We start from the raw sequence: 72089 nt of genomic DNA on the forward strand, positions 1-72089 counted from the left end.
GGAGGGCAACAGACGGCTGGCCCTCCTCGGGGATAACAATCTTGTATCCCCGCCAAAGAAGAAGTGACCCTCGAAAAATTTCTCACTGAACAACGGCAAACTTATGTGTCCAAGCTCGGTCAACGCGTAACTTGCAGACCTCGCCGTGATCCATAACGTACCGCCTCACCTCTTTGGGACGAGCCTCTTCAGCATCATCGCCAAAATCGTCTGCGTCATCATCGACATCAGAGTCATCCTCCCATTCCTCCAAAATTCGAGGAATTTGTCTGCGTCATCATCGACCTTGGATGAACAAAGGATTCAAGTTTAGAATCCCTCCCAAGGAATAATACCCAAGATAACCTCTCTTAAAAATTAATATTATTAATACTAGAACAATGTTAATTTAACTAGAAATTGACCCAAAACAATTGTTATGTCCTCTTGAAATTTCGGTCAAGAGGGGAGGAATATTAGAGTAATTTATCTCTCTAAAATTCTTTTGTTTTAGGTGTGTAAGAATGAATGAATACACTAGTTTTTCATGTAGTGTATATTAGGTAAATTAAGAGAAAAACTCTTTGGTCTTTTCACTAGGAAAACCGGGTAGGGGGAGGGTAAATAGGCCAACGCATGACCAAGGTGCTCTTCACAAGAGTAACTAGGTATGCATGGCTAGCAATTAGGTAAATGATTATGCTTTCCACTCAAAAATTAATCAATACAATATTTAGCCTAATACACCCTCTATTTCGGTCCATTTAAGATAAAATGGATTCCATTTTATCTTTGTCAATTTATCAATTTGTCACATGTCACAAGTCATGTAAAAGTGTCATGCATTTTTAACATATTAAAAATCAACGTATTAATAAAATACGTCATGTACAAAATCGACTTAGTAATTCATAATTACTTGTACCAAAACAATTTACCAATTATAAATCACAGCATCTTGTATTTATAATAAATTATTCATTCAGATTCAATTGTTTCCGTAAACAATAATTTCATCTAAGTAATAAAACAATTCGATCACTTAGACCGTATCTTATTTAATCAAATTATAATGAGATACGTAAATATTACTACCAAAATCCTCCGTAAATTTTAAGTAATTTAATTAACCCGTATCGTCATACGATCAATTAAATAATCAATTAAGAGTGTTACCCTTTAGGTATGACCTAAGGGGATCAACTGATCACCACCGTCGCACGACAGTAATGTCAAACTCTAGTCAGCCAATCATTACCGATATGTGTGGACCAGTTGACAGTAAAAATATTACTTCCCACATGTATTCTTAAAATGAGACTTAAACATGTGATCATCATGATCAACAGTTGTGATCGCATTATTGTCGGAAGACACATATTCCAACAATCTCCCACTTGTCCTCGACAAGTGTGCGTCACCAATTCTCTTGTCTTATTACTATCTCCCACTCAATGCAAGGTGTCTTTCAGGTCGTACTTGCAAGTGATCATATCGAGAGTGGTTTCCTCGATCTGGAGAATAACTGATTGACCAGATTCATCTACCATAGATATCATCCGAGCGTGGCCACGCATTTCCAGTTCATTACTCCTCGAGTGGCCCTGAGATATTGTTATAACCCTGACAAGGGGTGGACAATTCCTATCGCACTTATTCCCTTCGACTAGCCACAACCATCATAACCCAAAATATGCCCATTTGACCCCATTTACGAAGGTCGTAGTAACACAAATCAAAGTTAATCTGAAACTGTGCCATCTTAGGCGAACAGTCTTTAGTCAAAAGAATCGACTCATTAGAATACTATAGTAGCTCTCGCCACGACCAGGCTATATAAATTTGCCAGAACTCTATAAGCGGTCATAAGGCCCGACAAAGTGTTCCTAACAGTCTGCCTATGTGATCGACTAGTCATCACACGTGACTCCATGGCATTTGAACTTGCCATCAATCGCATCACACTCTAGTCACTTTGAGACGTCACCTCATGTAAGTAACTATGGGCGAATACAATGCTAATCCGTGTTCACTTTAACGGGGTTCAATTGTCTCTACAACCCGTTTGGATGTAACAAAGTATAAGGTGAGTTAATAATAACTCAAACTACGAATGTTGACATCACATTCGGGTAGTCAATACCATATTACAACCTTGTGATATATATCGTAAGTGTGTAAACACTAGTCGATTGGAATAGAAGTTTAACATACCATGTGTCCATGTGTTCAAACTTCTTGTATTGCATTTTCCTTTATATTCATGTTATCTCTCATATCATGAACCTTACCAAGTACACGTATAGGTTCTCAACCTAGATTTGGGTTCTTTATCTTGAAAGAACTTTCTTGTTGTTTATCTCATAGCCAACGAATTTGTGGTGGATGATATAACTTGCACTGGTCAAGTGTTCTATCAACTCACAATGCACTAGGTATACGTTTTGTAGGGTCTTGCAACAATTGTCAAGATGATTAGCCTAACACTTCTCATAAGTCCTAGCATATTAGAAAATATTAGTTTTGAGTAACTTCTTACTTTAACTAAGTATCTTTCCAAACTTCTTATTTCTCCTTTTAGCTCGAATAGCTTATGATTTTCATAAGTCCTTACGTGTGTTCGAACTTCAATATGTGCAACCTCTTGTCACATAACAGAGTGTTCTGTCCAACACTGGAATCGCTCATTAGTTCTCCTCGAGAATTCATGATGATTCTTTTATGGCTTGTCATTGATTCATCATGCTCTTATGCATATGATTCATTATTGGACATGTGCATGATTATTCTAATGGCGGAAACATTAGTAATTTATAATCATGTGATCAACCATTCATAGGTTCAATGAATAACCATGACTGCTTATGGCAATTCCATTTTCATTGACACGAATAACCTATGTTTCTCGTTGATTCGATGTGTATATCTCAATACCTATCCAACATCCCATGATGTGATTGGATTTATCATAGTCCATTTTCATCCAGAATTGAAAACTCAAATACTTCTTTGTGAAAGATAGTATTATATAGCTCGTCATTCTCAATGAGTAATGAGTTATAAATTTTTACAAGATGATTGCTCCCACTAAATTCCATGTCTTCACATGATAATTTCCAACTCCCACTTAATTCCACATGTTTCGCAATTGACTACTCAATCGAAATATTTCAAGAATTGAAATATATTTTGCGTTGCCAAGTTATTAAGATAAAACCAAATGTTCCCAACATATCTTTTCAAAATACCTATTTTGAAAAGGTTTCAATCTTAAACTTATGGAAAGAGATTTTTATTCTCTAACTCATTCATTTTATAATGATGCGTAGCAATGTCATTATTTAATTGTGAATTTCATTTAATATACGTCCTTCTCAAAATACCCTTTTCGGAAGGAGGTTTAACCATTTTATTTTCATAATGAGGTTAAGTAATGACACGAGCGTGGTTAACAATTAATTTAGCTTTTATAGATATCGGCATATCTTTCTTTGCAACTTTTAGTCATAAATCACATTTACTTTCGAGGATGCAACTTTGTTTCGTTTAGGCTCTTAAGTAAATATCAATATTGAAACTATTGGTCAAAGATTGTTCATATACTAGCCAAATCTCTTGTTAAGACTTTACATTAGTCATTCCTCTTCCAAAACTTTCTTTTGGTCTCCTCGTTTAGTTATCTTGAGAACATATTCTTTTGATTACTTCACTTGGTCTCTTTTGTCATGTAGATTGCATCTATTCGAGACCATAGATCTCATCTATTCGTGTACACTATCTATATAGGTATACAAATCATTCTTTCTTTCGTAGATCTCATTTACTCAAGTATACAAATTTGCTTTGTGTTCTTTGTGTCTTCATTTTTCTCCCACTCTATCTTTAGAATAAATACACTAGAGATTCAAAGATAGCTTATGAGACACAAATAATGATTTTTGAAGTATAAGGAGGACTATCTCATAGGTTGACTAATTGCTTTAGATTTGATAAGTGTACTTGGTGATTGACATTCCTTTAAGAGAGTTCATCAACTCAACATCACTTTATAATTGATCATACACAAGCCTTAAGCTTGTGGATATATAATGAATCCCATCATTATAGTTGTCGATTAGATCACTTTAAGTGGATGATCATATGTTTCTATGTGCAAGCATATAAAGACGAATTTTTAGAACAAAGAAAATACGATAAAACGGGTGACTTGGGTTGCAAACCAAGCCACCATAATCCAAAATACAACAATTGTTTAGAAAGGATCAACCATTTCCATGTCGAACACGGAAATCAAAATAGTTCTAAAAATCCAAAACATAACATAAAATAAGACAATAATAAAAAGCCAAGCTTCATGGAAGCTACTCCTAGCTCCTTGATGATATCTCAAGCTTGCTTTTCCTTTCCCTTGTCTTTGCTTGGAGGAGGCCCTATTTACAATAAAAAGGGGATACATTATCACAACTTTGTATCAAAATACCATAGTTGATTTAGAAACATAAAAGAAAGGATAGTCATTTACCTACTGGAGTGATCTTTCCAACTTTGATGTCACCAAGATACTTGGAACAATTCCTCTTCCAATGTCCAACACCATTACAATAATGGCATTTATCAAGAGGACCCTTCTTGGTCTTGGAAGTGCTAGTTTCAAAAGTCTTAGCCTTGGGGAAAGTGGGAGCTTGCTTCTTACCCTTCTTCCCATTCTTCTTGAACTTCCCATTGCTCTTGGTGCTTATGTTAAGCATATCCTTAGGTGGGTTAACATTTAACCCCATGTCTCTTTCGGCTTGCACAAGTAACTTGTGCAACTCTTCAAGAGACACGTCCTTGTCTTGCATGTTAAAATTCACCCGGAATTGAACATACGCTTTGACTTTGGATAAGGAGTGTATAATCTTATTTACAATGAGCTCTTTGGGGATTTCAACTTTTTGAATCATCAAAGTCTCGACTAACTCCATCAATTTGAGCACGTGAGGGCTAACCTTTTGGCCCTCCTTAAAGTCGAGATCAAAGAATGCCGCGGCCGCCTCATATTGGACGATCCTCGGAGTTTGTGAAAACATTGTCACAAGCTTGGATTAGATTTCATTAGCGGTGCCCATTTTAAAGGCTCTCCTTTGGAGATCCGCCTCCATCGCAAAAATCAACACATTTTTCATTGCGGCGGACTCCTTGTGGTAAGCCTCATATGCTTCCCTAGTGGCGGCACTCGACCTAGCATTAGGTTCGGGTGGAGAGGACTCGGTAAGGTAACGAAGCTTGTCGTCACCTTGGGCGGCTATTTTGAGTTGGGCATCCCAATCGGAGAAATTTGACCCATTCTTTTCAAGTTTACAACGATCCATGAAGGATCGGAGCCATGAAGCATTAGTGAGTGGTGTGACGTTGGTGTTTGGAGCGGCCATTTGTTATGAGAAATAAAAGTGGTCTACAAAACAAAATAGAAGGAATAAAACATTTGTCGTTTTTACAATAATAATACTTGTAAATTTAATATAAACAAGTTTTATTGCATTTATCTAGTGACCTCTACCCAACTTGATAAATGATTCCAAGACCCAAATTCATATCAACTTAGGGCACGGTGTGCCGAAATACCCTTTATTAACATAACTTGGTGGATTAACCTATTAATCGATTCTACTTTTAGAACTCTTGGTTGATAAAATTACATTAATATTTATCTCTAGCCCGAAACACATCCGGAAATCGTCGTGAATACTTTCGTTGAGTTCAACCCAAATTTCGAATAAATGTGTCCATGATCCAAATTTATATTAACTTAGGGCACGGTGTGCCGAAATACCCTTTATTAACATAAACTCGGTGGATAGACATTTATCACCCACTTCCCCTACGTAACAAGGTTTGTACCCCGGTGTGGCCGAGTGCACTCCCTCACGAAATAGGTTTTCATGGTTTCTACTTTTTGGTAAGGCTATGTCTCAATTGTTTATTTTTAGCGAGAGGTCATGTCAATTTATTATCTATCACGTTTTAAGTGAACTAAAGCGGTGAACTACGATAATAGTAATTGACACGGTCGATAAACTCGATTAAAAAGATAATGCATGTTTTAGTTATGGCGATTTAGCGATGCATGCAACATATAAAATAAAATGCAAAGCAAAAATAAAATCCTAGTATGGCCTTCCTAGAATAGTAAATCTAATAAACTATTACAAATTCGGAAACCAACTCCATTGGTCCCTTGAACTTCGGTTTTGGCACGCATATCGAGGTAACACCGTCTTTAATGGATCGCCTTCTTGAGTGGCACCGTCTTCAAGGATCTCCGGAATAAATAAATTACATAACAAATTACATAATTTCCTATTATACATTTGTAATTAAAAATAAAATAAATCTATTAAATTACAAAACGGTGATACGAGATCACAATAAATTACAACCGAATCGACATTTCCATACATTTCGGGTAATATCAATTAAAAACTAAGGCCATACTAAGTAAAATTACATAATTCAAAAATTACATAAAATAAAATTATGACAATCATAAATAAAATGCAGCATTATAATATGTATGAACATGCCCAATTTTATGCTAAATCGCCTTAAGGAGTCAATATCATATATTAATCGGTTTTTACGGATTTGCGTGATTCAACCTTTTAAAATCACAATAATTACATAAAATCATATTTATGTACTAGTTAATTACCCTAACCATATTAGGACTCAAAATTAGTCTCCACTAACATATTGACAATAATTAACTTATATTTCTTAATATTGTTCATAAAAGACTTAAAATTACAATATAATGCCATAAACTTCAAATAAATCATAACAATTTCAAATAAATTTGAAATTTGAAATTTTAAACTCATGAACATTCTTGAAAAATACCATGACACTCATAATGTTCAAAAACTTAGGTTAAAAATTTCGAAATTTATCGAGAAAAACAATGTTACGGTTTATCGGATTTATCAATTAAAACCATAAAAATATGAGAAAAATTATTTTTATCAACTTTTCAATTTTAGATATGAAATAAAATATAAAATGCAACATGTGACGTTTTTCCTTAGTCATGAAGTATGTTTTAGGAATTTATACTAATTAAAGTCACTATTTATATGATTTTTCATCAAAAATTCATAAATCATGCATAAAGACTTCATTATAGCCAATTATTTTACACACTTCTTTTAAAATTTCATGTGATAACATACTAAATTTCTATGACCATATTCGAAATATAACTCATATTAACCTATTTTTCAATTTAAATTCGATTTTATCTTGAAAAATCAATATTTCGAGCATAAGAACTCATAAAATTATGAATATTTATAGGTCATCTATAGGTAATATATGTGAAAACATATCCAAAAACCACTGGAAAAAACTTAGTTTAGCTAATTTTAGTCCAAAAATGACATTTTTATCATAAAATCACATTTTAATGCCATTATAATATAAAATGAACAATAAAAATCCATAAATTAACCAAAATATACTAAATATATTTTAGGACCAGAAACTTTAACATGCATAATTGATTTCGTGATATATCATAATAAACACAAATTTATAAGTTTTATTTGTTAATCGTATAACTCGGAAAAACTATAACCGATTTGCATGCAAACAACCTAAGGCTCTGATACCACTTGTTAGAAATTTATATCTCATTATACTCAACATATTCATATATGTTTCAATTTAATTTAGTCATAAAATTAATTTAGATCTTATGCATGCAAACATAAGTAAATATAAAGAAGAAATCGTTTTCCTTACATTGAGAAATCGGATATATGGGCACAAATGAGTTCTCCTACTCACTTGTTCTTGAGCTTCCTAATATTGGATGAACAAAGGATTCAAGTTTAGAATCCCTCCCAAGGAATAATACCCAAGATAACCTCTCTTAAAAATTAATATTATTAATACTAGAACAATATTAATTTAACTAGAAATTGACCCAAAACAATTGTTATGTCCTCTTGAAATTTCGGTCAAGAGGGGAGGAATATTGGAGTAATTTATCTCTCTAAAATTCTTTTGTTTTAGATGTGTAAGAATGAATGAATACACTAGTTTTTCATGTAGTGTATATTAGGTAAATTAAGAGAAAAATACTTTGGTCTTTTCACTAGGAAAACCGGGTAGGGGAGGGTAAATAGGCCAACGCATGACCAAGGTGCTCTTAACAAGAGTAACTAGGTATGCATGGCTAGCAATTAGGTAAATGATTATGCTTTCCACTCAAAAATTAATCAATACAATATTTAGCCTAATACACCCTCTATTTCGGTCCATTTAAGATAAAATGGATTCCATTTTATCTTTGTCAATTTATCAATTTGTCACATGTCACAAGTCATGTAAAATTGTCATGCATTTTTAACATATTAAAAATCAACGTATTAATAAAATACGTCATGTACAAAATCGACTTAGTAATTCATAATTACTTGTACCAAAACAATTTACCAATTATAAATCACAGCATCTTGTATTTATAATAAATTATTCATTCAGATTCAATTGTTTCCGTAAACAATAATTTCATCTGAGTAATAAAACAATTCGAACACTTAGACCGTATCTTATTTAATCAAATTATAATGAGATACGTAAATATTACTACCAAAATCGTCCGTCAATTTTAAGTAATTTAATTAACCCGTATCGTCATACGATCAATTAAATAATCAATTAAGAGTGTTACCCTTTAGGTATGACCTAAGGGGATCAACTGATCACCACCGTCGCACGACAGTAATGTCAAACTCTAGTCAGCCAATCATTACCGATATGTGTGGACCAGTTGACAGTAAAAATATTACTTCCCACATGTATTCTTAAAATGAGACTTAAACATGTGATCATCATGATCAACAGTTGTGATCGCATTATTGTCGGAGGACACATATTCCAACAAATTGATGTTGGCATAGACCCGTCGCCGCGAATGTGTAATTTGGGACGATGACAAAATGTCTGCAAATCTTTTCTAGAAGCTATACTATCACATTTTTCACCTTCTACATCCATGATCATGTCAATTAGTTGCTCAAAAAAATTCTTTTCTATGTGCATTACATCCAAATTATGTCTTATCAACATTGTCTTACAATAAGGAAGGTCCCAAAGAATGCTTCTTTTAAACCAACCGTTTTTCTGCTTTTTCAATTCTTTAAATTCTTCTTCGGTACCATCAATAGGGGATGGTAAATCACAGACCGTCTTCCATATCTCATCCCTAAGCACTCGTTTCGGAGGGGCATCAAGCACCTCTTTACCATTCTGAAAGCTTTCTTGTTCCTCCTATGTGGATTTCCCTCTCGTAAGAAGTATCTATGACAATCAAACCAGCTTATTTTCTTGCTATTGGGAAGCCAAAATGCTTTACTCTCGCCCATGCAACAAGGACATGCTTTTTGTCCTTGTATAGACCACCCAGATAGCATACCATAGGCAGGAAAATCATTTATTGTCCACAAAAGGGAAGCTTTAAGTTGAAAATTTTGTTTTTTAGACACATCATAAGTTTCCACCCCAACTTCCCACAAATGTTTCAACTCCTCCACCAATGGTTGTAAATAAACATCCAAATTACGTTTCGGGCTTTTTGGTCCGGGAACAATAAGTGACAAGAAGATAAATGGTCTTTTCATACATAACCAAGGTGGTAAGTTGTATGGTGTGACCATAACGGGCCAACAAGAATACTTCCTCCCAAAATTACCGAAAGGATCAAATCCATCCGTACACAAGCCAAGTCGTACATTGCGGGGTTCCTTGGCAAATTCAGGATACACTGATCAAATCGTTTCCATTCTTCCCCACCACTAGGATGACACATCTTTCCCGGAGCACGTGGGTTTTCTTTGTGCCATCTCATTTGTTCGGCAATGTTTTTGGTGGCATAGATTCTTTGAAGTCTTGGAGCGAGAGGAAAGTAAATCAATTGGTTACATGCTATTGGTTTCTTACTCTTTTTGGCCCTCTTACTACCCTTGCCTTTTTTCAACACCAAAACTGTATCTCCCTCACTTGTCTCATATCTATCCGCCCCACAATCTTTGCATTTGTCAAGTAAAGCATCATCTTTCCAAAATAGCATACATCCTTCAGGACATGCATCAATCTTTTCATGCGGTAACTGAAGACCTTTAACTACTTTTTTTGTAGTGTAGAAACTTCGGGTCATGATATTATCATCGGGGAAAGATTCCTCAAGGAACGAAGCAATGCCATCAACAGCAAGAAATGGCATATTAAACTCACATTTCAAGGTAACTAGCCTAGAAGCGGCTTGTAACAATGTCATTCTGCTTCCTTCATACAAGGGTTTTTCTGAGGCTTTTAACATGTCAAGAAAGGTTTTTGCTCGTGGGTGTGGCGGTTGTTCTTCACAAATGGTTGTATGGTCATCACTATTAAAAATAGTGGAATCCATAGCATCAACAACCGTCTCTCTATATGGGTTCTCATCAATTTGTATTTGTTGGGTGTGAACTTGTTCATGAATTGGAGAATATGCTTCTCCATGTGAAATCCAATTGTAATATTTTGGCTTAAACCCGTTTATAATGAGATGTTCTTCTACTTTAATGTCAAGCTGGTATTTTAGGGTTTGGCACAAGGACACCTAAGTTTTTTGTCTACCAAGTCATATTCCTCTTGTTGTTTAGCAAATTCAATAAACTCGCCAACACCCTTTATAAATCTAGCGGTAGGACGTCTTTTTTTATTGGAATTGTCTAATCTTCCTTCATACATCCATGAACGTTCCAATCTCTTCATTTTAATCTAAAGAAGAACCCACAATAATTTAAACATTTTTTAAAAATAACAATAATATTACATACAAAATTTTCACATTATACTCCACATTATACAATAAAAATATGAAAACAATATATAAATATTGTCAATAAGTAATCCATCTTGGAATGGGGTCCTTATCACTCCAACCTAAACCCGTCAATGTACGTTTCAAGTCACTAGCAAACACACTTGTAATTTATTAATGAGGAAAAAATTAGCAAATAGATTCCTTGATTCTCCAAATACACATCAATGTAGAATAAATAATTATTCCACATATACATGTATTCGGAGAACATTAAAGGGATCGCCACCAAACACATTCCTCATTAATAAATCACAAGTACGTGTTTACTACCTAAATGACTTGAAATGTACAAAGACAGTCCCAAAATGGGGACTATTCAAGAATTACTCCTAATGAGTAATTCTTGAACGGGTACTAAGTCAACATCAAATCAAACTAACACTAATTTAAAGTTTAAGATAAACAACACTTGGTACTAAATTAATTAAGTCAATCAATAGCACAATATCAACAACATAATAAAGGTTTCTATCCTAGAGTCCGTAGCATAATTTGAACTAAAATTAGTAAATTTAAAAGTTAACTGGTAAGAGGAGGTTACCTAATCAAGTAAAGGCAAAAATGAAAAGAAAACGAGAAGCAACAGCTACGGCACACGGTGGTGCTCAGCAGCGCGGTGACAACCCTGGAAGGAGAAAAGAAAAACAAAAAGAAACAGGGTTATTCAACCTCAATTCATCAATAACATGAATTATCAAACTAAATTTATCAAAATCAAGTCCTAAAGAAGGTTCCACTTAGCTAATAGCTAATTTCTCTTAATCCAAAAGACGGTTCCAGTTAGCTAATTCCATTAATGTAAAAGACGGTTCCACTTAGCTTAATACTAATAATAATAAGACGGTTTCACTTAACTTAGTAATAATAATAATAATATTAAGACGGTTCCACTTAGCTTAATACTAATAATAATAAGACGGTTTCACTTAGCTACCCAACACCAAACACCACCCACGACCCACCCAAGGCCACCCCACGACCTACCCCACCCACGACCCACCACGGCCCACCCACGGCCGACCAACCACCACCCACGGCCGACCAACCCCCCACCCATAACCCTAAACATAAACACAAACCCCCTTAATCATTCCCTTTTAATTCAAACACAAATTAAACTAAAATTTAACTACAAATTAATCTAACTTACTAACTACAAATGAATCTAACAAACTAACCACAAATTAATCCAACTAACTACAAATTAATCTAACAAATTAAACCAATTAAACTGAAATTAAACAGAAAAAAACCTAACCTAATTAAATAGAGTGGTGGAGGCGGTGAGGACGGTGGCCACGGCGGTGGAGGTGGTGGTGTCGTCGCTGGAGGTGGTGTCGTCGCTGGAGATCGTAGTCGCCTTTCCTTTTTTTTTGTGTTCGAAAGAGTAAAGAAGGAGAGAGGAAGAATTGCACGGGTTTTCTATAAAGCAATTTAGCGACCGACTTCAGTCGCTACATCTGAAAGTCGGTCGCTAAATAAGATTCCCTTTTTAAAAAAATCAGTCGCCAAATTAGCGACTGATTTCAGTCGCCAATTTGGAGACTACCCGTATCAGTCGCTAAAAATCTGTCGCCTGTTTTAGTTTTTCTTGTAGTGAAACTCGACTAATAATGTTTCCCTCGCACAAAGGAAGGAGACTACCTTCTTGCTAGTTTACCGGAAACAAGTTCACTTAGTTAGTTAGGTAAATCAACATTCTGATAAAGATATTCTCATTCTCAAACTTGATCATCGAATATGATGAAATTACGGTAATTATTAAAAAATTAATATCAAACGTTAACAAATTTGAAAACAGTGGAAAGATCAAAACTTTAGGCGTAATTCGGAAATTAAATACTTTTATACTCCCTCCGTCTCGGTCAATTGTTGTCCTTTGGTTTTGGCACAAAGACTAAGGAAAGAGGAGATGACTAATAACTAAATGACAAGTGGACCAAATTGAATGAGAATGATCAAATTACTCAACAAGCTAAGTTCATTATTACAACAGAAAGGACAACAAATGACTTAGACACCCAAAAATGAAAAAGTACAATAAATGACCGGAATAAAGGGAGTATATTACGAAGGAAACTATTATGGACCCGGATTTTATTCTAAAAGGACCTACCCCATGGGATAGTAGAGGGCTCAAGTGGGGAATGGAATTGCTCAAGGATAATCTATCTTGGCAAGTTGGATTTCCATCTTCATTGGATTTATGGTGAGACAAATGGATTTACTCCTATACCTTTGGAGGATGACCAAGACTATTTGTTTTGGAATTTGACAACACATGGACAGTATTCTAGCAAAAGTGGATATTGTGAAGCTTTCTGTAAACAGTGGAACGCTAATGCATCTACTAAGGACAAGTCTCGAATGGTTTCATCTTCCATTGCTTTTTGCCGGACGAAATTATGGAATCTACCCATTCATAACAAATGGAAGCTTTTCTTATGGAAAATTCTTTCTGACTTAATGCCATGTGGAGAGGCTGCACGCGACAGAGACCTGGATTGGAATTTTTATTGCATCTCCTATTCTTCACAGTCTGTCGAATCGTTGAGCCACCTGTTTCGTGATTGCCCCTCTGCTTCTCGTATTTGGGCAGCTTCCCCGTTGGGAATCAGAACTTCTTCTGGGGCTAATATCTCTATTCAGCAATGGATTATCAACTGGATCTTGTTGTTGTACAAACTGCCAACCCCTTGCAATCCTATTTCGCTCTTCATTAGTACTTTATGGCATATTTGGTGTGTGCGAAACACTTTAGTGTTTCAAGGGACACCATTTGATTTTTATGGACTCTTCAATTCAATACTAACGGATGTAGCTTCTAATGTTCAGGTGGACAATGAAAACAGGAAAAGGGAGCTTCTTATGGCTCATGATGAGTTTGAAGAAAAAGACGGGGCTTTTTTATTGCGAAATCATTGCCCGTTTTGCTAAATTGGTTCTGTCATTTGCTCAGATCATATTCGCATTAAATGTGATGCTTCTTGGAAGTCTAATATGCGAGCTACCGCAGGATGGCTTTTTCAAGATTCTTCCGGCTCAATGTTTTATACCGGACAAGCTTCTTTCTGGGCGAAGACTCCCTTCAAGCTGAAGCAATAGCACTAAAACTGACTTGTTCTGACGCTATTGCTCTTGGTTTGTACCACATTGACGCAACTTCTGATTGTTTGAACCTTGTGCTTCAGCTTAATGGTTGTGGCGTTGCTACTCAGGATGCTGCACCTATTTTACGCTTAATACTTTCTTTACTATCCTCGTGTCATTGTTTTTCTCCTAGTCATTGTTCAAGACATCTTAATAGGATTGCTCATGCTATAGCAAAAGCTATAGCATAGTTAGGCAATCTTTTACATTCTGACAAAAAAAAGGGAGTATATAATAATACATTGCAATGACCAAGGTTGAATTATTTGACTGCAAATTGATGATGATCATGATGATGTGAAGCCCTAAAGCCCGTAATTCCTCTACTTAGATGGAGAAAGACGAAAATTTGATTGAGAATGGTTTGCTTGGCTGCAAATTATAGGCTGTCATCTTTTATTAAAAAAGGAGTTAACATAAGTATTTTAGGCGGACCCAACAAATATTACAACACATAAAGTTAACGGCGTTAGTTCTCGAGTCCTTAACCGTAAAGTTTGAACGTTGAGTCCCTTAACTGGAAAGAAGAGCAAAGTTCGGATGCCAAAAGGCCCAAAAAACTTCATAACGGACAAAAATGAGACGACAATTGCTTTACAATAAACGATAAAAATAAAATGAGACGACAATACAAAACAAAGCCGTATATAATTATTTCGGTGTCATCACGGATGGATGCAAGAATACATATGTCTCATTCCAATCATCTACACAATAAGTAACCACTTTCAATCTCTCTTTAACAACGTCGCATCGATAAAATGTGTCACGGTAAATAAAGTAAACAATATAAGGATCATAGGGATGACAACAAATCACCCGGTCGTTCCAACGCCAACTTTTTATCGGCGGAAATATTCGGAAAATCGAAGGCATGATCCTTTCGAAAAGATACGGCTTTAATGGAAAATCGATTATTAATCTCAACTCCGCCGTCTTAGCAATGCTTGTTAAATCCTCAAACTCCCATACTTTAATCCTTGGACAATCTTCCGAAACGTTAGACTGTTCTTCGAATTGGGCTATATGCAATCGATTTCTACTGACTCCTAGTACGTGTCGCGAATTAATTTCGTCAGGGAGATTGAGTACACGTGGCGTGACAATAATATCGTCATCAAAGGGATCTACGACTAATATTTGCGACGCCCCGTCAAAACAAACCTTATTATTCAAAGTCACGCCTTTTTTATTTAAATATCGGAAATTAAATCCGATATTATTCGAGGGGTAGGACGTCCATAGACCCGTTTTAGAAGAGTAGATTTGCATCTTTTTGTCATCGTTATTATTTTCCACAAATCGAACAATCCGAAAGCCATCATTGTTGTAATCGTTGGAATTAGTTACTCGAGGCGTACTAACTCCTTCGACAATTCCGGCAAATCCAACAGCCAAACACGTAATCCAGGGTGAGAAATTAATGTAATGAATAGCTGATGGCAAAAGAATTACAATAAACTGTTTGGTAAGCGGGTTAGCAATATAATAGCCCGATTTTTGGTTTAGGGTACGATACGTTACCAAAAGGTCTTTGTGATTAGCAACGGTGTGAATATATTTATCAACGGTGTGAATATATTTATCACTACCAGGAAGGAAACCGAGTCGAAGTCTATGTGTTTGGAAATAAGGGTGCTCGGTAACAAGGCACGTGCCACAGGTTTTGTCGTCGGAATATTCACGTTCTTTTCCTTTAAGGTATAATGTAAAGGCGGAGTACTGTTCGATTGGAAGAAGACGAAGGAAGTCGGGATTGGAGATAATTGAGTTCCAACGTGTCGATACGCATTTGCAAGTAGCAAGGTGTCTCCATTGGAGACTTGTGAATATTAGCTCTAGTAATGTATCGTTTAGATCATCGATATAAATTCGAGTGTGGTCGTGTTTATCGTTTTTGGCGTTGTGGTTACGTGTTTTACGTAGATGTCGTTGTTTGGGTCTGGAATAGGGTTTGGGAAGAGGAGGGAAGTGAAGGGAGTAATTAGGATTAAAGTTTAGGGATACCATTATTGTTGATTTTGGTTTGATGTGGAATTGTGAATTAGGGGGTTTGCAGGGAAGTTTTATATTAAAGGTAGGTCGGTTAAATAGTCTCAATAATATTAAGGAAATTAATTATCCTTGGTAGCCAACATAAAAATAAAATAAAATAAAAAATATTACTATATGTTTTCGACTTTTTTCCGTGTGAATTGTTAAAGATTTGGAAATTTTGGATTATGGTGCATGGACAAAATCGGTAGCCAATATTCAAAAGTACAAAAGTACATATTTGAGGTTTTTTTTTTTTTTACGAGACGGTTACCTGGGCTAAAAAGGGTGGTTGACTATGTGGTTTGCATGTCATCTAAAAAAAATTATCAGCTAGTCTTGCTTGTGACGGGCTAATCCCGTCACAAGATTGTGACCTCTCACAAAAAGAGAGAGGGGATAAGGTGGGGCACTCCCCATGTGCTTCCCACTCACCTCTCAATGGGCATTTTGTGAGAGGAAGCGGTACCCGTCACAAGTTTGTGACGGATATCGCCGTCACAAATGAGAATTTGTGAAAAATTATATTCCAACATATACAAAAGATAATTATGTTTTTTATCACTAAAAAGTCTTTAAATTACGTCATATTGTATGACTTTTTAAGCTAAATTGAATTGCGCTATTGTCTTGATCATATGATATTTATATTATGCTAAACTAGGTCTTCTTAGATGTAAATATAAAAAAGGTTGATAATTATATTGATTTTTGCTCTTCGGCGAGTGCACATACGTGATACGTCCAGCAAAACAAGTGTTCGAATACAGTACAGCTACACATACTTAAGCCAACAAAACCAATCGGCAAACCTTGTGTGCCATTGTGAAATAACGACCATTATAGTCGAACATAAAATCGTAAAAAGAGACAATCTCATTAAGCACAAGTACTTGTGTTGGACAGGACTTTGATAGTCGTAAGCTATGAACTGTTAGGAAGCGAAGATAATGCAGAGTGGAGTAAAGTCCTCAATCTTACTATCAAGTTAGAAAATGTACATCTTAGCATCTCAGGGTATCTTTCTTCAGTAGTAGACTGACCTTCCAGCAGCTGGAGATGATTTTGTAGAAACCTTTTGAGACCGACCTCAGCAATATTAACAAGACAAAGAGAGGGATTCGTGTTCATAAATTTGGTGACCAGAAGACCTGCCAGAATCTGTTGATCAGCTTTCACCAGCTCTGACACAAAACAGGGGAATAAAACTTTCCTGAAAGTATCGAAGAAGGCCTCATCGTCTTCACCATTTCTTGATGGCTGGTTTACTCGGGCCAGCTGGGTATCTTGACACTGGCGGGAATAATTCCCGACCAAGTAACAGATGTAGGAGAATATAGAGCCGAGAGATGATTTAGTGATGATTGTTGAAAAAATCCCGGATGATAAAACAAGGATTAGGAAGTCCTTCTCACAATTGCTCTCTGGGAAACCTCCTTGTTTGAGCTTTTCTTCTACTATATCAAAGTAATGTAATTGTAAGGCTTCATATGGGAGCAGTAGGGCTATTTTTAGAGCCATGAAACAGTCGGAACCAATCAACATATCGCACAAGTTCTTCGCATCATCCTCGCTGATTATTAAAATATTAGGTTTTTTCAAAGATTGATCAAGTAATTTTACCACCTGATAAGAATGTGAGAATGCTGCAAATTTCTTTAGGATCTCCAACCAGCATTTGTGCAGGGGATTGACAGAAGGAGAGGAGCATTCAGAGCTCGGTTTCTGAACTGGTTCCTCGTCCTGAAAGCTATCCCAACCCTCGTCCCAATCGTCACTCCAATTGTTGCCCCCTTCAGATGTTCCAGAAGCTTCCATGGAAGTTTCTCCGGACTTCTCTTCCAGAAAGAGACTCTCCCATTCCACCAAAATTCCAGTGAGAGCTTCAAGATGGGCATGTCTATCAGCTACTTCACATAGTTTCAAGAAGCAAGAAACAGCGGAGTTGATAGTAAGGAGATCATCGGCAGTGATTTCCACCTCGGAAGATATGGAAGTTGCAAGCTCAGACGTTCTTAGAGCAACTAGCCTGTTCTTGAACCTGTTAGGTCCATCTGATTGATCATCAACAGAAGCATTGGACTTCAAGTCACTACCCTTGCTTCTAGAACTCCATTCTTCCCAACCCTCCCAAAAAAGAACATTCTCAAGCTGGTTTGTCGAAACTTTCATATTTCTTTGTGAAATGGATTGCATCACTTCCAGAACATATACTCTAACATGGCTCGGTAGTTGCAGGTTATCGGAAAAGCAGGCTATTCTTTCCCATACTTTGACTCGAACCGTTTGCAGGACTTCAAAATCACCTCTGGTTCTACTAAGAGAAGATAACAAGTTCTGGAAGCTAAGTCGTTCATTGTGGCTATACACTAAGTTTGACAAAATGCTTTCCAATGTGTTGAGGTATAGATCACAAACATCATTGTTCACCCTTGGTTCAATAGAGCATTGAGCTTCAGCAAAGACTGCCACATTTGAATCAAACCCACATCCCGATAAAACCATGGCTCTGCAAAAAGAAAAATCTTCAGCAGGACTAGTCAGAGAGACATGATTAGCAAAGTAATACACAGTATCCCATCCTTGAGTTGGTGTAACATTCTCGTCCATAAGTAACCTCATGAATATTTTGAAGCAGCCCATTATACAAAATGCAGTAGATTTCTCTTCTGAATTCTCAGCAATGTCCAGTAAATCACTATACAATCTTGTCCAAAAATTCATAAGCACGAGAAGGCAGTCTTTCCCGATGCTGTCACTGCTCATACTCTCTCTAGGAACATGCAACGGAATTATCCCATTGAAGAATTGGTTCATAATGACCAAAGTAACCTGATGATCCAAGATTTTAACATGCTTTCTGCAAGTATGATATGTCTGCTCAAGTTCACTCAGCAAGCTTTGAACGCTTTCTGGATTCTGGAAGGTGATAAGTTTAGCTCTTTCCTCTAATTTCTCCAGCATAGTCTGAACATGATGCATATACACATCTGGCCACGATAACAAATCATGGGGAATTGCAGAAGGAATGGCAGTAAGGTTTTGAACCATTTTTGCCAATAATTCAACTGTAGATTCATTCACATGTCTGCAAACTTCAGAGTTGAAATGCTTGAAATCCAAGTTCCCTGCATTTATATCTACAATGTTTTTGAAGTTTAGGTCTGTTATGAATGAGACACGATCGCATTCCTGGGCAATAAGCCTATAAAATTGAGCCAGCTTTTCAAAAGAATCTCCCTTATGTTTGGTAACCAAGAGTCGCAAGTCCTTTGTTTCGTCCAGATGCAAGTAACAGTCAGAAAGTAGAGTGAAAATATAAGCCATTCGAGCCTTGTTGCACTCGTCGACCACAGGATAAACAGCAGAAGTCAACAATTCAATAATTTCCTCAGCAGAATTTAGCACTTCGGCTTTAAACTCCGAAATTTCTGCATCTATCGCCTCGTTGCTCCAGGCCTCAGAAACTAAGACACAAGTAAGGAACTTGAGCAAAACCTGCCAATAGAACAATTATATTGTGACATCTTAAAGGAGAATAAGACACGATCATACCTTTATGAGCGTAAAACATAATTCATGAAGTACAAAAGAAGTAAAGCTTATTCAAGAGTGGGCTTATTTATACAAGCATTCAAGTGGTCAATCAGGTTTTACCTCTGTGCGATTCAAGCTGTAGGTTTCAGCTACTGTCAGCAAATCACTCAAAATGCTCTTTTTTTGCAATTTTACAGATTCAATAAAGGACATGACGACACTGGAAATGTAGTCCAAATCCCCAGACAAGAAGCGTTCAGTTTCAACGCCAGGGATTAGTTCCTCCAACACCTTTGTACGATCAGCTGTAAGCTTTTGTTCTTCCAGTTTCAGTTTCCAGCCCCTCCAAAATGCAGATTGTTCTTTATCAACTTTCTCCAATTCATCTAAATAGGGAGACAAATTATCAAGCACTACCTCTATCCCATTTATATTGTTCCCATCTGACTTTGATGGTCAAGCTGGTGTTAACTTCGACCACTAACCTTTTTGGTTTTATCAAACAAATGTTATCATACTGTCATTTTTAAAAGATGTAGCTAATATAAATTATGAGGAAATATTGGGCAAAGCTGACTTCATTTAACCATCAAAGTCAAAGGGGGGCAATATAACTGGGGATGGATGGATGGATGAATGTAGTACATAGAAAACTGTAGTTAAATCAGTTGAATGGCAGATTGTGCATTTTACGCGCATTTAAGCCTGACAAAGGAAGGCCTACGTACCTGAATTAATCTTCTCCTGGAATTTAGCCCGTAGAAGATCTCTCCTCTGATATGGATCTTTACATGCAGCGCCAGAATTGTGTAATATACTATAAGTCATCCCAGCATTCATAATGCTGCTAATCTCCTGGTAGTCCTCTCTTACCTTCAGTTGCTGTTCAATAACTTCTACCCCATGAAAAGCATCAACTAGGTTTAGCAGGAATGAACACCCTATGATATCTTCCTCCTCTGTAACTGGAGGTTCCATGATGGATTTAGCCAATGAAGATATCAAATCATCCCTTGGTGCAAATCCACTTCTTGCTAACCACGATAAAATAGTTATCACAGCTTGACATCTCACTGAAACATATTGCTTTCCAGGAACTGAAACGGAATAGAATGTCTTTCCAAGTTCTGATCTGCAGCTTAAGTCAAGCAACCATGGAAGTTGCAAATTAGCAAACAATGCAACTTTCCCATTTTCCCTTAGAAAGTCATCCCAGGTGGTCCCATTTGCCACTGGAAGATCTTTCGCAACCTTGGATAGTATGACCTTAACTTTCTTTAGATGAGCTTCTTGATCATCATTGAAATTGGGAGTGGTACCGGATTGCATCATCAGCGACTCAGACTGAGCTTTCAGATCTAAATCTTTCCAGGCATGCAGCAGGTCACCAATGGATTCATCATCACAATGGCACAAAGCAAAGCTTAGTAACTGCTTCCGAGAATTTAAATCCATGTTCTCAATTTCTAGGCCCTTAGCTAACGCAGCACACAGATCCCATACATGACCATACCCTTTTCTAGCCAAAACAAGGCATAGATCAAAAGCCAGCTGCAAATCACCAGCAACCGCAGCTTCTCGTGCTATAGCTTCTTGAACAGCAGATATATCTTCCTGAGAACTTAATCCAAGAAGCTTGGCAACTTCGATGAGTTCATCAACATTTAAGTATGCACCAGCCTGACTAGTGATAGCCATCTTGATAATTTCCATTGGATCCTTTATTTGCTTAAATTGCACCGGAAGAAGATTAACACCGAGGTTTGGCAGCTTAACAGCCACGGCTTCAATTGTATCAGCCTCCAATCTAACATTTGGGCTACTGGGAAAGAGATCGAGGCAGTCCTTAGCCTTCCAGATCTGGAAAAAGTTCCAGTGTTGTCAACAGAAAGTGGTTTAAAATATAACACTAATATCCAAAAGAAAGCAGGAGAGCAGGTGTGATACTGAAATAGACTCTTAGCATCATAATTTAACCCTTGATCACACAAATATTAGCATGCAAAATAAAGGGTGCTCATAACTAATTAGTAAGAAACAATAGAATAGTAAAAGCTATGCTTTTGACAACATCAACAACATTATCCTAGTGCCACAAAGACTCCTGTCCACAACAAGGTATTGGAGGTTGAATGTATAAAGCCTTCCCCAAAGATCTAAAAGCACATAGAGGCTGTTTTAAATTACCCCATTATTAAAAATTACGCCAAAAATTTCATTGACGACTGATTTTTTATAACATAAGAAATGCAAACTGTCTATAGATATCATTAAGCTTTATTCCATCATATTCCACAGTTTAAGATTTGGGAATCTTCCACTCCACTGGAGATGGAAAAAAAGGCCAGCTAAACAAGGATAGTGTAGGAAAGAGAGAATAAGACCCCTATAATATTTACAGGCAATAGTGATATTACCTCAGAAGAGGATAGACTTGATGCCGAAAAAAAGTACTCTCTTGCTGTTTGGATCACTAGGCTTTCGGCCTTGTCAGTGGACAAACTGACAGCTCCTGCACCCTTTAAGTAGTTCCTTGCAAGAGAAAATCTTCCAGCTTTAAGAACTCCTCTACAGAACTCCATTAATATGTACTCCAGGTCTACAAATGGAAAAGCTTTTTCTTGTAAACACTGCAAATCCCGCCACATATTTGTCCAATCATTGTCTGAATGGCCTGGTTGGCGCCTTGCAAACTTAGAGAGTATAAGCCGAAGAATCTGTTTAACAGCCTTATCATCATTATGAGCCTCCAGAAAGAAGTTGACCGGCTTGGGAACCTGTGAGTTCAACAAACAGAGGAAAACATGAAGGCAATTCCATATGACATAACCAACTGAACTAGACGCCACTACTACTAAGATCAGATTCCTTGTGGGATAGATTGTTAGAGATCTTAGAGTGCCCCCGTTATATATCACTCTAATTTTCATGTGATGACTTAAAAAGCTAAAATCATAGAAGAAATCCTTTAAGCTGATATTCCTTTCAATCTATTCTCGTTTCTAGATACTTTTTCAAAAGTAATAGAGGCGTTATAAGCATATTTGTCATTTTCTCTTAGCTTGCATTCTACAGGTAATTCATCTATTGAGCTTAGAAGTAACAGAAATTAAGCACTATTAATCCCCATAATTATACGAAGACCAAAAAGTTCGTAAGAAGTCATCGTCATTAAAAAAAATAGACAAGAAGAGTCAACTATTTCACATCTAATCAAAACTTTTCATGCTGGGTGTTGACCAAATATATCAATATCGTCTCATGGACTTTCGCGCCTCACTAGGACCGCATAAGAAACTGAAGTTTTACTTTCAAAATAATACAGGTAGATAGACAAATATCCTGTGAGTTGCGCGGAGCACCCGGAAGCCAGAATATACCCGGCTCGTTAAGTGCAACACTGCAACTGGCAAAGTTTAGCAGAGCACTACAAAAGGCTAAAATAAACCAACCACTTTTTGTCACTCGAAAATCAGTATTTAGAACAGCTATGAACTTTGCCCGGCACCTAAGCACATACGAAGTATGTTATAGATGAATGCAAACCTGGTAAAGTGCCAAGAGTCGGCCTGCTTCAATATGCCCTTCTGCAAGTTTAAGTCTTTTCTCTAGGCCATCGAAACGAGGCTCAACACCTGCATGCCAAGTACAAGTCTAAATCATTATCATTACCCAAATGTCTTATCAAGGGGTTCCTGCTCAAACCAAGGCGGGGATCGGAAACACACCACCTTTCTCATGCAACAATGGGACGATTATCTGATACCTCACAAAAGAAGACGTGCAGAGGGTTTTACAAGTCATTTTGTTTTAGTCCATTGTTTGCTACCTTGTGAAGGAAAAAATTTGATTCACATGGGTAGGAGAAGAAAAAGGATAAAACTTGCCTCGTATATTTGGAAGTTTTGATAAAATAGACGCCATAGTATTCCACCTATCGGTAGCACTGCACAAGTATATGCACTGCAAAGCACAGTCCACTGCTTCCGCCTCATCCACAAAAATTCCACTTTGAGTGTCTCGACACCATTCGTCGATGACCACAGAGCAAAATTCTATATTATTCTGTGCAGTTACATCCTTCAACCATCTTACAATATATGATTCACCCTGTTGATGTTCTGACGCCAAAGATGCGGTTGGACTGCGACGCTTACTTTCCATAAAAGGAATTGCACGAACACGTAATCTTTCAATAATATTTTCTTCTTTGACGCCCTTAAGCATCGTTTTAAACTTCTCATACTCTGAAAACCGTTCCCAGTCAGTAAGGCTGATCGGACAATGGATCTCATCATCACTGCCTTCAGAATAAATAAGCTGTTGTAGATAAGAAACATCATCTAGAAATTGCTGCAACTCATGCATGCCCTTCCGACACCCATAGTCAAGTAAACAGATGCTATTCTCCAACTGTCCGCTAAATGTATCAATTTCTCGAGCTCTGTCCTTGTACCATAACAAAATTTCATTAGTTGAAGGCCAAGAAATTCCTGAAAGTTGCTTAATAATTGGTTCAGTTCTTATCAACATAACTCTTTCGTCATTTTCAGGTAAATTTCTTATGTACTCCACCATATCCTCACATTCAACCCAATCTTTATCCCGAAGAACAGTAGTTGAAGGAGGAGATTTTCCAGGAAGAAGTTGACTGTATGTTTGAACAGGGATTGTTTCCGGAATAGATCCTAATATGTTCAAAATACTAGGACACAAGGAAAAAGGATGTCGCTTGAACATCAGATTCAATGCTCCAATTTTCCCACTTTCAGCAAGTTTAACAGCAGCTTCATTCATAGGCATTACGCGGAATTTGCTGTATTCCTGTACCGAGAATCTGCACAGCAGTGTCATTAAGCAATGAAGCAGTTGTAACATCATAGCAAGGAAATACCTAAATGGCAGGTCAAGCTGATTGTTAAGAGACCATAAGTACAACGTAGAGATAACTAAAACTAGAACGTGCGAGAGAGAGACCAGAACAGCTACTCTGAATATGATTCGCAAGTTAGCCTTATAAAGGACCAAATCCAGAAACAGGGGGAACAGGGACTTTTTGAAACTTAGAGCAAGGGATTATAGAAAGTAATAGCCTTGTAGTTGAAATTTTTATATTGTCAAAAAACCTCCCTTTCTTTTCTTTTCCTTTGACATCCTCCACTTTATTCAATTGTGAAATATGAACTCACAACAAGTGAGAGGTCACTGAGACGCTGATAGAGCCATACTTGGCGGGTACAATTAAATTCTGCTTCAGAAGGCATACTCAGAAACAGGTATGACATGAAGCCCCGTGATTACTAAAAATAAACAGGAATAAAGGGAAATAAAACCATGGCAAAAGTATAGCAATCATACTAGGAAGATCATTACAATCCATTAACCCCAAAAGAGCATAGTATGCTTTGTCAATGAAGACTCATAATCCTCCTAAAAGTAATGATCTAATGATGGCAGGTTTTTCTCCTTGAATTTAGCATTTGACTATCAGAGCATGGTCAGAGATTAAACCAATGGCGCTTAAGTGATCTTCTTCCCTTTTTATGTTGGCAACAATTTTGGATCAAAAGAGATTACCTGCCCATGTTTATTCCAAGGAATGTTTCCAGCCTATCCTTGAAAAGCAACAGTTGAAGCCGAGACAAGCGGAAATCCCATATCAGGTTACTTCTGTCCAATTCGGCTTGAGAAAATTTATACCGATTTGTCAGGTTGAGCCCAAATGAAAGTAAAGCCCGCACTGCATCTTCAGTATGCCCAACATTCTCAGCACATTCACCAAGTATGTAAGCTTCATCCTTGATCTTCGAGAGAAACAGCTGTATCTCGTCAATTCCTTGTTCAGAGTGCAGCCACTGAGACTTAAATACTTTATCCTTGTCTAATTTGTGACGCTCCGCAAACACAAGTGCTGACTCATAACTCTGACTATCGATAAGAATGTCATACATCTCAGGAACGGACCTCTCGGAAAATGACAACAACCTCCAGGAAAGCCTAGATAATTTATTCGTGTGCCCTTCAGTATACTGCCCTATATCATGAACATATCTTGTCTCCGACCTATCACGGAGATCTTCTCTTGCTAACGGAACATCTAAAACAAAAACTTTCCCTAAGATATGTTTTGCTCTCTCCATTACAGCCAAAGAGAACATGAGCTCATTGTCTAGCAACTTTTGACGACTAATTACATCAGTCATGGTTGAGGTACCACCCTTTTTGACAATACTGCATACATGGTCAGACCACCAAGTGAAATCAATAACATCATCAAAAAGATTTGTGTCGGCAGAATATGTGTTACTGGTTGTGGCATTGTTGCCAGTCTCTCCACTCACACAGAGAGAAAGAGAAGAGCGGTTGTCATCGAGCTTAAATATATTCAAACATCCATTGAGATCTAGAGCACCAATGAATTTTCCCTGAGGTGAAATCAGCACCTTTGGAGATACAAGCTCGCCGCTGAAGCCTTTTGATCTACAATAAACGCCTTCAAATTGTGTAGAGCAAAGTTGCTGCAACTCTGAGTTCTGACTCCAATGCCACAAAGAGAGACTGCAAGATGCTAAGGGTAGAAAAAGTGACCATTAATTACAATACGGTATATAAGTAATTATCCAAAATACTGCCTCTTTTGCAGAGTCACACTCATACTAGAGAACTATAGTGGGCGTAGGAGAGGAGAGGAAAAAAATATACCAGTATTAGAGCCTGCCGTCAGAGAAGTACCACCACCAACTACAACAAGCAAGCTATGTTGAAAACTATAATCTAAACTGAAAAAGTTTAGAGGAAGCTGTCTCTTAATGTCATTCCAAGTGCGTTTAGACGAGAGAGAAGCATCCAGATCTTGACTGATCTCGATTTGATGAAGGGTGCCGTCCGAAGTAAGAAAATTGAAAGTACACCTATAAAACTCAAGGTCATAAATTCCATTTCTCCAGGCAAGAACTACAACAAAGAAATGGAGCTGAAAATGCCTAGTGAAATCAAATTAACACTCACAGCAAAGATTCCCCTATATCTGAATCATCAGCCACAAAAAGCCCTACAATTTGCGATGACACTTTTAGACGCCTCAGCTCAATCCTAGTTATTTCTTCACCATTTGATCTGATGAAGTATAGTGTCTCCACATCATCAACAATCCCAAGGACATCATGAGATTCTGACCATACTCCATGTGTAAATGCGTCCACACTACTACCTAAACAAAATAAAAATCAAAACTCATTTCTTGTGCCAACGTGGTAGCTAGCTAAATAACAGTACAATACCCACCCACACACCACGCACACAAAAAAAATTGAAAAAAGAGTGGGAAAAAAATCTTACTAGTGAATGTTCCACATGGAAGCTGGTAGTCGTCAGCCTTCTGCAGAATAGTTACACGATTTGCAACAGCCACGGCTACTCGTACACCGTTTGGGGATACAAATAATGAGACCGACCTCTTCAACTTCTTTGGTTGTCTATACCCAGTCCATTTCTCTTTAATTTGAGTCAGTCCTATAATGATAAAATGGAAAAAAGGACATAAGACCACAATGGTTGACTACAGAGTACGTCATAAGACAAGTGTTAAAGCGCACTTTCTGTTCCCCAACTAAACCATAAGTTAACTTAAGGTCTGGTATTTGCACTCTGCACTTATGTGCCATAACTATGCTCGACATGATGCCTACGAAAATGGGCACGGAAACCATACCCTACCCCTCCCAATACAACACTTTTCCTATTAAGAACAAATGGACCTGTTGTTGTCAAAGTAGAGGAAGGGCCCATTTGCCTCAAACCTCTCTCTTATTTCATTGTCAAAAAATTCCAAATATTCGAATCATCTAAATAAATTTTCTGTTTCCAAGACATTTCCCCATATCTCTATCCTTTATTAAAGACAAAACCCCGTACTTCAAAACTTGAGTCAGACCAAGTCTGATGCTTAGATTTATAACCGCATCCCACACCCTTACCCCAGTACCTCAGTTTGAGTTAATATAGGTTAAGATACTAAAAAAGGCAAACTTATACTAGAATGCTTATGAAAAGATGTCTGATACACTACCACTTTAAACTTATTCTAAAAATAACCTACAAATACAGTGCCTCAGTTTCACTAGTTTCACTGAGCAAAACACCAACTCGCTGAATCAACATTGATATGGCTCCGCTTATTCAAAACTCTTGCACATTCCATTCAATTAACCAAAGAATATTAGGCCACCACAACAAGATCGGAACCAGCCACCACAGTGCATCAGATACAGGAATTGCTGACTCACATTTCAATACGAAAACACGGTCTTTACCATAAGGTCAACAATAAACATCACTAGCAAAACCTAACAACTCAAAGCAATCGAATGTCACAAATTCAAGTATACTAACCACATTATACAGTAGAACTAGTTAACAACTGCTAAAGCTCAATTACAAGAGCATTAATACAATTTCAAATCAAATTAAACTATTTTTCATAAAATTTCAGATAATTCAGTAAAAATAAAAAATTGAAAATTGAATCTAAAGATACCTTTGGATGACAGTAAGGATGATAATACACCTTTGTTAGCATTGTCACTAACCTGAAGAATAGATAAATAATCAGAATTTAATCATACGACAATTAGTCTACCGTAAGACGGTTTTACACTAATATTGTAATACGGATCCCAATTACGTATAACACGGCCATAGATGTTAAAAGTAGACCGTCTTACAAAAATAATTGCAACCATAAGAAATCAGAATCATCCAGCAATTGAAGTTGGAAACAAACACTCCCTCAGTCGCAATCATTCCTTTACATTTGATTTACAATAAATACAAAAGGTAAACAAATGATCGAGACGGATTAAGTAAAGGAAAAGATGGAGAAGAAAGGTGACCTGACGAGGAGGGTAATTTGGGAAGCAAGGACCAGTAGCGTGATTGCGTGTCTCGTAGAGGATTTCCGACGCCATTATTAACGGCGACGGTGATGAACGGTGGTTTTGGCGGCGGAGGAGGGAGATGCGACGCCGGGGGACGGTGGTTTAGGCGGTGGTTGCAGCGTGTGTAATATGGGCTATAGAAAAGGGTCGGTTCATTTAGCATTCAGAGACAAGAGTAGAGTGATCGTGAAGAATAGTTGATGTCCGTGGTCAGAGTCAGACCCGTGAACTTCAACATTTGGATCGTACAGGATCTAATTGTAAATTGTGGAAAAGCTGATCAAGAGACGTACCGTTTGAGAGACCCGGTCTATCCGACCATTTTATTTGCCAATTACATATTTTATATCGATGATCAGTGGCATAATTAGATGAATTTAGGTTAAGTGTCCTATATATAAACTCAATAACACAATCAATAGAAATTTGTGGGTTCTTTTGTAGCAAAATGGGTACATTTTGTACTTGAAATCACACTTTTGACATTTTGTACTTGAAATCATACTTTTGACATTGCAAAATTTCGGAACTTGTGAGTCTTGAAACCCACACTACTATATATACCTACTTGTGACTTGTGAGTCTTGAGACCCACACTACTATATGTACCTACTTGTGACTTGTGAGTTTTGAGAACTACACTACTATATATACCTACTTGTGACTTGTGAGTCTTGAGAAACACACTACTATATGACATCCCAGGTTTTTGAAAAGAATCACGCCCTAAAAAGGGTGGTTGACCTGATGTATGTTGTTTGTAGGCTATAACGTATACTCGAGGTTAACATAGTGCGCACCAAAGATAGTAGTTGAGGGTTCGCTCGTCTTCCAAAAAAAATATACTTTGTTATTGAAAAGAAAAGACATCCAGGATATTGTCAAAGTGTTACCACCGAACTCGTTATAGTTCGACACTCAATCCCTTAAACACACAAACTTATGGACAGTCGTGATGATGTTGGTGGTCGTTGGTGGGTGATTGTGGTGGTTGGCGGTGAAGTTGGTGGTTGAAGGGTGGGCAGTACGCCAGCATAGATAGTTTGAGTAGAAGTAGAAAATGAGAATTAGAGAAAATTATGGGTATTTTCATCATAAAAAGATAAAATAGGTGTTTAAGAGCAATTTATAAGGCATTTTCACTTTCTACATGAGAACCTTTTTTTGTAACAAAAAGGCGTTCGATTTACCATAAATCCATAATTCACGATAAAGAGTTTCGAAAGCCCGACTAAAATTATTCTATCTCGTGGGAAGAACTATGATCAGTCAAACTTTAAACTTTGTTTGACCAATAATCCAATACCTTTTTCTTGCGAGTTCCGAATGTGATCTTTTATTTCATACATTTTAGTTTGTGTAAAAACAAATACATAAATAATTTGTGTCTTATTTTGTCAAGGTGCTTAGGACTGCGGTTCAAATCCTATCGACAACAAACTTTCCTCCTTTTCATGATTCCATCTCAAAAAACCCATACTTTCTAATCCCCCGAACTACCTGAGAACGCAACTAAATGAATCCCAAGGCCTACGATCAGCCAACGTCGCCGGCGACGGAAAACTCCGAATCACAAACACAGCCACCGCCAAATCCGCCGTCTACGGCGGCGATGGCGGCTGTGGTGGAACTGGTCGACACACTAAATCAACGCAAAACTTACAGAGAAGTCACCCTTGCTCTCGGATCCGGACTCAGAGACGCACGCGCTGAGTTCTCCTTTCTTCGAGTTCGCGGTCTTCGTCGTCTTCTCAAGTTTCTTCGTTCCGTCGCTGATTCCGATTCGACTATTGAACTCTTCTGCCTTACGCAATCTCTCGCTTACCTTCAAGGTATCCAAACTTGTTCATTTTTGAGTTCTTCAATTTTAATCAAATTGTGTTTATTTGATTGTTGATTAGTTTTTGAAATTCGGTGATTAATGCTGTGTGAATTTGAGAAATTGATGATGTATTGCTGGTTAAATTACTGAATGAATTTAGGTATGATTGAGAATTTTCATTTTTAGTTGATTAGGTAATTGGAATTTGGTGTTTAGTTCTGTGTAAATTGAGAAATCGGCGTTATTTTTGTTATGGATAGGTGTTTTTTATGTAATACTGGTTAAACTGCTGATTTAATTTAGGTATGATTGAGATTGTATCATTGTTTATTTGATTGTTGATTAGTTAGTTGAAATTCGATGCTTAATGTTGTGTGAATTGGGGGAACGAGCGTTATTTTGTTACGAATATGGCGTTTATGATGTAATGCTGGTTAATTTACTGAATTAGTTTAGGTCTGAGTGAGATTGTCTCTTTGTTTATGTGATTGTCGATTAGGTAGTTGAAATTCAATCCTTAATGCTATGTGAAATTGAGAAGCGAACGCTATGTTTACTACGGATATGGTGCTTATGATGCTACTCTTTTCTATATTACTGACTGAATTTAGGTATGGTTGAGATTTAACCCTCCCAGAGTATATTTCTTGGCATCCTTTTTCCCCCAAACAATCAAATAGTTAATTTTTCAACCTAGGGTTTGAAAAAAAGGAAAATTGGAGTTTCTCTTGCAATCAATTTCAAAAGGTTCAATTGCTCAATAAGACCATTTGGTAGTGTTAAAACAACTTGAGGAAGGTTAATCGAAGAAAATCAAGCTCAAGAAGGGAGTTTACTTGCTTGAATCTAATTGTTGATTAGTTAGTTGAGATTCAATCAGTGTGAATTTGAGAAATGGACGTTATTTTTACTACACGGATGTGGTATTTGTATTGCAACGTGAGACCCAAATTACTGCTTTAAATTAGGTACAATTGAGATCGTAAGTTGTAACTGCGTATTTAATTCCGAGGTTATTTTTCTTGTTGTAGGATGAACTTGTAACTATTTTGTGAAATAAACGCTAGTTTAACCATTGTGTTTAATGATGGCATTTGAAAACTAAAAATTCTCATGTCAGATGTGGTTGATTAACGTATGAGAAGCTTATCTCTTGAAAGTTGAAACTGGTTGATTATTGCGTGTGTCTGTGTGGAGCTAGTTTTGCTTTGCGTGTAATAGGTTGCCAGCTTAGAGTTGACATCTTTTGTAATTGAAATGCACCTTATTAGAGAATATTATATGCAAAAATATTGCAATGTGAAGATATTTTGTGTGTGCAATTTCTGCAATTGTTTTAATATGATGATTTGCCAAGACTCTTCCTTTTGGATGTCTTTAATCGAAATATTGAATAGGGTTCCCACATTGTTGAATGATGTAGTAAACTGTTGGCCATGTGTGATCAGTGGTACCTGTTCTGTTTCAACATTCACTTAAAGACACGGAAGAAGACAGAGTTACTAGTTTGGATCATATATTCACTGTGGAGCCTATGAAGCTGAGAACCCCTTCATCTGATGCTGAAGTAGCACTAGCACTTCGAGTGCTTGAAGGATGCTGCTTGATTCACAGGCAAAGTACTGTCTTGGCTCACCAGTACAAAGCGATTCCGGTATCACATCCCCCGTGGCTCAATTGATTTTAACTTTCTTTTTATGGCATTACTGTTGGAAGTTTTGAAAAGCTCTGTACTTTTATAGTACATGGTATGAAGAGGTTAGTTTTGTATTTCACAGAGAAGGAACTGAAGATTTCTTGAAGCGAAAATCAATTGGGAGAAATCAAAATGGTTGTTTTTATGGGTCTGAAACTGACTTATAGATCTTTAACCTAAAAATATGGTCGAAAATAAAACATACTTGAGCAGCTACAAAAACAGCCATAGAATATTCTTAGTCTCCGCATGAAGTTTTCATCTAGTTATTTGGCACTGTCATCTGAAGTTAGTATGAATGCTAAATGTTCTGCTCTCTTCTGTATCAATCCACTAGAAAAGCATTAGATATTAGTTACAACCTGCATTAATTAAAGATTTAAGAGGAGAGTGGGAATTTATTTTTAGGGGTTTTGGAATGCGATCAATATGTTTTTTGTTTTTGTTTTTGTTTTTGTTTTAAGGAAGCTTATTTTCTTTTTCTGTTCAGATCTTTGCTTGAGAACAGACCTTATCTTGGAGTTAAATAAAATACTTCATCGTATACAGGTCTTGATGAATATACTGTCAACTCGAGGAGTGCTAGAGCAAGGTTCCTGCTTGGACGCATTAATTGCTTTAATGTTAGATTCGTCAGCCAATCAGATGGTACACCACTTTACTGACCTCGGTCAGCCCTGCTGTGTACACATTTTTTTGCGTAAAATTCTTATTATCAGGGCAATTGGCTGATAAACCTATAATATCTGGCTCTTCTCATTGTAATTAGATTAAGTTTGCAATTGAACTACTTTTGTACCAGTACCAACTGTTTCTCCTTCTCTATTTATTCTACTCATCCGTCCCACACTCGCAAAAGAGGTAAAAGTGGAAGGAAATGACATGGAAGAGTTGAGTTATCTGGAGTTGTGAACAAGATATAATGTGCAATTTGCCTTCTCTGATAGTTTATGTTTCACCGAGTCTGAGTTCAATTTGTTTTTGCTTATTCCCACACAACTAGGATTTTGAAACATGCAATGGCATTGAGGAAGTGGCTGCTATTATCAGAGACAAACAAGTTGACGAAAATCTGAGGTACCTCTGATTCCTGCATCAACTAATCACAGACTATTTTCTTGATGATCTTTCTATTATGAATGTCTGAGACTTGGAAGTTTGTCGTACAGCTCTTATAGACAGAGTTTGTTCTAACCAAGCTGCTATGATCATTGTGTCCTTTTTACTGAATGGCATCCTTGAATTTCAAACAAAAGATGTCCTGTCTATCCTAGCTGTGTCTTAATTTTAGCAACTTTAGCCGTAATCAAGGGTTTGTTTGGATAGGGATAATGTAGTAGAGTGCTTTCATTTCAAATCTTTTTATGAAGAATTAATTTACTTTCTTGGAGAGCGAATAGATACCGTAATTTCCCTCCAACCCAATTTACTACCGAGATGAGAGAAATCACAGCACCTCCCTCTCTTCTCACTCAAACAACTAAACGAGGTGTACTAAACAAGGTGTAAAAGTCAGATGGCTAATTAAGCTTTGTTTTGTATGATAGGATGAAATGTGGAGAATTCTTGTTATTGCTCATTGGTCACATAGATGCAAGAGATATGCAACCCATGGCAACTGTACACGATGACATTCGCCGACTTTTAGGGGAGAAATCAGCATCTTTAATATGGGCGGCTAGTCAATTTGGCTCAACTCTCGATCCTGAAGAGAGGTTGACTGCTTTGCACATCCAAGCTCGTAGAGTGCTCGAGTCTCTTGACCTGTTCGGAATATAGTGAGAAGAACTCTGTCCTCTGGCTCTGACATTTGAGTCTCAGAAGTATATAGAAGTGGTTCTAACTTTTCAACCATGTTCAGACTAGAGACGGTTTTATTAGATAGCCTGTCTCTGTTGTAGTCATTTTGTTTTGGTGTGATAGCCTTTTTCTGTTTCGGTTTTGGCATCTTAACTAATCTGTAGATGATACAATTCAAAATCTTTAAGTACATGGGTTCTGGTTTGTAAATTCCGTCAACTAGAATTGGCAATATGGAGAGTTAGCTCGAATTCAGGTCAAGTTAAGACAGATTGAGCGAATCATTTCAGGTTGATCATTGTTGGGTTTCGACAATATCATGCAATTATTATTATACTCCGTATCAAATTATTTCGTTAATTAAAAGTCATCAAAGTTAATTTCTTGACCGAGTGTATCGGTAATAAACTAACGTAATTGCTAAATCCTACACACATTTTACTCAATCCCACACAAAAATTTTGACTTTTTCCAACTTTGCCCTTCTCATTTCATACACAAAAAAAAAAATTAAACCTAACCCAAACCCTAGCATCGACCACCCCCGCCCCCACCAGCGCCACCGACCTGCGACAATCACTTCTCCACCACTAGTAATTGAAGCCCTACGTCGCCAAACGCTTCTTTCTCTGCCAGTTTATGTCAAATTAGGTGGGTAGTCTAGGAGTTGAAAAGTTAAAACCCTTGTATTTGGTCCTTCGTTTTTAGGATATGTTGATGTCAAAATTGCGCTTAAACCCAGAAAAAGAAGTGTGTGTCCCTCATTAATTAAGACAATTGAAGAGTGTGATCCTCATTAATTAAGACAATTGAACATCGGCATCATCATCTGCTTGAAGCACCATCACATTTTGACGATTCATTCTCCGTTTTCAGACATATCTGTGCAGTGGAGCGGGTGGTTGTCGCCAGTCGGTGAGGCACGACCATGGTGGGTTGGGGTGGGTGAGGGGTGGTTGGCTGGTAGTGCGCTTGGTGGGGGCAATTTCATGGACCTCTTCAATCTCTCTCTAAGTTTGGTTTTTGTGGGTAAGAATTGAAAGGGGCAAAGTTGGAAAAAGTTGAAAAAGTGTGTAGGATTGAGTAAAATGTTGTGTAGGAAATTCATTCATGTTCATAATTGAGTAAATTATGTCCATGAATAAGCATAACCCTTTTACAATACTGAAATTTGTAAAATATATACTCCCTAAATTCTAACCCTTTTCCAAATGTAAAGTGAATAAATATAGATAATTAATTAATGCGTAAATATTTGTTCCCAATTTAGGAAAATTCCCTACTTTTTCCTAAACAGAGTAAAAATCCGAGGATTACTAGGTGAATGAATCATGTTGTCCCCTTGTACTTTCTGACTTTCTGTAGTACTTTTACAGTTTTACTTTCACCACATGCGTAACTTCAGCAAAAAAAGTACTGTAGAAATCTAACTTACCAACTTACAGTCTTACACAATCGACAACTAGAACTCGAGTTAAAAATCAACACGTTTGACTTATCCTGTCTTTTACTGCTTTATTTTACTATAAATAGTCTTAAACTACACAAAACCTTGAAACAAAACAAAAACCTACAAACTATATTACCCAGTAAACACAAAGCGGTAACTTGCCCTACAAATAAAATAAAATAAAATAAAATAAAAAGATGGCCGGAGATTTTTCCGGCGAAAAATCGGCGCCGGAGAATGAATGGGCAAATTTGTTGAAGGATTTGGAGTTATCCCAGATTGCTCAAGTATTTAATGATGTTTGTTTTGACTGCAAATCTGTTTTAAGATCTCGTCTTACAAATCTTCATAATCGTAAGTTTCATCAGTTAATGATGCTTTGTTTCTTTATACTGTATTTTGTTTGAGTTTATTTATTTATTGACTATGTCTTCCGTCCCAGTCATTTGTTTATCTTTGCTACGGGACCGTTTGTGGTTGTAGTTAATTGATGACAGATGGATAATAATGCAAATTGGATGTTGAAATTACTCAAAAAACAAATGAATTAGACACCCTGAGTATTAAGGTATATAACCATTGATTGAGTTTCAAGAATTAGGGAAAAGGAAAAAGATTGGATATGATAAGGTGGTTTGTTATTAGTTGATGGAGAAGTTTGGTTTTTTTTTGGTGTAAACCATCCGGTTTAATCCGGATTCAAGCTGGGTAGGACCACTAGGGCAGTAAAGCTCTCCCTCATGAGTTTTAACACTGCATTCCGAGGGCTCGAACACGAGACCTCTGGTTAAGCTAGACCAACCCCTTGCCAGTTGATCTAAGTGCTCATGGGTTGATGGAGAAGTTTGTAAGAGCTGGTAAAAATTGACCCGACACGAAGATAATTGCTTTTAGCTAGATTTTACTCAGTTGTTTTACAAGTTTAATGACAAGTAGTATAGTATTGGCTAAATAAAATAATTGGTAATTGTTAATTTATTGTGGATTGATTTTGTTGTTTAGAACTCGGAATTTGTTAATTTGAGTATTTTGATTGGCAAAGATTGGTGAGTTGTGACTCCTGTGAGAGATGTTACTTAGGTTTCATTGCGGATAATTGAGGGGGTTGAGCTTTAGTTAAAGATGCTAATCAATGTACAAAAATAAGTCACTACCATTAGGTTAAGCAAATCGGATACAGATACCGGAGTACTATGAACCTTCTACTTGACTGAGATGGTTGATTGAAAGTTTGTATCTTGTAAACTCAACTAAATGCCATTCTAAATCAGTAACAGCGAGCCGATAATTATGTCACTGTATGATGGTACTCATGACCTAGTTTCGGAAACTGCTGGCATCAAAACTACCCTAGTGTGTACTGGGCAGTGGATCCCTGTACAACAACAGAGAAAACATGGTGCTTATTTACAGCACTTTCTGCTGCTCTTTGTTGAAGGGACTATCAATATGCTTACAATGAGGACTGAGTTTGTGGTGTATGAATCCCGACATTATTGATTGACAGAAGCTAGCTCCGTGATTCAGTAGACTTTTACGCTTAATATACAAAGTTCTGAATTCGGGAATTGAATGTGCCGTATTTACCTGTTACTGCGTGCAAGACTAGCCTTTTAGGCCAGACACTGGTTAGACTTCTGTAACAATCAGATAATCTAACGGTTTGAAATATTGCATATAATCTTTAGATTGATCATAAGTCGGAAGTAAATTTTCATTTTCAGTGTATCCTGCAGTAAATTCTGATTAGTTGACTGAATTTGATATCGGCCTTGGCCATATTAATAATTTCAGACAATATTTTTGTAATGTGCAGAAAGAACACTTGAAGAGGAGAACGAGAAATTGGGCACATCAAGTATTCCTTGTTTTGAAACAAAGCTACTGTCTTCGCCTGCTAACGGAGAATCATCCAAACTGGCGAGGCAAACTGAAGATGATGCTGATAAATTCTCTTCTCCACCAATGAATGGCAAGCCTTTAATGCGCGGCCTTTTCGGCCATCAGTCATCACCAAGTAGTAGCAATCATACCCCTTCGCCTTCTGTTAGTAATGGATCGCCAAATGATGAGGAGTGGCGAAAATTTTCACAAGTCGGGAGAAAAAAGGATTTCGTGCATTATGAGAGGATTAAAGGGAAGGATATAAATGTGCTTCAAGGATTAGAACTTCACACCGGAGTTTTTAGTCCTGAAGAACAGAAGAAAATTGTTGATTCTGTTTATAACTTCCAGAGGATGGGACAGAAAAAACAACTCATGCGTAAGTTTGAAATTCGGTGATATACTGATATTGCTGATTTATTATTCTCGGTCATATTCTTAGAAATTTTAATTATGTTTACAGAACGCACATATACCGAACCTGCTAAGTGGATGCGTGGAAAAGGTCGTGTCACAATTCAATTTGGTTGCTGCTACAATTACGCAGTGGTAATTTGAAATCCCTTTTCCTTTCGGTTTATGTTTTCACATAATATCTCAAGTGTGACATTTATGTGTTGTGTGAGACGGCCTGATTTAATTATTATAAGTATTTGTGTAATATTTATCCTGTAAGTTTCTGAATTCTGAATGCAATGCATGTTCTTCAGGATAAGGATGGGAATCCGCCAGGAATAATAAGGGACGAGGAAGTTGATCCATTGCCTCCCGTGTTCAAGCAGATGATCAGCAGAATGGTGAAGTGGCATGTCCTGCCCCCGAAATGCGTCCCCAACAGTTGCATTGTCAATATTTATGACGAAGGCGATTGCATCCCTCCTCACATTGACCACCACGACTTCCTCCGGCCATTTTGCACAGTCTCATTCTTAACCGAGTGTAACATTATGTTCGGTACAAATTTGAAAGTTGCAGGGCCTGGAGAGTTCTCTGGTCCCGTCACCATTCCTCTTCCTGTCGGGTATAATGACTCGTTCATTTCTCCATGTTTGCGACTGTTGCATTTTCTTCCGTGCATTTAAAACATAAACAAGTATAGGAACAACATAACCTCCATGCCTTATTGTGGTGGCGTGCGTTAAAACTGAAATGGTTCCGAATGTATAACAGATGTTATCTTGCAGATCTGTTCTTGTATTGAATGGAAATGGAGCAGATGTGGCTAAACATTGCATTCCTGCAGTGCCGGCTAAAAGGTTAAACACATCTTTCAAATTGCGAAATATTGATGTTAGTTCTATTTTTTCTCAGTAACATTACTAATCATTTTTTTTTTATTTCCTTGATTTATTCCAGAATTTCAGTGACATTTAGAAGGATGGACACTAGCAAAATACCATACAATTTTTTACCGGACCCAGAGCTACAGAATTTAACTCCTCTTCGTCGCCCTTCAGCGACCAACCCAAGCATAGCAGTCCAAAATCCACTTCATGTAGTTAAAGCCTCTGGTGGACATCAACCAAATCCAAGACAAATAGTTGGGAATTCGTTTGCGCTTCAGGAATCCGACTTTCCCTCACTAGGCGGTGTTAAATCGAGGAAGCGTTGAGCATTCATGTTTCAGCATTGTCAGCATTCATGTTTTACTAAAGAATACACATTGATTTTTGCAATTTCTTAGTCTTGTAGAGTGTATTTTTCAATGTAACATTATAGAATAAATTGGTGTATTCAACGATTTTTTTTACTGTCAGGCTATTTTACAAGTCGAAAATCTCCATATTGGGGATATAAACTTGTGCATCTGCTTTATTTCTTTCCTGTAAAAGAAGCTAACAAAGACAGTATGTTGTCGACTGATTTCGTAACACAAGGAATTTATGGCCAAATAAATTCTGATAGTAGTATGTACTCCATAATTCACTTTCGGCAAGCTTAAGGTAAGATAACTTGGAAACATTTCTGATGTCCCCCAACTCGAAAATTTGATACAGATTAGAAAAGACAGGTTCTTTGTAAAATAATAAAATCACATAATCTAACAAATTAACAAGCCTTATGTGACGCGGACACGGGGTAAGGAGGTCGGAAGTACACAACTATTAAGAGTAAGAGCTCTGCAAAGCTCTTAAAGCTTTATAATAACACTTAATTACTCCCACAGCGAAGCAAAATCGAGGAATTCTTGATTAGATTGTAAGAGCTGCATCTCTTTCTCCTCCAAGTAGATCCATGCTACAGTTCCATTTGTACCATCAGGATCATTATAATCAGTCAATGATATGAAGTTCCTATGTGGTCGAATGATTTCCCCGTCAGTAACAGGAAAAACAATCCAACTGGGCTTACCAAACCCGAAATCTGCTTCACTCAACCCGTTTCTACACCAGCTCGAAACAAAGTAGGTCCCTTTCTTGTACCCTGCTAAATGACCCCATGACTGGCCTCGGTGAGCCAGAACAGCCTCGGCCCCACCTACTTGAAATTCCCTCACTGTTTCATCCTTCACCTTTAGAATTGCTCCATGGATTTCTGCTACTAGTTCAGGAAGGCGTACACCCGTCTTACCAAAGGCAATTGGGTTAGCCACAAGATTACCTATGGAATTTTCGGACAGGGGAGGGCCAACCCTTTTCCTTATGTCAGCAGCAAAGAGAAGCACAGGAACCTCAGTACGCTCAGAAAGTGCTGACTCGGAAATTAGACATTGTTCCCAGATGAACCCGAGCACAGACTCGAACCTTGTTGGGTTTGGGACATGTTTGCTAGCGGCTATGGCCTTGAGTTTGGTCAGCGCCACGTCACTGAAAATGAATCCTTTTCCAACTATCTTCAAACTGTAATCAGGAGGGATGTAATGTTTATTGTCAGGGTTAACTGACTCCTCCTTTTCTTGCTGTTCTGGATGATAAGGAGGGAATGCAATGACAGTAGAGTCGAAATCAGGTTGAATCAAGTCGTCACAGCTCTTTCTTGCGAGAGCAGACCAATGCTTGAAGAATAACCCGAATGAGGTCCCATCCATGATCTTGTGGAGCATGTAACACCCAATCACAACTCCGCCACAGCTGAAGACATTGACCTGAAACGCCAACTGTACCAGTTCCGAAATGTGTTGCTTACCAGTAGCGAGAATATCCTTAGGAGGGCAGAATTGAAACTTACTCAACAGTTCAAGTTTCTGAGGTGAGCTGAGCACAGCTGAAAGAGAGCAATTCACATGTGCCTCAATGAAGGGGATCCCTTCATCGTTGCAAATGATGGTTGAGTCGTCTTTGCATCGACCTGCAAGAGGGTAAAAACTGCCAAGTGTTTTCGAAAGGGCTAGTTTTAGAGCAGTAATATCAAGAGGCTGTGTTTGAGTGTTGGGATTGTAGAATATAAGAGATGAGATATGCATGGTCGGAGATATTTGATCAAGCATGGAAAGATTGAAGGTTCGGAGATGAGGCGGTGTCGAAGTGGATGCCTTTATAGTTTCTCTTGAGATGATCTTCACATCTGGTTCTAACAAGGACGTCTCCATTTATTATACAAGTGCTTATGCTTACTTGAAGATCAGCAAAACAGCACAAGGGAAAGATAACTTGCTTATAAACTGAGTTATTTGTTGAGTGAATGAGATTACCTGCAATATTTTAACCCACAGGAATTTGAAAACTAGTGAAAAATGACATTTTTGACTCAGCTAAATACAAGTTTCAACTTTCAAAGGTGTGCTAATGGATCACAAAGTATTAACGAAGTCCCAAATCCCAATCAACTAAAGGAGCGTGTATAAAACTTTCCAATTACGTCTTAACATGTGCTCTTAGGGCACATTTTAGAAAAACCGATAATAAAAATACAAAGTTTAAGTCCCAATCTATTTTTATATGACAACTTTGTTGAGTTTTCAGAATGATACTCCATGCGTCCCAATCATTTGTTAATTTTGATTAAAATACCCCTCACAAAGAATAAAAAAACGTAAACAAATGATTGGGACGTAGGGTGTAATTGATATTATCTACAGTTATTGCAGTTTAATTTCAAACATATGGAAAATGACATGTACTGATGTATTAGTCAGAGTAGCAACTTCAAGGAAGGTGTAATAAAAGTCTCTCTAACACAGAAGACACAGTAAGCAGCAACAATGCAACATGACACTTATCAATATAAAAGCAACATAAAGAAGCTCTTTTCAAACTCCGAATAATCCAAGATGAAAATTGTGTCGACCACTACATAAAACAATAGCTAATTACTCAAATAAACACACAATGAAAACCTAAATCATGTTTCTATGCCTATTCAACAATAAAGATATAAACTTTAACTCAATTAACTACTTAAATCAACATAAACATGAAATTAAAATAAGAATTGACAAAGGAATTATACCAACCAAATGAGAGGCAATTACTTGCATCCAAGGAGATCTTCAAAACTTATCACATAAAAGATTACATCTTTAACCCAATCTAATTACTTTACATTAATCTTAAAAATACTTATAATTAAAGGAAAAAAAAAAAAGAGCTGTAATTATGGAATTTTGAGAGTTAAAAACTAATGCTACTGACTTGATTAATCCCAGTGAGAAATAAAAGCAAGGAATTCTTTATTAGACTGTAGAATCTGCATCTCTTTCTCCTCCAAGAAGATCCATGCTACAGCTCCAATTGTACCATCAGGATCATTATAGTCAGTCAATGATATCAAATTACGGACCGGAATTATCTCCCCGTTTATGACAGGAAAAACAATGAATCTAGGCTTGCCAAACCCGAAATCAGCCTCACTCAACCCGTTTCTACACCAGCTTGACGAAAAGTATCTCCCTTTCTTGTACTCTGAAAAGTATTCATCTAACTTTCCTCGGTGAGCGAGCACTGCCTCAAGCCCGCCACTTATATGCTCATTCGCGGTTTCATCCGTCAACTTCAGAATTTCATCATGGATTTCTGCAACTAGTTCAGAAAGGCTGGCACCCGTCTTTCCAAACGCAATTGGGTTAGCTATAAGATTACCTATTGAGTTTTCCGACAAAGGAGCGCCGATCCTTTTCCTCATTTCAGCAGCAAAGTAAAGCACAGGATTTTCAGTATGCTTATCGTAAAGTACTGACTCAGAAGCTAGGCATTGTTCCCAGATGAACCCGAGTAAAGACTCGAACCTTGTCGGGTTTGGAACGTGTTTGCTGGTGGCCATGGCCTTCAGTTTGTTCAATGCCACGTCACTGAAAATGAACCCTTTTGCTACTTTCTTCAGACTGTCATAAGTACTAAGGTAAGATTGAAAGCCAGAGTTATCTGGTTTTTCCTGTTTTTGCGGTTTTGGATGATAAGGAGGGAATGCAATGACAGTAGAGTTGAAATCGGGTTGAATCAATTCGTCACAGTTCTTTCTCGCGAGGGCAGACCAATGCTTGAAGAATAACCCGAAAGAGGTCCCATCCAGGATCTTATGCAGCAAGTAACACCCAATCACAACTCCGCCACAGCTGAATACATTGATCTGAAACGCCAAGTGTACCAGTTCCGAAATGGGTTGCTTACCAGTACTGAGAATATCCAAAGGAGGACAAAATTGAAACTTGGTTGACAAGTCAAGTGACTGAGATGAGCCAAGTACAGCTGAAAGAGTGCAATTCACATCTGCTACAATAAAGGGTATCCCTTGATCGTTGCAAATGATGGTTGAGTCGTCTTTGCATCGACCTGCAAGAGGGTAGAAATGGGTAAGTGTCTCAGAAAGGGCTAGTTTTAGAGCAGTAATATCAAGAGGTTGTGTTTGATTGTTGGGATTGTAGAATAAAAGAGATGAGATATGCATGGTCGGAGATATTTGATCAAGCATAGAAAGTTTGAAGGTTTGGAGATGAAACGGTGTCGGTTTGGATGGTTTTACAGTTTCTCTAGATATGATTTTCACTTCTACTGATTCTAACATGGCTGTCTCCATTTTGTTTCTAGGAAGGCTTAAGGCTTACTTGCTGATCAACACAAAAGGAAGATAACATTATTTGCTTCACTAAGGAAACAAAGTAACAGTGGCATGTAGCTTTGCATGATACATTGATACACTTCATGCATGCTATACAAGTTTCATACAGTTCAAAACAATATGTCCTGGTCCGTCTCTCATACAAACGTCTAATTAATTATCTCATAATAAATTAAATAACCGTAAATGTGTGACTACAAAGGCTCATTGCTAAACCGGTAATTAATAACTAATCTCATTAATTATTAATCGAGGTTGACGTGTAACAACACTCCCCGACGGCCAGATAGCGTAAATACCAATATTCACCGTACTTGAACCTGTAAAGGATGTTGTATTTGTTTCCCTCCATCTTTTCAACTCCGGATCATCCTAGGGTATAGTTTGACTGTCAAATTCCACTAGACGACCACTATATACATGTCGATCATTATTGTGTGATAAAAAGAAAATGAGATGACAATACAAACAAATAAAGCCATATACGGATAATTTTCGTGTCATCAATGGATGCAAGAATACAAAACTCTCATGCCAATCTACACTTTAACCGAGTGGGGATCCTCTGTCTCATTTGGTGTCTCAATGTGTGTAAGACCAAATTCTCTATCTCATTTTGTGTCCCATCTCGTGTCCCACTATACTTTCCTTGCGACACATCATTAACTTAAGAGAAGTTGCTATTAATTTTATTATGTGAATGATGATGTGTAGCAAGATAAAAGCAATGGACACGAGATGAGACACAAAAGTGGGAAAGCTGATCTCAACTCAATCAAAAGTATCCACATTGTTCTTTCCAATTTGAGTAAGAGCAGGTGTTTTTCATTGTAATAACTTTTACATCTGTAATTAAAAGAACTTTTTTCCAAAATAGGCATTTTCCACAAATTAATTATCAAAATGGGTCGACTTTTAAATTTATTACCGAAAATGGGTCCATGTAGGATCGTATTTATCGAACCTAGGCTGAGGAGGCAAATTGCCAACCCGCTTGGCGACTTGTTTCGTTGTATAATCCAGAAATCACCTTCCCCTTTCCCACTTAAAAAAAAAAAAGAGTTGAAGTCGCCATGCGACATGGCGTTTTGAGTTTTAGATGAAAATTTGCAAAGCTTTGGGTATAGTCGCCGACCGACTTGGCGACTTGGATCCGAGCCTAGCTTCGGTGATGACGTGCACCCATTTTGGGTAATAAATTTGAAAGCCGACCCATTTTGATAATTAATTTGTAAAAAATGCCCGTTTTGGAAAAAAAATTCGTAATTAAAAGCAGTTTATTATGACCAAATGATCATTGACAGTAACATGTAATCAAATTTCAAAAACAAAATAAATACCTACTATAACCTGGAAACATTTCATACGCCTCACAACATTCTTTGTTGATTACTCCAACTTAGAAGTAAAAGCAAGGAATTCTTGATTAGTCTCAAGAATTTGCATCTCTTTCTCCTCCAAGTAGATCCATGCTACAGTTCCATTTGTACCATCAGGATCATTATAATCAGTCAATGATATCAAATTACGGAACATAATTCTCTCCGCTTTCATGACAGGAAAAACAATCAATCTGGGCTTGCCAAACCCGAAATCTGCCTCACTCATCCCGTTTCTACACCAGCTTGACGCAAAGTATCTCCCTTTCTTGTACTCTGAAAAGTAAACATTTAACTTTCCTAGGTGACCGATCACTGCCTCAGGCCCGCCACTTATAAACTCATTCACTGTTTCATCCTTCACCTTCAGAATTTCATCATGGATTTCTGCAACTAATTCTTGAAGGCTGCCACCCGTCTTTCCAAACACAATTGGGTAAGCTATAATATTACCTATTGAGTTTTCGGACAAGGGAGCGCCGATCCTTTTTCTCATTTCAGCAGCAAAGTTCATCATAGGATTTTCAGTATGCTTACCATAAAGTACTGACTCAGTAGCTAGGCATTGTTCCCAGATGAACCCGACCAAAGACTCGAACCTTGTTGGGTTTGGAACGTGTTTGCTGGCGGCCATGGCCTTCAGTTTGTTCAATGCCACGTCACTGAAAATGAACCCCTTTATCACTTTCTTCAGACCGTCATAAGTACTAAGGTAAGATTGAAAGCTAGAGTTATCAGCTGGCTCCTCATGTTTTTGCGGTTCTGGATGATAAGGAGGGAATGCAATGACAGTAGAGTTGAAGTCGGGTTGAATCAAGTCATCACAGTTTGTTCTAGCGAGGACGGACCAATGCTTGAAGAATAACCCGAATGAGGTCCCATCCAGGATCTTGTGGAGCAAGTAACACCCAATCACAACTCCGCCACAGCTGAAAACATTGACCTGAAATCCCAAGTGAGCCAGTTCCGAAATGGGTTGCTTACCAGTACTGACAATATCCAAAGGAGGACAGAATTGAAACTTGGTTGACAAGTCAAGTGACTGAGATGAGCCAAGAACAGTTGAAAGAGTGCAATTAACATCTGCTACAATAAAGGGACCCCTTCATCGTTGCAAATGATCGTTGATTCGTCTTTCAGTCGACCTGCAAGAGGGTAGTAATGGACAAGTGTTTTCGAAAGGGCTAGTTTTAGACCAGTAATATCAACAGGCTGTGTTTGAGTAGTGGGATTGTAGAATATAAGAGATGAGATATGCATGGTAGCAGATATTTGATCAACCATAGAAAGATTGAAGGTTCGGAGACAAGGCGGTGTCGGAGTAGACGGTTTTACAGTTTCTCTAGATATGATTTTTACTTCTGAATCTAACATGGTTGTCTCCTTTTTTTTTTTTTTTTTTTCCTAGGAATGCTTACTTATTTGCTGAATGCTGATCAACACAAGGGGAAGTAACTTGCTTACTCCGTATATAACATGGAGTTGTTTGTAGAGTGAATGAGATTACCTGTATCTTCTTATGTATCTTCTTCAATTATTAAATCATAAACAAATCCTTAGTGTACCCGAGTTGGCCGAGTACTATATTTACGTCACAAGCCAGACGGACGGACTGAATTACAAAAGAGAATATAATAGTACTCCGTATCCATTTTCCAACGACCCAATATTTACACCAAATCAATTGGTCAACTATCAATAATAATGAATTAATGGATCTCATAAATGTCGGCGATAATCATAGATACTTGTGAAAGATGCATTCAAATTTGGACGCGATTCACGAAATTTCAAAATTATTTAATGAATGAATATCAGCAGCAACTACTATCCATTATTCAACAATCAATAGTTGATGGGCTCAAATAATTTTATCAATTTGACAGAATAGAGATCAATTTTCAAATAATTGTTAAGACATATAAGATGCATCATGCATGATCTTTTCGTTTATCCGACTCTGATTTTTCTCTTCTCAATTCTTATTTCTTTTATTTTGTCAGTTACTTTGATCACCATTAGCCCAATATCAACTACATCAATTCCAAACTTCAGCATTAAGTATATGTGTATGTATATAGGTACATTATCGACTCTTGAAACTCGTGTTAACAAATGAATTAACATATTAACTATTGGTTGAGCTTGAACCCGAGCTAAATATCATCAGACATACACCCAAAAAGATGTATTCAAATTTGGACCAAGAGCAACCATACTCTCAGCTTGACAATTACCAAAGAGATGTCAGCTAATTTAGCGGGTAAAGTCAAGAGTGGCGGTACTCAGTAGTGTCAGTACCTGGGTTCAAATCCCGTCAGCAACATATTGCTCGTATAGAGTTATAGTCTCTTAACACACACGCACAAGAAAATAGGGACACTTCTCAAAATGTAAGGGTTGAAATATACTCCCTTCCTCTCGGTCATTTGTTTACCTTTGGTTTAGCACAAAACCCAAGAAAAGAGAAGGAAATCAATTATTAGATAATTAGATAACAACTGAACCGAATTGAGTGTAGACGATCAAATTGTTCATCAAAAGGTATTCCTACCCTAGAAAGGTAAACAATTGAATAGATAAACAAATGACTGGGACGGAGGGAGTAACTAATTAATAACATTAATTAACTATACTAACATAAACACACCAAGGAAAACCTAAATTCGTATTTCTAAGCCTATTCAACAACAAAGATGTAAACTTTCACTCAATTAATCACTTAAATCAACATAATCATAAAATTAGAATTAAAATAAAAGCAATAAATTAGAAGAAAGAAATCATACCAAATGAGAGGTAACTGATCACATAAGATTACATCTTTAACCCAAGTTAATTTAAATTAATTTTATGAAACCCTTACAATTTGGGGGGAGGGCTCTACATCAGTGGCTCTACATCAGTAAACGGTGGAACTGAGGATTTTTTTCATAATGACGCACGAGTTCTATTTAAGTTCAATGCATTTTCCTTTCACAAATTCTTATTTGTGACGGAGATACCCGTCGCAAGCTTGTGACGGGTCAAATACATACCATTTACATGAATGTGGTACCCGTTTGCATTAAACTCTGCGCTAACAGCACATCAAAATGGGGGCGGCTACACTGTTTGGTTGAGTATGACAATTGTACTGCAAAGCATTATTTTATTGCCTATTGTACTAGGTTTACCATATTTAATTCCAATAATTTGCAATAAGTGTATTTTGCATTTCATGCGTCTGAGTTCTTTGCCCCCCATGCACAACCCTACTTCCATTTCACCATTATTTTGCACAACAATTTCCTTCCATTCTCATAATTCTGAACTTCTTTCCACATTTTCCTTTTACTCTCTATAATTTACAACTAAAATGGCGTAAAAATTGCAGTTCATTATTCCCATAATTCGAAAAAAATGGCGTAAAAATTGCACTTTATTATTCTCATAGTTCGAAAAAAAATGGAGGATCTTCAACAAACCTTCACAGAAATATTAGTTGATGGTGCCCTAATCGTTCCAACAACAATGGAAAGTGCAGATAATAATCATGGTGGGATAATTCATCAGCCTTCAACAGAAAACACGACGAGTAGAGGTATGTCTTTTTTACGCCATTTTTCTGTTGAGAAGGTAGGGCAAATTATTGTGGTTATTAATGTTACTATAATACATCTTAACATCAAGGAAATAACAAGTTTATATTGCATTATATTGATGCGTTTGTGACATTTGTGTTGCATTATATTGATGTGCAAAGTCTCATTGATTATAAAGTTTGATTTTTGTTAAGTTTTACCATCATGAACTGTAATATTAGTTTATAGTTTTTCAGTGTACCATATATGTTTGATTTTACTGTAATATAATGGATGTTTCATTTATCGTATTTTTGTCTGTACTGTTGGTCCAAATGTCAGCCTGTCAATTTATTAATTTGAATATTATTTTTAGGTTTTCAGTGCAGCATATGTGTTTAAATATAATACGGATGTTTAAATATAATGGATGTTACATTTTCTGTGTTAATGGCTTTATTGTTAGTCCTAATGTTACCCTGTCAACAATAATGCATATTGTTATTTATCTGTTTAATGTGTGCATTTTCCTACATAATGTCAACCTGTCAACTCCATTGGGCCAGCTTACTTGGAAACAAATTTTGTATATCAAACAAATGTGTCTAATTTTCGTCCTAGTGTAACCCTGTAACTAGAGTAGGGATGAATATGTAAATGTAGATGTTATTTATGTTATAAATGTTTACACTTTCTTGCCTAATGTGACCCTGTAAACCTATGCAAGTACAGATTATTCAAAATCCCTTTTGGGAATGAAAGCAGAGAAATGAGAATTAATTTATGAGATGTTTAGGAAACACTCACAGGCCATTGGTTTCGGCATTTGGAATTCAACTTCCCGCAGAGCGAACGGGCCTGACACACCCGAAGTCGAGAGATACTTTGTATGTTCATGTGCCGGAGTACATGAAAATGGTAATAGGCGAGACGATAACGGCAATCCTTTGAGGAATTCTGCAGTCACACGTTGCCAATGCAAAGCCGGTTTAAGGACACAAGTAAACGAGGACGGGCAGTGGGAGGTAATGCAACATTTCACAGAACACAACCATGACCTGACTCCCACTCAATGGCAACAGCACCACCGCTCAGAGAGGAGAATAACTAATGCCGAGGCAGAGGCTATAAGGGCCTTGACTGAAGCCTTTGTAGCCCCCTCAATGGCAACAACACCACCACTCGCAGAGGAGAATAACTGATGCTGAGGCAGAGGCTATAAGTTGACAACATTCATGAATAATTTGGTCACATATTAATATCAAAACACACCAAAAAAGACACCAAATTAACAACACTTTGACACCATTACAAACATGCTACAATAAAATGATAACTGGTCACCAATAAAACTATGCAACATTTCATATATAGTACATATTGATAGCTTCCAACATTCATGAATAATTTGGTCACATATTTCAATCAAAACACACCAAAAAAGACACCAAATTAACAACACTTTGACACCATTCAAATAATGCTACAATAAAATAAAAAATGGTGACAAATAAAACGGTGCCGCATTACATATAGTTCATATTTATTTGCTTATTGTCACCTAACTACATAATCCACCAAAGTGATGACAAAGAGAATCCACCTAAGTACATAATCAACAGACACAAATTGTCCCCAATTAATCCACAATTTGTCACCATGTCAATTACACTTCCTTCACCATTTATAAAATAATGTCATATGTCATCATTCCTAACTGATTTGGTCACATTTTACATTCAAAACATGCCCAAAAAAGACACCAAATTCACAACACTTTGACACCATTCAAATAATGCTACAATAAAATGAAAAATGGTGACAAATAAAACGATGCTGCATTACATATAAAGTCCATATTTTTTTGCTTATTGTAACTTAATTACATAATAAACCAAAGTGATCACAAAGCAGGTTAATCAACAGATACAAATTGTTCCCAACTAATCAAAAAATTGTCACCATTTCAATTACACTTCATTCACCATATATACAATAATGTGACATGCCATCATTCCTAACCAATTTGGTCACATTTTACATTCAAAATAAACCCCAAAAGACACCAAATTCACAAACTTTGACACCATTCAAATAATGCTACAATAAACTGAAAAATGGTGACAAATAAAATCATGCAGCATTACATATACAGTTCATATTTATTTGCTTATTTTAACCTAACTACATACTCCACCTAAGTGATCACAAAGGTGGTTATTCAACAGACACAAATTTATCCCAAATAATCCAAAAAATTTATCCCAAATACTGTCCCATGCCAACATTGCTAATCAATTTGGTCACATCTATATAACTATATTAAAAGGGTAACCTTAAAAGGCCACGTAGACAAAGCCACATAGGCGAAAAAAAAAGCCACGCGTGCATTACGAATGCCACATCTATAAATCTATATAATCTATACTATATAGTTAAAAGGCAACTTAATACATTTAAATTTTTGTCATGTAGTATTATCATAATTAAATTCTATTAATTTATATTGTTAATATTAAGGCTACTTTAATAAATTTATTGAAATTCATTATAAGGTTTAGTAATATTTTTTTTATGTGGAAACCATAAGATCATGATTTAAATTATAAAAACAAATTAAGAATTTAGTCTCATCATTTAAATCATTCAATTTGTTCATCTAACTCCTCCTTAACCATAAATATAGTAGCTAAAAGGTCTTATATAATAAATAAAAAATCTAATAATTTGGATTATAAAGTTACTAATATTTACAAATTTATAAATATAATTAAAAAGAAAACCAAAATATCTATCATCATCAATATGTCATATTTTAACTATATAGTTAAAAGGCAACTTAATACATTTAATTTTTTGCCATGTAGGATTATCATAATTAAATTCTATTAATTTATATTGTTAATATTAAGGCTACTTTAATAAATTTATTAAAGCTCATTATAAGGTTTAGTAATATTTATTTTTGTGTGGAAACCATAAGATCATAAATTAAATTATAAAAATAAATTAAGAATTTACTCTCATTATTTAAATCATTCAATTTGTTCATCTAACTCCTCCTTAACCATAAATATAGTAGCTAAAAGGTCTTATATAATAAATAAAAAATCTAATAATTTGGATTATAAAGCTACTAATATCTACAAATTTATAAATATAATTAAAAAGAAAACCAAAATATCTATCATCATCATCAATATGTCATATTTTAACTATATAGTTAAAAGGCAGTTTAATACATTTAATTTTTTGCCATGTAGGATTATCATAATTAAATTCTATTAAGTAATATTGTTAATATTAAGGCTACTTTAATAAATTTATTAAAGTTCATTATAAGGTTTAGTAAAATTTATTTTTGTGTGGAAACCATAAGATCATGATTTAAATTATAAAAATAAATTAAGAATTTACTCTCATCATTTAAATCATTCAATTTGTTCATCTAACCCCTCCTTAACCATAAAGATAGTAGCTAAAAGGTCTGATATGTAGTAAATAAAAAAATCTAATAATTTGGATTATAAAGCTACTAATATCTACAAATTTATAAATATAATTAAAAGGAAAACCAAAATATCTATCATCATCAATATGTCATATTTTAATTAAATATACAAGATAACTTTTTAAACAACTTTCATGCAAAGTGGAGTTTACATGAAAAAAAATTTAATAATAATAATAATAATAATAATAAATTATTATTATTATTATTATTATTATTATTATTATTATTATTATTATTAATGCAAACCTTTTACATACCATTTCTCATTTTCTCATATTTATGTTTATATTAAACTTCATAATAATGAAAAATGGATGCTCAAAAGTCATGAACTTGATCTTTATTTACACCTATATTAAATTTGATAATAATGAAAAAATAATATTTAATAGCCATAAAACGCATCCTCAATTATTTATATATTTTTTATGGAAGGCAAAATTTGTAAGCAGAAAATTTCTTATCTTTATCGTTAGTAGAATGGTATGTGTCACCGATATTATTAACTAATTTTTTTTATTTTTTTATTGGAAGTTTCATTGGGTTATGAAGTGTTCCTCACATTTTCAATTTCGCGTATGTGTTTGTTTTGTTCTCATTTAGGTGCTACCAAGATTATTTATTGTGTTAAACTCTTCCAAGGTAAATATACTTACATATCTACGATTTGATTATCATTCCCTCTTTTTTTCATTATTTAAGGTGAAACTAACTTAATAACAATAATATTGCATAAAACAAATTCACTATTATTGTATTACTTTTTTTTAATAGGTATGATTTATTGAAGAAAGAAGATTATATGGAGAAGTGAAATACTAAGATTGCTTAAACAACTATATTTTACATACTAACTAAAGATTGGTGACATCAATGTGGAACCGTGGATGATTAATAATTTTTTGAGCATTTATTATATATATTTTGAAATATCACAAAAAGGTGGAAAATTTGAGGGGATAACATAACATTTTTTGTATAATATTGTTTAATAGGTGAAGTATTCGGCAATAATGAGGATGCGTTTTCAAGTTGTTGCTGCTTTAAAATTTTTAGTTCCGCAATTTATTATTGTATTAGCTTCAATTTTATGGGGGTATGAAATGTTAGTTTTGTCATAACATTTTTAATTGTGTGTTTTATGTTATTTTCGGAATTGTTTATGAAATTTTGATATCTAATTTGTGAGGATGCTCTATTTTTGGGGATCTTTGTTTGATAATATAGTTTTGTTTAATTTGATTATATGAATACTTATATTATTAATTCATTTTAGCTTGGATTAAGTTACTTTAGTTTTGATAGGGGTATCTTAGTATAGCTAATGTATGAAATTTTAATTTTTGATAAACTGTTTTATAAAAGACTACTTGAATTTATACAATCCTTAAAACATGAAAACCGTAAATTGAATTGATCTTAGTATGTTATTGAATTAAATCACTAAAGTATTACACTAGAAACAGAACAACCTGTGAATTTCACGGGTCACAAAACTAGTTTTATAATCAAAACACACCAGAAAAAAAAACTAATTCACAACACTTTTATCTCAAGGAAAGACATATAATCATTTATCTCAATCAAAACACACCAAAATGGTGACAATTTATCAACATATAAACATTTATCTAAATGAAAGAAACATTCTCAATCAAGGAAACACCAAAAATGAGGTTGAATAACTTACTTTCCCACCACAAGAGAAGAGTCATCCCCCTTCCGCTTCTTGGATCCCTCGCCAACCTCTGCCTTCCCCTTTACAACCTTCAATGCCTTCGGCTTTAGTGGACGATCTGCACAACATATATCCATTTTAATTAAATGTGCACAACATAGATCCATTTGTAACCACTTCAGATTTGTAACATACACATAAAAAATGGTCACATAAAATATTCCATAGACCATTCACCTTATTTACTAGGAAAAGGTTTTACCTTTAGTTACCTCCATTGGCTTTGACACCGTTTTCTTCTTCAGCGCGCTTTTCCCAACCATTACCGCCATATTGACAGCGGCATTTACACGATCTTTTTATGGCGAAAGAAAATATTATTAGGATGACAACAAATTAATGAAAAATGTAAATACAAAATTATAAACCATAAACTTGCCTTCTTCATCATCATCCGCTTGTTCATCTTCATCAGCGTCTTCTTCACCCTACTCCTCAATCTCTTCCTCTTCCTCCACAGCCTTACCCTTCCCCTTACTATTACCAACGCTGAACGTCACCTTCTTCTTAGTCCCCTTTCTCTGACATGCAAGATCTTCATTCGCATCCTCGTTCATATCCTCTTCTGCCACAACCGCTTTACCTTTTCCCCTCACTTTTGCGGCCACAACTTTCTTTCCTCTGCCTTCTGTCTGAACCTCATTCACTGAACCTAACAACAATAAAATGAACAAACAACATTAATGAACCCTAAGTAGACGATACATCGGAATAATTGAAAAAAGAAACCCACTAAGTAGGAATAATTGAAATTGAAAATATGAACCAAACCAGTTGAAATTGAAACCATTTGAAAATATGAACCAAACCAAACTATTTTACTAAATAAAAAAACAGATCATTACCCTCTCCCGCATCATCCATCTTTGAACCTCTAGTAGTTTTCTTATTTGGCCCCCTTCTTGCTGCTTGTTTCGTTGGCATTATGATGACTTTGGTTGATTTGTGGGTATTTTAGGTGGTTATGTTATGAGAATATGAAGAGAGAGGATTAAGAGAGAAGAGGAAAGATGTGACGATGAATGAAGAGGATGAATGAAGAGGAGTAAATGTGGAAATAATTATGAATATGGTTGGTTTTCAAAATGAAAAGTGGACGGTTTCTTGCTTTGGGAAGGATGAATTAATTAATAATTTCTCTCAACATCTCTTTTCATTTCCCATGCAAGACGCTGACAGCAGTCCCACATCACCTCACAACCCGTTTCCACTAAAACACTACTATTCGCCCCGTCGCAAGCTTGTGACGGATAACCCGTCACAAGCAAGACTTATTGTTTTCCTTTCGCCAAAGGTCAAATATGATGTTGAGCGAGAAAAGGGAACATACAAGTTTTTATTTGTTTTTGAGTATATGTTTATTTTTTCGAAGCTTATTACCCGTGAGTCTTTTTTGAGACGGCACTATCCGTCTTCAGTTTTAAAACGGGTTAAGTATATGTCACTTGTGCATTTAAGAGTGCATAAAAAAAAAAATTTATCTTATATACTGTAGATACCCGTATCCGTCGATATTGGAATTTATAGGGAACCCGACAAACACCCGATGATGATAGGACACATGTATTCTTTAGTTGTCATTGTCATTATTTGGAGCTCGTTTTACGAGGTAGAATGGGCGTCGTCGATGAAGTATTTTATTAATTTAAATGATATTTAAATTAACGTTTTTAGTGAATTCATTCTGTTAATTTAAATGATATTTGAATTAATGTTTTTAGTGGGTTCATTTTGTTATTTTAAATGATATTTAAAATTAATGTGTTTTTTTGAGTGAATTCATTTTTATTTAGTTTAAATGATATTTAAATTAAAGCTTTATTTTGAATTTATTTTCTTAAGTTATTTTATTGAAAATAAAATAAATATTTGATTTGAAAAATCATTTTATAAGTATATTTGATTTGAAAAGTCATTTATTTCAATTTGTTAATTGGTTTGAAAAATCAATTTTAAAAGCGAAAAACTCGTTTTGCATCGTGTGTTTTGAGCTCGATTTTAGCTCGGTTTTTTAAGCCCGTTTCCTTTGCGAATTGGCACGAATCTCGAGTACACTAACCCACCTATACCAATACCCATCAACCCATGTTCGAACCCCCATACCATGGCCCAAATTCTCGTTCAAAACCAACCACAAGCAGCCCGCACCCAAACCGCAAACAGTCCCCTGTTTTGCGAGCCAATTCCCGAGCCCAAACCCGCTTCAAACACTACCAAGACCCGTACCCATTAACCCTAACCCATACCCTAGTATCCTACCCATATTATCCTAGCTTGATCACCAAGAAATCCCCCAAAACGAACCCTAGAAACCCCTCCCAAAACCGATGGACAGCAGCTATGTTCATTGAGCCCGATTTGCCTCTCCTCCCTTTTAACCTATTTTAAACCCTTATAAATACCACCCCTTCACCATACAATCAGGCCTCGAAGTTCTCCATACATCCAACCATCACCCACAAGCTTTAAACCTCAGAAACAAACCCTAAACATCCTCCAAAAACCCTAAACAAAACCGACACACAAACTGAAACTGTTTGTGTGTCTCCTTCGAAAACCCTTTCGTTCCTCCATCAAATCACCATAAAAATTCGAGTTTCTTGTTCCTAATTAACCACATAACATCCATCTACACATTAGACAAAGATTTACGAGCCGAATTGACCTTGAGAGCACACGAGATCCCTCGAAAAACAGAGTGAAATAACACTCTGTTTTCGCGGTTTCTTCTTGTCTGTCCAGTTCTGTTTGTGCTCGTTTTTCGTGCCCAATAACCCAAATCGAGCAGGGGTTGCTTTAATATCCCTGTTCTCCTCTCTTTCTAGTTTCCAAAACATCTTTCGGATCGAATTTTCGTCGTGAAACGAGGGAGATATCACTGTTTTAAAACTGCTGTCCAGAAACTTTCCAAAACGCGTGTTGCTTTGTTACTTCGTCGACGACGGCCTCTCGAGATAAAATCTACCATCGATTACGACCCAAGACGGTGTCAACGATACATGTAGGTTGAGGGTGCATCAAATCCCCTTCTCTTCTCTCTTTTTATTTCGTTTTTTTTATGCCTTTTTTATTGTCTTTTTTTGTTTGTTTTTCGTTTTAATTATCGTTTGTTTTAAATTAACTACGAAACTAGTTAGTCCGAGTATGAGTTAAAGTACCACCATGAACACCCGCGTTGACTTGAGATGGGAAAAGAAACCGCTCCTTCTGTCGGTCGTACACCCCCGTCTCATTTACATATCCTCGTGTTCAAGGTAGGGCATAAATAAAACAATTGTCTAATTTCGTTCTTCGCTTTCGACCCTCTTACTGTTTCGGCCAAATCGATGGACCTTAGGACCCGTTGCATGTTAGTTTAACTTCTGATTGTTAACCTATGACGTAATTAGATGACTTTAAATCAATTTAATAATCTAATTAGACACTTTAGGTGGCTTTGACGTAAGTTATAAAATCAATCGACGATTTCTGTAAATAATTGAATGCATCTATCTCTTTCACCTAATTTCTCGCTAGTATAAGAGTGCGTGATTAGCACCTTCTTATTGACACTCGATGAGTTAAATTAATTAGCGAATTTAACCTAATTGGACCCTTTAGGCCGTGTAGAATGCACCCTTGCGCGACAATCAATCAACATCGTTTTTAACTCGTTTTCTAACTTGTTTTCGATTCCTTTTCGCCATCATTCGATCTAATCAATAAATCTAACTTAGGAACTAGGTTGGCTTTGGTTGGGCCGTGGTTGGCCGTGTGTTTGGCCGTGTGTTTGGCCTTTCCTATTTCGTTTGTTTTTGCATCGTTCGTTCTTTATTTGTTTTATCACTTGTAATTAATTTATGTTTCTTTGAGTCACGTTTTGTAATCTATTTGTAATTAGTTCTCCTTTTTGAGTCAAAACCTTTTTCGAAAACCTTAGTTTTATTTGGTTAGACGGTTGTTCCCAATGCTTGTAGGAGCGTAGTAAACCGCATGTTGTTTAAAGCAACATGGCCCGGTTTATGCTAATGCATGCTTTGGTGCGTAGCCCAATGTCTAATTCGATGGGATTAAGTGAGAGCACGCAATACGAGGAGGGACCCACGGCCGTGTGTCATGTAGGCCGTGAGTCACCTCCCCCTTGTGCACGGTTTTCAAGGCCCAATGGCCGTGTGTTTTGTGTCGTGTTTTGAGTTGTATGTAGCAATTGTAATTAGATCGAGTTGTAATTTATTTATCGTTGTGTCGGCATGAAATGCCTGGTTTGTAATAGGTAGATCCCAACGGCTCCCCCATTCCCCCTTAAGCCTTGTTTGTTTGCTTTACATGTTGTTAGATCAATCAACCCACATGCTAAATTACAACTTTGACAAAGTTAGTTTAGTTGCATCTAAAACGACATAGAAATTGTTGTCACATGATAGGGTTAAAACAACGTTTGCATATCATACATCGTAGTAGCTATGACCTTGTTTGAAATCCGACACTTGACTTAGTAGAGGCCGTTATCGACGGGCGGGGTTGGGTGTCCTTATGGGCTTCCCAACACGTACCCTCACCCCTTACTCAAGATCTATGGTTTGTGGATCCGTCTAAATACCATTGGATTACGAGAGTCATTCAAATCGAGTGATATAGGGTACAAGTCTTTATCTTTAATCACTCGTAGTCGATTGGCTTTATGCTTTTCGATGAAAGGTGTAAAGTTGACTTGAACGGTTCCAAGTTCCCAAAAAAACTTGGTGGCGACTCTAATATGTCTTAATTCGATTCGAAAGAACCTCGAGTCGATTATGTCAGGTGTGGATCCCTCGGACGCAGTTCCCGAGGGCCTTGTCCACAGTTTGGCGACTCCGCTGGGGAAAAGAGGACTAGTTACACTGTGTTTCTAGGGTCTTTTCCTCCGAGGTGAAACTTGAAAAGAAAGTGTTGGAAAGTAAAACATTACTCATAGTGCTACGATTCATGCATAAACCCTTAAGGACTTGCCCGGGCCGTCCCAGCGTTTCTTCGTGATGCGTGGGGGGCGACGTCCCACTATGCCAGGAAGCTGCACATTGCTCGCTTCCACTTCGCCTCGCGTGGTTCTTGGGAATGGGGACGATCTTCTAGGTACTTTACCTTAAGACACCTCGCTTTATAAGACCGCAAAAGGATGGAGGGCATAGACCTTCTTGTAGAAGACTTGCCGAGACTTAGAGATGTCTAGGAGCATACATCCTTATAGCATGAGAATGACAATGTGCAATATGTTTTCCCGAGTCTTTTTTTCGAAAATTCCAAGTCCTTTTCAAAACCGAACTTTTGAACAACTTACTTTCAAACCTAGCATGATTTTCAAAACGCGGAATGCTGCCCAAATAGGACTAGAATTTCGGCCCAAATTGAGCTTTTATAGCCAGCATGCTGCCCATTTCAAATCTCATTTTCAAATCAATCCTTCGTTTTTCAAAATCAATCCAAAATGTTTCTCGAACCTCAACCAAGCATGAAATGCGTCAAGTCGTGTCCGGGTCATGGCCATGTTAGGCCGGGTATGTTTCATTTTAAGGGTCTAGAACACGACCTTGTTGGGTCACCCAAACTCACCTCTTGGGCTTTGAGTCATGTTGGTCGACCTTTTGGTCTAGAATAGTCCACAAAAAACGTCCAGGCTAGGCCCTTATGGACGTTTCACGCGAACCCATGGGCTATGTTAGCCCAATCACGGGTTTGGTCACACCAAGTCCAGTTTAGAATCGAGTTATGACAGCTTGAGTCATGTCGTTTTGTCGAGTCTAAAATGAACCAATGTCTAAATCAAACCGTGAGTCGAACCTTTGGTTAACCAATCTCAAGTCGAGTCTGTGTTTGAGTCAAGTTGGGGTCGTGTCCTTAAGTGTGCAGGGGCTCTTACTTTAAATATTGACTCAGTACGGGGTTTTCTTGTAGAAAGGCCGCCAAAAACCCGACGTCAAGCAATGGAAGATGTGTTAACAAGCTTACCGAGGCCGTGAACCTCATGATGACCCGAATGGAAGCAATCGAATCTAGGCTGAGTGAAGATTCACCTCCACCCCCTCCACCGCTGACTGATCTGGAGAAACGGTTCAAGTTCATCGAAGACCGTTTGAAGCTCTCCCAGGGGAAGAACATCCACTATGAGAATGCTAGGACCTACGCCCGATTCGGGATAAGTTGCCCACGAACATGGTACTCACCGACATCCCAAAGTTCAAGGGCATCGAAGATCCATCCACCATGTTAAGGCCTATAAAGGGTACTTAGCATCGAAGGGAGTACTGCTGATATGCTCTCTCGAAATCTTCGCCCAATCTCTCGGGTGAACACCCAAAGGCTTGGTTCTACAATCTTGACCTCAAGAACTTCCCCACTTTCGAAGATATTACGGTGGAGTTCGTAAGCACTATCTTGACAATGTTGAGATTCAAACCAACATAAGAACCTTGGAAGTCATGACACGGAAAGAGAAAGAGGGCTTTACTGAATTCCTCGCAAGATGGCGCGCTGAAAGCGTGAAACTAGCTAAGAAGCCCGACGAAGTTGAAATGGTGGATAAGTTCGTAAAGAATCTACGACCTGTTTACCGTAATGCTCTGAAATACCAGAATTTTGGTTCTTTCAAAGAATTGATAAGGATCGGGATAAAGGTAGAGGACGATGTCCGAATTCTTTCAAGCCGAGAAGCCAAAGGGATACCAAGGGGCTTCGTCATCTAAAGCAAAAAGCGCCGCGGCGGCCCACTTTGTTGAAACTGTCAATCTCTTAGATGGACAGTCAAAAAGGCCTCCGCGCCAAGCTCCGAGGGTATTCACTGATATCGGGTGCACTTACGCCTATGCTCTCCAAAGGCTCATGGCCCAAGGAAAGTTGAAGCCCATTGGTCCAACTCCGGACCCTCCTCGCCGATCAACAAGGCAAATGGTTTAAACCGAATGCCTCGTGCCTTTCATCAAGGGAAGGGACACGATCATCGAAAGGTGCTTTAGACTAAAGCACGAAATTCAAGATATGATTGAGAACGGAACGCTCCCAATCCCGGCTATAAAACCCAACAACGTCACCAATCCATTTGGCGACCACACTAACTTTGTCTCTATCGAAGATAGTGTCGATTACTCTCACTTGATCCGCCCATATCGTCTAAAAGGGGTTTTCGTCGGAAGAATATTCGTGGATTGCTCCAAATTCCTACCAAGCTCGAGAAACGAGATTACGTTCGGGGATTTTGTTGTCGATTGTACTCCTTACATACTCCGAAGCGGCAATGAAATCAATGGCGTTTGGGCCGATGACGAGGATGATGTTTACCTCGTCAAAGGTGCGACAATTCCTCATACCCAAGAAGAAATCTTAAAGGCGAGGCAAGACGCCCTAGAGTCAAACCATTTGACTAGATCCGGACGCCCATATCGTGTGGAGAAGGCTAAGGATACCCCGAGTAAGGCACCTCAAAAGGAGCCGGCAGTGGTCGAAGTTCTTGGTGAAGGGTCGACCTCCGAGGCTTCCCTCATCAAGCAACTCCAAAAGACTAAGGCCGACGTATCTATCTGGCAACTTATCTTGAGCTCTTTCGAGCATCGTCAAGCTTTGTTGCAAGCTTTGATGAACATGACCGTGTCGTCAAATACTACTCCTGCGGACATGGTCGCTCACATCGCCCAGAATCGGCCTCAGGTTACCAACGGTGTGACATTCTCCGACGAAGATCTGCCGCCGTTCGGGCCTCGACATAACCTGGCCCTCTATATTGCTAGCGTGTGCCTCAACAAGCATATCCCTATGACCTTGGTTGACGACGGATCGGCCGTCAGCGTACTCCCTCTGAAAACGGCGCATATCCTGGGCTTGGAGAAGAATGACTTCATCCCCACTACGCAGACAGTTCGGGCATTCGATGGCACTGTGCGTCGAGTGAGTGGACTTGTCGATCTAGTAGTACAGACTGGGCAAGTGGAAAAGAAAATAAGTTGCCAAGTAATTGACATATGCTCGTCCTTCAACTTATTGTTGGGAAGGCCCTGGATCCATGCCGCTAAGGCCGTGACATCAACACTGCATCGAAAAATCAAGGTCCCACTCAATGGCAAAACCGTCACCATTGACGCCACGCCAATTACTGTGGCAGGAGGAGACATTACTTCCGAAGTAAGGGTCGAAGCTACCAATGACGCATGCGGTTTCGAGATTGTCAATATGATCGAGCTGAACTCCGAAAATATGGATCTATATACGGGAAGTCATGTTTGTGAGGTGATTCTCAAAATCGGGAAGTACTTCGGTTTCTCTTTATATCCTAGAAGAGAGGAGGCGTTCCAGTTGAAACCACCCGTAGCCAAAGGAGTAACTTTCGGGCTTGGATATGAGCCCACTGAGAAAGATCTACGGGAAAAGAGGGGAAGAACGGTCGAAGATCGAGATATCAAAATGGGACCGTATCACCTAACTCTAAACGGTCACTTCGTGAGAGCTGGGGAAGAACTCCCTTGCATGGACTTCCCAGAACCTATCTTTGACCCAAAGAAGAACCTTATGGTCCCAGGAATCGAAGTATTCCAAGATTGCTACTACATCCCCGAAGACATTTCGACCGTGATGCGTAGAAACCAAGTGGATCCAATGAATGACGAGAAAGCCTTGGGTCTCCTTTTCGGTGAAGAAAAGAAATCACCAGCACCAAACGAAGATTTGGTAAGCATGATCCTGAGAAGCGAGCGGTTTGACCCATCTACCCTCATCACCGATGTGGATCCTCTTAGGACCAACACGGGATGGCGGAAAACAATCAAGTGGACTGACAACAAAGGACTTCTTTTCAAGTTGACAACGGGACAAGGAGAGATGTTCAAGCCAAATGATGTTACCGATTCCGAGTCCGAGTCCGAGCGAGTCGGAGTCTCGAGTCCGAGATAGGTCCTAAGATCGAGTCTAAGGAGTCGGTGTTGAAAATACCCCTCCCTAGCTTTCCCTTCCTATGCACCTTTTCCTAATGGTGGTATTCCGGGGCCCGTCCCGAATACCCCTATCTCGCCACCGAATTCGATCGGTTGGCTCAAATGTTAGCGCATTTCGCGCGATTTCAAATCAATAATAATATGAACCAGTTTGCTTACGACTCGTCTTACTTACATTGCAATTCAAACTTTGAAAATGATTGTTTTAATAATGACATTGAGACTGAGGTCGAGGATGAACAGTTGGTCGAAGAAGAAGGAGAAGAAGAAGTGGAACCACCTCTACAGTTGATAAAAGGATTGGAAGAGTACGAACAGAAAACTTCGATCATCGAAGATACCGAAACCATCAATGTGGGTACAACCTTAGAACCACAGGAGCTTAAAATAGGAACTACTTTAAGTCCCACCGAAAGACAGGGGTTCATTGATCTGTTGCATGAGTTCAAAGATGTTTTCGCATGGTCCTACAAAGACATGCCAGGCATTGATAGGGAGATTGCAGAGCACAGGATCCCAATCAAGCCAGGGTATAAGCCAGTCAAGCAGAAGCTACGCAAAATGCATACAGATTGGTCTTTGAAAGTCAAGGAAGAAATCGACAAGCAACTCAAAGCTGGGTTCATCAAGGTGTCAGAATACTCGGGACCGGGTGGCTAACGTCGTTCGAGTGCCTAAGAAAGATGGTAAAGTTCGGGTTTGTGTGGACTTCCGGGATTTAAACAAGGCAAGTCCGAAGGACGATTTCCCATTACCTCACATCGACATCCTGGTTGACAACACGGCGAAACACGCGTTACTATCCTTTATGGATGGGTACGCCGGTTATAATCAAATCAAGATGGCGAAAGAAGATATGCATAAGACTGCGTTCGTAACGCAATGGGGAACCTATTGCTACACGGTAATGCCTTTTGGGTTGATAAACGCAGGGGCTACATACAGCAGGACCGCGACAACATTGTTACACGATTTGATGCACAAAGAGGTCGAGGTTTATGTCGACGACATGATTGTCAAGTCAAAGGAGCGTGATGACCACCTTGGTACATTACGCAAATTCTTCGAACGATTGCGCAAGTATAACATGAGGTTGAATCCACAAAAATGCGCATTCGGAGTCACATCCGGCAAACTATTGGGTCACATCGTTAGCCACCGTGGCATCGAGGTGGACCCATCGAAAATAAAGGCCATAATGGAAATGCCTCACCCGAAAACCGAGAAGGAAATTCGAGGTTTCCAGGGAAGAATCCAATATATAAGTCGGTTCGTGGCAAGGCTAACTATGATATGCGAGCCAATTTTCAAGAAATTGAAGGTCGGGGAACACGTTGTATGGGATGATCACCGCCAAGTGCGTTCGATAAGATCAAAGAAATACTATCCTCCCCCCCGTGCTCGGCCCCCACCAACTACGGGTTACCACCGTTGTTGTATCTTACGATTACGGATCCGCAATGGGGGCAATGCCTGTACGACGGTCGATAAAGAGGAAAGAGCGATTTACTACATTAGTAAAAAGTTCTTGGAGTATGAAATCAAGTATACTCAGCTCGAAAAGACATGTTTGGCTTTAGTATGGGCTACAAAGAAATTACGGCACTACATGCTCAGTCATAGTGTTTGCATCCACTCGAAGATGGACCCAATCAAATACTTGTTTGAAAAACCATTCGAACGGCAGAGTGTCAAGATGGACTTTAATGCTTTCCGAGTTCGACCTAAAATATGTACCGCTGAAAGTGATAAAGGGAAGGGCGGTTGCGAGATTTCCGGCGGATAACCCGATAGAAGAAACCGAGGTTCGGATACGTGGTCGTTTCCGACGAAGATATAGTTCACATAGACAATGATACGTGGGACCTCTATTTCGACGGAGCATCGAACTACAGGGGTTACGGGATAGGAGTTCTACTCATTTCACCGGAAGGTGAACATGTTCCTATTTCGATCAAGTTGGACTTTAACGTCACTAATAACGCGGTTGAATATGAAGCATGCCTACTTGGATTGCACAAAGTGCTCTCGAGTTAGGCATCAAAAAGCTTGTAGTACATGGGGACTCGTCACTAGTAATCAACCAAGTGGCCGGGACGTGGAAAACCCGAAGTGATAGCTTGGCTCCATACCAAGCGAAAATCGAAGAACTAGAAAAATTGTTCACCGAGGTCAAGTACGTGCACCTCCCCAGAGACGAAAACCAGTTCTTTGATGCACTATCAAAATTAGTGCTCTAATCAACATACCCGATCATATGGATACTATGCCGATATGTGTCGAACGAAGATCATCACCTGCTTATGTTAATGTAATCGGAGACACAGAAGAAACCGAGGCCGAACCTTGGTATCATGCTATTCTGAAATTTAAAGAATCAGGAGAGTATCCACCTGACATGGATAACCGCGGAAAGCGCGCTATTCGAATGCTAGCCGCTCAGTTCGTTAGAACCAATGACGGACAGTTGTACAAGAAGACTGCGCAAAATGTCCTTCTGCGATGCATAGACTCACCAACTGCGAAAAAAGTCGTGGAAGAAGTCCATGACGGAGAGTGTGGCCCACACATGAATGCCCATATCTTTGGTTCGTAAAATCATGAGATTAGGGTATTATTGGACCACGATGGAGACAGATTGTCGCCAATATGTCAAGCACTGCCATAATTGCCAAATCTTCGCAAACATACAGCATGTGCCGCCATCACTGTTATATACTTTGACATCACCATGGCCTTTCTCAACATGGGGAATCGACATTATTGGAAAGGTTAACCCATCCGGAACAAGGTGGGCATTGTTTCATGCTAGTCGCCATCGATTACTTCACGAAGTGGGTAGAAGTAAAGTCATACAAGGTTCTACAAGCAAAGCAGGTAGCAAAGTTCATTCAGAATGAAATCATTTGCAGATATGGGGTGCCGCATGAGCTCATTAGCGATCATGGCACTCACTTCCAGCTGAAACTCGCCGTAATACTCGAAAAGTACAAGATCAAACACCACAAGTCGTCACCATATCGACCTCAAACAAATGGGGCGGTGGAAGCCGCCAACAAGACAATCACTTGTGATTCTCGGAAAGATGACCGACAATTACCGCGAATGGCGAGAAAAGATACTATTCGCCTTTGTGGGGATACGTAACGTCTATTCGCACAAACCACCGGAGCAACTCCGTTCTATTTGACATATGGGATGGAAGCGATTCACTGTCGAATTAGAGGTACCTTTTTTAAGGATCCTGTTAGAAAGTCGGGTCCCTGAAGCTGACTGGCTGCAAGCCAGGTATGATTCCTTGGTCATGCTCGACGAGCGACGATTAAATGCACTACATCATGTTCAACTCTATCAGAAAAGGATACAAAGGGCATTTAACAAAAAGGTGAAACCTCGAGGAATAAAAGATGGAGATTTAGTCCTAAAGTCCCTTCGCGCTTTACTACCAATTGACCCGAGGGGAAAATTCAAGCCGAACCGGGCCAGGGTCCTTACGGTAAAGAAGATATTATCGGGAGGCGCAGTCGGATCGACAGATCTAGATGGAAATGACTTTGCGAATCCGACGAATTTGGATCAATCAAGAAATACTATCCGTAGAACTCATTCTCAATGTCGTAAAATAAAAATTTTGAATTGCAGTGCTCGTGAGCGAGTCTAGGCCGCGGCACTTTTGCTTCATTTGCTTTTTGTGCGTTATAAATCGATGATTGCAGCGCATTTGTTTTGTGGAACTACGAGCTCGGTTTGATTCTGTTGATAACAGATACGTAGGCAGCTCTTTAAAAAGAGTACAACCGACCCTTCTTTGAATAAAATGAAATTTTATGCAGAAACTGGGAATGTTAATAGATAGTAAGTCTTATTAAAGGTCGGGCGGTGCCCATTACACCCTTCAAAAGAAAAAAAGAAAAACAGCTAGCAACAGATAATAAGTAGTAGTATCAAATAATATATTTGGAGTCGAAGGCTCCTACATCTTCTTTTTCCCTTTGCCTTTTGGGTCACGTGACCGAGGCTCCTGTGGAGGAGGGGTAGTTGTGTTCTGTCTAGCGCGCTTCTTAGGAGGAATCGTCATTTCCTCCCGAGGGCCCAGCCTATCTTTTACACTCAAGCGAGGACCAAGCCTCCCTTCTAAGGCCGAGCCCGAGTGTGCCTTTGAACCCAACCGTTTCCACACACTGTCTTTGTGAGAGGTCTTAGGAGTCTTCTCGGTCTTAGCACTCGACGTAGGCTAGGATGAGGATATAGGTTCAGATGAGTAGTGTCAATTCTCGGAATGAGCTTTATCTAACGGTTTAGGCAAAGATGCCGAGTCATATAGATGTAGGTTTGTGTTGGGAACATAAAATATGAAAAACCCATTTAAAAGAAAGAAGGCGTGGAAGAAAAATAGTAAAAACCCGCTGAAAAGAAAGAAGGCGTGGAAGAAAAATAGTAAAAGCCCATTTGAAAAGAAAGAAGGCGGTGGCAAGAAATGATGAATACTCGCTGAAAAGAAAGGAGGCGAGGAGAAGAGTGATAGAATGTTCCCAACAAGAGTGATGTGTGATGTCTAAGTGTTCTCATAAAATTAACTTTGTGTTTAGTGTCTAGGCGAAGCCAACGTTGTTCCTCTCGTGAGTTTAATCCACCTTGTCGATGCCAAGTGATCTTGATTCCCATGTGCCCTCGGGAGCACGCCCATGCCATACGATATCTCCGTCCCAAGTCCGACGACCTTGTGATTCCCATTTGCCATCTTTTGGCGCCAGAACGGCCGATTTACATTTCTACCCTCGACAAGTCCATATTTGAATTAAAGCCCGTGCACACTTACGGTTTTATCTTCTTTTTTTGTTTTGCGGTAGCGGGCTACGCCCACGTTGTTTACGGGTCATACGGAGTGTCTGAGTCGTATTTCCTGCTCACCCGTCAAGGTTCGATTTCAAAATGCCAAAGATTTCAGAATTTCGAAATTTCAAAAATTCAAAAACTTCAAAAACTTTTTGGGTCGACGACCCAGCATCCAAGTGATTCATTTCAAATTCAAAATTCGGGTCGATGGCCCAATCATTCAAAATTTTCAAATTCAAGCTTCGGGTCGATGGCCCAATCACACAAAATTTTCAAATTCAATTTTCGGGTCGATGGCCCAATCATTCAAAATTTTCAAATTCAATTTTCGGGTCGATGGCCCAATCATTCAAAATTCTCAAATTCAATTTTCGGGTCGATGAACCAATCTTTCAAATGATCTAATTTTAGGATCGATGATCCAAATGTGGTTATGTGATGATTATTGCTAGTACGTTTTGTGTTTCAAATGTAGCAGGATATGCTTCAACTGGGGGCTCTAAAGTCTTCGACTTTAGAGCCATTCAGAAATCAGGGGCTCAAGCCGTTGGCTTCGAGACCATTATCAAGATGAAAAGGATGACATCCACCAAGAATTCAATTCGATACAAGAGTATGAAATGGAAGAATTCCGTAGCTGAAAGCAAATGATGAAAGCGGCGGCAACCTCTTCGGAAAGTCCCGTCTCATTCGGACAAGTGCCAGAAGATGATAAGTTTTGGGCAAGTGTCAACAGATGATGAATTTCGGACAGGTGCCAGCAGATGATAAACTTTGGGCATGTGTCAGCAGTTGCCGAACTACGACGCGGGTTTGATTCCGTCAGAAACGGATACGTAGGCGCCTAAGGATAAGGCTCAATCCACCATATATGCAATTTATGGGTCGATGACTAACGATGATAAATTCGACGCAACAGAAGCAAGAGTCAATCCCCAACGAAGTTTCAGATATGATCTCTTCTTATGGCTGGCGAGCTTATATACGCAAGTCTAATGGACTATAAACGACCCGAAGAATCCTCAGGTCGAGAGGGACCTGGGGTATACTTTGACTTTCGCCTTGTCCAAGCCTCAGTCAAAGTGGGGGCTCTGTAGATACCCGTATCCGTCGATATTGGAATTTATAGGGAACCCGACAAACACCCGATGATGATAGGACACATGTATTCTTTAGTTGTCATTGTCATTATTTGGAGCTCGTTTTACGAGGTAGAATGGGCGTCGTCGATGAAGTATTTTATTAATTTAAATGATATTTAAATTAACGTTTTTAGTGAATTCATTCTGTTAATTTAAATGATATTTGAATTAATGTTTTTAGTGGGTTCATTTTGTTATTTTAAATGATATTTAAAATTAATGTGTTTTTTTGAGTGAATTCATTTTTATTTAGTTTAAATGATATTTAAATTAAAGCTTTATTTTGAATTTATTTTCTTAAGTTATTTTATTGAAAATAAAATAAATATTTGATTTGAAAAATCATTTTATAAGTATATTTGATTTGAAAAGTCATTTATTTCAATTTGTTAATTGGTTTGAAAAATCAATTTTAAAAGCGAAAAACTCGTTTTGCATCGTGTGTTTTGAGCTCGATTTTAGCTCGGTTTTTAAGCCCGTTTCCTTTGCGAATTGGCACGAATCTCGAGTACACTAACCCACCTATACCAATACCCATCAACCCATGTTCGAACCCCCATACCATGGCCCAAATTCTCGTTCAAAACCAACCACAAGCAGCCCGCACCCAAACCGCAAACAGTCCCCTGTTTTGCGAGCCAATTCCCGAGCCCAAACCCGCTTCAAACACTACCAAGACCCGTACCCATTAACCCTAACCCATACCCTAGTATCCTACCCATATTATCCTAGCTTGATCACCAAGAAATCCCCCAAAACGAACCCTAGAAACCCCTCCCAAAACCGATGGACAGCAGCTATGTTCATTGAGCCCGATTTGCCTCTCCTCCCTTTTAACCTATTTTAAACCCTTATAAATACCACCCCTTCACCATACAATCAGGCCTCGAAGTTCTCCATACATCCAACCATCACCCACAAGCTTTAAACCTCAGAAACAAACCCTAAACATCCTCCAAAAACCCTAAACAAAACCGACACACAAACTGAAACTGTTTGTGTGTCTCCTTCGAAAACCCTTTCGTTCCTCCATCAAATCACCATAAAAATTCGAGTTTCTTGTTCCTAATTAACCACATAACATCCATCTACACATTAGACAAAGATTTACGAGCCGAATTGACCTTGAGAGCACACGAGATCCCTCGAAAAACAGAGTGAAATAACACTCTGTTTTCGCGGTTTCTTCTTGTCTGTCCAGTTCTGTTTGTGCTCGTTTTTCGTGCCCAATAACCCAAATCGAGCAGGGGTTGCTTTAAGATCCCTGTTCTCCTCTCTTTCTAGTTTCCAAAACATCTTTCGGATCGAATTTTCGTCGTGAAACGAGGGAGATATCACTGTTTTAAAACTGCTGTCCAGAAACTTTCCAAAACGCGTGTTGCTTTGTTACTTCGTCGACGACGGCCTCTCGAGATAAAATCTACCATCGATTACGACCCAAGACGGTGTCAACGATACATGTAGGTTGAGGGTGCATCAAATCCCCTTCTCTTCTCTCTTTTTATTTCGTTTTTTTTATGCCTTTTTTATTGTCTTTTTTTGTTTGTTTTTCGTTTTAATTATCGTTTGTTTTAAATTAACTACGAAACTAGTTAGTCCGAGTATGAGTTAAAGTACCACCATGAACACCCGCGTTGACTTGAGATGGGAAAAGAAACCGCTCCTTCTGTCGGTCGTACACCCCCGTCTCATTTACATATCCTCGTGTTCAAGGTAGGGCATAAATAAAACAATTGTCTAATTTCGTTCTTCGCTTTCGACCCTCTTACTGTTTCGGCCAAATCGATGGACCTTAGGACCCGTTGCATGTTAGTTTAACTTCTGATTGTTAACCTATGACGTAATTAGATGACTTTAAATCAATTTAATAATCTAATTAGACACTTTAGGTGGCTTTGACGTAAGTTATAAAATCAATCGACGATTTCTGTAAATAATTGAATGCATCTATCTCTTTCACCTAATTTCTCGCTAGTATAAGAGTGCGTGATTAGCACCTTCTTATTGACACTCGATGAGTTAAATTAATTAGCGAATTTAACCTAATTGGACCCTTTAGGCCGTGTAGAATGCACCCTTGCGCGACAATCAATCAACATCGTTTTTAACTCGTTTTCTAACTTGTTTTCGATTCCTTTTCGCCATCATTCGATCTAATCAATAAATCTAACTTAGGAACTAGGTTGGCTTTGGTTGGGCCGTGGTTGGCCGTGTGTTTGGCCGTGTGTTTGGCCTTTCCTATTTCGTTTGTTTTTGCATCGTTCGTTCTTTATTTGTTTTATCACTTGTAATTAATTTATGTTTCTTTGAGTCACGTTTTGTAATCTATTTGTAATTAGTTCTCCTTTTTGAGTCAAAACCTTTTCTGAAAACCTTAGTTTTATTTGGTTAGACGGTTGTTCCCAATGCTTGTAGGAGCGTAGTAAACCGCATGTTGTTTAAAGCAACATGGCCCGGTTTATGCTAATGCATGCTTTGGTGCGTAGCCCAATGTCTAATTCGATGGGATTAAGTGAGAGCACGCAATACGAGGAGGGACCCACGGCCGTGTGTCATGTAGGCCGTGAGTCACCTCCCCTTGTGCACGGTTTTCAAGGCCCAATGGCCGTGTGTTTTGTGTCGTGTTTTGAGTTGTATGTAGCAATTGTAATTAGATCGAGTTGTAATTTATTTATCGTTGTGTCGGCATGAAATGCCTGGTTTGTAATAGGTAGATCCCAACGGCTCCCCCATTCCCCCTTAAGCCTTGTTTGTTTGCTTTACATGTTGTTAGATCAATCAACCCACATGCTAAATTACAACTTTGACAAAGTTAGTTTAGTTGCATCTAAAACGACATAGAAATTGTTGTCACATGATAGGGTTAAAACAACGTTTGCATATCATACATCGTAGTAGCTATGACCTTGTTTGAAATCCGACACTTGACTTAGTAGAGGCCGTTATCGACGGGCGGGGTTGGGTGTCCTTATGGGCTTCCCAACACGTACCCTCACCCCTTACTCAAGATCTATGGTTTGTGGATCCGTCTAAATACCATTGGATTACGAGAGTCATTCAAATCGAGTGATATAGGGTACAAGTCTTTATCTTTAATCACTCGTAGTCGATTGGCTTTATGCTTTTCGATGAAAGGTGTAAAGTTGACTTGAACGGTTCCAAGTTCCCAAAAAAACTTGGTGGCGACTCTAATATGTCTTAATTCGATTCGAAAGAACCTCGAGTCGATTATGTCAGGTGTGGATCCCTCGGACGCAGCTCCCGAGGGCCTTGTCCACATATACACAAATGGTATGATGCTTAACTCGTTTAAACTTAAGATAGATAATGTTGTCTTAAATAAGAATTCGTTATTGTATGTTATAGTGGAGTACAGAATACAATTTTTTTTGTTGAGAACCTGAGATGTTTATACTTCATAGATGAGGTGGCACTGGGTAAACATGGCCCAGCTGTCGGGTTGACAACACCATAGCCCGTTGGACTCGTCGTTGGCTTACGCGTCCTGGTCTTGACCTGGAAAAAAGTTGAAAAATTAAGTATAAATTAAAAAAATTGGTCTATGTCGATTGGCTCGACCTACCCATGTGCCGGTTAAAGCTAAGATATGTGCCAGCTCGGCCCAACCGACTCTCTCCTCTAGGTGATTTTGGGTCAAATAGGCCAATTCGGCCTGCCTACGAGTCTTAAGTGGCTAGAAGTTGCCTTGAAATGGCATCCCGTCAGCCCGCACGAACATTTGGACTAGGCGCTGCCCCGCCAAACTTGTTAAAAAATCATTAATTGTGATGGGTCG

At 38.0% G+C, this 72089-nt stretch overlaps 6 protein-coding genes across 6 annotated transcripts; 2 read left to right on the forward strand and 4 right to left on the reverse strand.

The window, feature by feature from the left end:
* Positions 1–16857: 16857 nt before the first annotated feature.
* On the reverse strand, positions 16858–29003 carry LOC141618556 (MAG2-interacting protein 2). Its single transcript, XM_074435660.1, has 13 exons — positions 28820–29003; positions 28498–28771; positions 28143–28194; positions 26945–27118; positions 26615–26816; positions 26309–26517; positions 25184–26174; positions 23494–24443; positions 23153–23241; positions 22024–22383; positions 20335–21466; positions 19727–19992; positions 16858–19567 (listed from the first exon to the last, which is right to left on the reverse strand). The coding sequence occupies exons 2-13, from the start codon at positions 28570–28572 to the stop codon at positions 16994–16996; spliced, it is 7074 nt and encodes a 2357-aa protein (XP_074291761.1). The 5' UTR covers positions 28573–28771; positions 28820–29003; the 3' UTR covers positions 16858–16993.
* Positions 29004–29909: 906 nt separating this feature from the next.
* On the forward strand, positions 29910–34155 carry LOC141618557 (uncharacterized). The gene is made up of 5 exons (XM_074435661.1): positions 29910–30374; positions 31813–32018; positions 32610–32708; positions 33064–33137; positions 33608–34155. Exons 1-5 carry the CDS (start codon positions 30059–30061, stop codon positions 33837–33839), a joined length of 927 nt encoding a protein of 308 aa, XP_074291762.1. The 5' UTR covers positions 29910–30058; the 3' UTR covers positions 33840–34155.
* A 1259-nt stretch (positions 34156–35414) lies between these two features.
* Positions 35415–39009, forward strand: LOC141618558 (RNA demethylase ALKBH9B-like). The gene is made up of 6 exons (XM_074435662.1): positions 35415–35664; positions 37127–37573; positions 37658–37743; positions 37905–38215; positions 38379–38450; positions 38551–39009. Exons 1-6 carry the CDS (start codon positions 35508–35510, stop codon positions 38804–38806), a joined length of 1329 nt encoding a protein of 442 aa, XP_074291763.1. The 5' UTR covers positions 35415–35507; the 3' UTR covers positions 38807–39009.
* A 340-nt stretch (positions 39010–39349) lies between these two features.
* LOC141620831 (stemmadenine O-acetyltransferase-like) lies at positions 39350–40723 on the reverse strand. The gene has a single exon (XM_074437597.1). It carries the CDS (start codon positions 40721–40723, stop codon positions 39350–39352), a length of 1374 nt encoding a protein of 457 aa, XP_074293698.1.
* Positions 40724–41769: 1046 nt separating this feature from the next.
* Positions 41770–43146, reverse strand: LOC141620832 (stemmadenine O-acetyltransferase-like). Its single transcript, XM_074437598.1, has one exon. It carries the CDS (start codon positions 43144–43146, stop codon positions 41770–41772), a length of 1377 nt encoding a protein of 458 aa, XP_074293699.1.
* A 1431-nt stretch (positions 43147–44577) lies between these two features.
* Positions 44578–45941, reverse strand: LOC141620833 (stemmadenine O-acetyltransferase-like). Its single transcript, XM_074437599.1, has 2 exons — positions 45764–45941; positions 44578–45650 (listed from the first exon to the last, which is right to left on the reverse strand). Exons 1-2 carry the CDS (start codon positions 45939–45941, stop codon positions 44578–44580), a joined length of 1251 nt encoding a protein of 416 aa, XP_074293700.1.
* Positions 45942–72089: the final 26148 nt, after the last annotated feature.

Source organism: Silene latifolia, chromosome X, assembly GCF_048544455.1.
Source record: "Silene latifolia isolate original U9 population chromosome X, ASM4854445v1, whole genome shotgun sequence".
NCBI lineage: Eukaryota > Viridiplantae > Streptophyta > Magnoliopsida > Caryophyllales > Caryophyllaceae > Silene > Silene latifolia.

Coding starts and splice junctions, on each gene's coding strand:
- LOC141618556 (XM_074435660.1), bottom strand. CDS start 28,572: ATGGCGTCGGAAATCCTCTACGAGACACGCAATCACGCTACTGGTCCT. Junction 28,195..28,497: donor CAAATTACCCTCCTCGTCAG/GTCACCTTTCTT, acceptor TCTATTCTTCAG/GTTAGTGACAATGCTAACAA. Junction 22,384..23,152: donor GACTCTTGGCACTTTACCAG/GTTTGCATTCAT, acceptor TTGAACTCACAG/GTTCCCAAGCCGGTCAACTT.
- LOC141618557 (XM_074435661.1), top strand. CDS start 30,059: ATGAATCCCAAGGCCTACGATCAGCCAACGTCGCCGGCGACGGAAAAC. Junction 30,375..31,812: donor ATCTCTCGCTTACCTTCAAG/GTATCCAAACTT, acceptor ATGTGTGATCAG/TGGTACCTGTTCTGTTTCAA. Junction 33,138..33,607: donor CAAGTTGACGAAAATCTGAG/GTACCTCTGATT, acceptor TTTGTATGATAG/GATGAAATGTGGAGAATTCT.
- LOC141620832 (XM_074437598.1), bottom strand. CDS start 43,146: ATGGAGACAGCCATGTTAGAATCAGTAGAAGTGAAAATCATATCTAGA.
- LOC141620831 (XM_074437597.1), bottom strand. CDS start 40,723: ATGGAGACGTCCTTGTTAGAACCAGATGTGAAGATCATCTCAAGAGAA.
- LOC141618558 (XM_074435662.1), top strand. CDS start 35,508: ATGGCCGGAGATTTTTCCGGCGAAAAATCGGCGCCGGAGAATGAATGG. Junction 37,744..37,904: donor GCTGCTACAATTACGCAGTG/GTAATTTGAAAT, acceptor CATGTTCTTCAG/GATAAGGATGGGAATCCGCC. Junction 38,451..38,550: donor CCTGCAGTGCCGGCTAAAAG/GTTAAACACATC, acceptor GATTTATTCCAG/AATTTCAGTGACATTTAGAA.
- LOC141620833 (XM_074437599.1), bottom strand. CDS start 45,941: ATGTTAGATTCAGAAGTAAAAATCATATCTAGAGAAACTGTAAAACCG. Junction 45,651..45,763: donor ACAGCCTGTTGATATTACTG/GTCTAAAACTAG, acceptor TTATTGTAGCAG/ATGTTAATTGCACTCTTTCA.